Genomic DNA, 72,089 nt, shown 5'->3' on the forward strand with positions numbered 1-72,089 from the left:
ACAATATTTTTTCGCATTTCGAACCATAATAATTTCTCAGCGCTATTGCTTTGACGTTGAGCAGTTACATTTTTGATTATTTATTTTTAAAATTAATAACATATCTCGATTTGAATAAATTATTATTATATTAATAAATCATGGAAGTGAAAACAAAGTGCTATAAACCGGGGTACGTACATAATTTAGAAACGTAATTGTATAATATAGATATTTCTTGATTCAAAACCATTGATTTAATTCCATAACAAACTTTACATACATAAGATTAAATATTTTGCAATTTAGTTGTGACTGCGTAATGTTGTATATCTCTAAATGAAATACAAGTCTGCTGGTTTTATTTCTTCAAACCTTAAAAAATTGCATGAAAGTTGAAAGTATTCAATATGTTTAAACCGATTCATCAGTCCTAAAGACGCCTACTTGGTCAATGAATAAAATAATACAAATTAATCAAAGAAATTTTATTGATTTTAAAATCATTATTAAATTACAGTTACCCGTCGTTGTAAAAAATTTTTTGAAATAACTTAGTTGAAATGAATTGTAATTCACAAAAAAAATATGAACCAGTCGACATTTTAATCCACTGACGAGTAGTATGATTTTGTTGAGTAATGAATTACGTCATTGACTTATATGTTGTAAATTTCATGTATTGTTCATTTTACTTCTAGGTTATTATGCGTCTATCAAAACACATTTCCAAGGAAGTATTCCAACAGGAATTCAAATTTTTCATGGCTGGCTAGTAAATACAAAAAGATTCCAATAGTTCAAAGAAATTTACTGAAAATCGAGGATAACAAAGTCCACTTGCTAAAGTTTTATAGCCACAGTAGTGCAACGTACAGTTTTTTAAAGAAAATCATTAAATTGAGATATTTGTTTTTGGGAGGCTTTCTGTATGGAGGGTACACAGTTAATAAGGTAAATTGATATTTTTTCATATCATTTTACTGTGCCTATACAAAAGGTTTTTTTACGAATTATTTTTTTTTTCATTCAAATAATTTTATTTATTATACTAGGTATATTTTATTTAATATATTTTCTTCGCTTTCATTTTTTTTGTTTTTTTTAATGTTATTTTATTTTACTTTATTAAAAACTATTTTATTTTATTTAAATTAATTATATTTAGTTTTACTTTGTTTTTTTTTATTTTTTATTATATTATTATTATATTTTTTTTATTTTTTTATTTATTTAAATTTTTCATTTTTAAATTTATTTGACTTTTTTTTACATTATTTTATTTCATTTATATTTTTTTTATTTTATTGATTTTATTATTAGTTTTATGTTTTTATCGTACTCTAATAAGACTGGTAACACCGATTACAATGTTTTTATTCGAGAAAAAAATGTGTGAATAGGCTGCAATAAAATTAGAGACTTAAAAATGTACTCATGATTATTTTTTCAGAATTACACCGAATTGAAGAACAGTTTTTCAAGTGTAAATTTTCCAAATATTGAATACCATAAAATGATAAAAACAGCTCAATCTTACTTACCGAAAAAAGAAGACGTAGTGGAAAAATCATTTGGTAAGTAATAATAATATTATACATGTAACTAGCGGACCCGACTGACATTGTCCTGCCCGAACGTTGGCAAAAGACTTTTCATTAATAAGTGGGTACCTACATATTTGTTTGTGATGAAATTCCAAAACTAAAAATTAACACTATTAAAAAAATATTGAACTTTAGTAGGTACTTGTTAACGGTTGAATTCCAAAACATAAAATAAATATTTTTTCAAATATGGCATTCTTTTTGCAAACGTCAAAATCCGGTTGTCTCACCAACAAAGGCAAGTACTTATGTAGAAATACGATTTTTAAAAATAGATTAAATTTGATATTATTTTAGTGTCTCCGAAAATCTAATTAAAATATATAATTGGGTAGAACTTAAAATAAATTTAAGGAAAGAATCTGACTGAGATCCACAAAAAACAAATGCTGTTTGTAAACATTCAAAAACAAACTTTTTTTATACACAAAAGAAACAATATCTTTATTTTTTTTTGCAAAAGCATTCTCCTCGAATGCAACCCTGGTAGATCGACGAATAAAACATTTATGCTCTTAACTTCTTTTTTACATATTCAATTGAAGATTTTAATATCTACGAACACGCACAGCGCAAAGATCTATATTTTTCTGAAAACCGCACGTAAATCGGTTAAGCTGTTTAGGAGGAGTACGGTGACATCACACGTACAGAGGAATTATATATATAAAGATTGAACCAGGGTATGACTTTTATGAGTTACGCACTCATGAATCAGGGGTCCGTGATTCGCAGCCCGCTCTATTACAGCATGGTTTCAATGTTTAAATATTGAGCTATTTATAATATGAATACTCTCCAAAATATATATATCTCAGTCTCAATTTCAGTCTTTACTATTCTGCCTACGTTTTGATATATTATTTTTTTTTTTATTCTTTCATGTTCATTTTTGTAAACTTAAAGATCTTAATTATTTCTTGATACGGGTCAGATTTATCGGACTGAATTATTTCACGGACATATCAACGCCTGAAAGTTTATTTCAATTTTCATACTTCGACTAATATTCGATCAATCAGCAATGTTATTTGTTTACCCACATTTTGCAGACTGGATTCAAATTTTCCCCATAGGGTTAGATACTTAAGATTGTCATATTTCAATACTGATAGAGAATATTTCAGAGAAGAGAAATGGAAAGCTAGGCATTTACAAAGCTTAAAACTTGTTATTGGCTGTTTTAGGATAGCCATAGAAATATTTGCCTATGTAATTTTCCCCCTAATGACATTTCTCAAATATAAAAATATAACGTTTGTGATTGTAAATATAGTTAGTGTATGAAGAATTTTAGGTGTTTTATTAAACGAAACATCTTAAAAAGCATAACTTTATGAAATAGAAAGTATAATGTTTTAAAAAACTTTTGAATTATTACTTTTTTTTCCAGATATTTGGAAATCAATTTCCACCAGTGCTTCAAAAACGTTTTCCAAAAATTTAAATAATTTCCGTAAGTACCTGTTCAATTTTTTAAACTCATTCATTATGATAATAGGTGTCTATGATTTTTTTTTCTTTTTACTGTAGTATTTTTTTCTGTGATATACTTAGAGTTTGTACAAATACCCTAAGGTTATGTGTTTGAAAACAAATTAAAACCATAGAAGACTGTTTTTGTTTTGAAAAATACTCTTTGGTGAAGATCCGGAAAAATCTTATCGAGTGGAGAAAAATCTGCCTAGTATTTATAAATTTTTATTACGATCCTTCCCATCAAATAATACCATATTGTAATCAATATGTTTTCAGGAAGTTCAGTATTTATTTAAATAATTTTTTGAGTTAATATACTACCAAACTAAGGCGATTTTTATTTTAATTTTTTGATTTGTATTATCATTTCTATGATTTTTTCAAGTTTTCTTTTTTTTAAATTTCTCTTTGCGTGACGTCAAAAGTTCACTTCGGTGAGTGGTCTTGATTGATGGTTTGGCTTTCCGGAAGCCTGAAATTTATCACAACACTCTGTCATTAGTTGATTTAGTAGAATTTGTGACGTCATATAAAGTAGTTCATTTTTAATAAAATTATTTTCGATGATTTTTTCATGCACTCCAGAGAAACTTTGCCGTACAATTTAATGCCCTAATTTGTACCGCATGTAAGAGAATATTTTATTTTCAATATCCCATAGGACAAAACTTCCTCCTTTAAACAAAAAAAAAACATTTTTAGGTGAATCTGAGGAGCATTATGCAGAAGCAAATCAGGAAAACCCACTAACCGTTAGAGAAAAATATGAAAAGAAAATTCAGGAGCTGGAAAACGAAATTTTACATTTCAAGAAAAAAAGTTCCAAATCAAAAGGCAACAGGGCTAAATATTTCGAAAATGAATCAAAGGTAATATAAAATAATATTTCTTTTTAAATATTAAAAAACAAAACAAAATATAACGTATAAATAACTTACATATATCGACGCACTTTTAATGACCCATCAATAATATAAGCCCACCATCCACCCGCAGCTGTTATAGAGTCCTGAGGGACTCTCTGTCAGCTGCGCATGGAGGAAAGTTAGTATAAATATTCCTAAGGAATACAAACTCTATGTAGATTAAGGAGGGGGAGGAGGACGTGTGGACAGTGGCCAACACGTCGGCCCCACCCCTCAAGATCCCTTCAATGCCTCTGTTTTTTTTTATTCAAAAAAATATGTTAACAAACAATTTACATAAATAAACGTATCCAAATATACAAAAACATTTTCTTAAAACTATAGTAACATAACAAACATAACTTACACAAAACATAAGTAAAAACACGGATATTTACATTAAGAGAACGAATTTGGATAAAGAAGGACTCCCTGGGTGGTCAGAGGCAGAGGATCCGAATACCACCCCCGTAAGGGGAGGACAAAACAAAAGAACGTGTGCGATCCGCTCGGAAGGAAGCACAGACCCAACTGAATGAGCATCCTACAGGAACAGTTGCCTGACGCCAAGACAGTAACCCCTCTTGCTAACTGGGGCTGGATGCCACCGCTGGCTATCCTCCGCTGCCTTTCTTACACAACGTCCTGCTCGACACTGCTGTCTTCCAACAGCTGTCTGCAATGTCTTCCAACTTTAAAAAAAATGACAACCTCATCCCTATTTACTCGTAGCCTTGGGCAAGGGATTGCGTTTTACCCCGAAATACTGGGTCCTCACCCAAACTTGGCCACCTGTCTACTGAAGTGAAAAGTGCCCACCCAAGCGTCGTTGACAGAATGAGAATTACTCCAGTAAGAACTGAGAAACTGACTCATACCTGTATGCAGAGACAAAACTTAAGGTGAGGAAAGTACATTCTAATTTCAAATGCAGAGAATAACCCGAAGTTGAAGACAATAGAATGTACTCTCCTCACATTAAGGTATACCCGTATGCAGAGACAACACTTAAGGTGAGGAAAGTACATTCTAATTTCAAATGCAAAGAATAACCCGAAGGTGAAGACAATAGAAAGTACTCTCCTCACCTTAAGGTTTGTCTCTGCATACGGGTATCAGTCCTCAAGAAGAGCGATTTGTTAAAATCGAATGTGATGGATTCTGAAAGGGATCTAAGTATGACTTAATGATTTTGTTTGTTAACGTATATGTTTATGTTTGTATTCGTATGTAAATATGTATGTGTAAACTCGTGCAGTAATATAAAACTAATTAAATCAATATGCCCGCATAGGTGGGTTTTGAAAAATAAAAAAAAGCTTTTTTAATGCTTTGTACCTACTGTCAATCTTCGTATGAGAAAAATAATTCAATAAAATGTTAACTTTACAATTAAAATTTTATTTCAACAGAGACCATTGATAGATTTGTACTCTGAAATCTTGGACATCTTGGCGGGGTATGATTCAAGATTTGGCATGGATGACATTCTTCCAAGAATAGTCGTAGTTGGAGACCAGAGTTCTGGCAAGACGAGTGTCCTGGAATGCATTGCAAAAGCCAGGATCTTTCCGCGAGGCGCCGGTAAAATGATGACCAGGTAAACATTAAATTAAACATCTTTCATTTTGTGAAATTTTTTGCTTTCTTCAAAATTTTAAAAATTTATCGTTGGTATTTCAAAAGCGTTCTTTGTGCTTGGTACTGTTTTCTAATTAGAAGATTGTCAAACCTTAAAAAGAGTGAAATAACGATTTGAATTTTTTTTCAGAGCTCCTGTGAATGTAACATTATCTGAAGGACCTAAGCACGTCGCTGTGTTTAAGGATAGTGCTAGAGAATATGACCTTAAAAATGAAGCGGATTTGGAATTATTGAGAAAGTAAGGTCTTAAAACAAACCATTTATATTCTGTTTCCCCAATATATTAAAATAACTCCTCCAACAGCCAACTTGGTGTAATGACTCATGACTCACACATGGAATGTTCCGGATTTGATTACCGGTGAGATCATCAAAATTAAATGTGATTGTCCTCAAGCCTGGGTGTCTTGTGCTGTAAAATAAAAGGACGATTGATTTACAAATCAAACAATGTCTTCTTATTCAATTTTTGCCTCAATGTTTCCTAGGTTATATTAACAAAGTTAATCTCCATTTTTTTCCTCATTTACATATATCTTATCTTATCATAGATATGTCTATGAACTACTAGGTATTGAGTACTAACTTTGTGGTTATTCATGTAATAATTATAATTAAAAATGAAATGAAAACACTGCTGTTCTCTGTGATGGTTCCGGATTCGATTCCCAGTAAGAATATAAAAAAATAATGTTAGTTTTATCAATCCTGGTTTTCTGTGCTGTAGTTAGGCCTCCTGTGCTGATGTGGTGCAAAAAAATAAATTATTATTTTTTGTTCGTAATTTTTTTATTTGTTTTATTAATAAGGTAACGGTCGATCGTTTGAAATGAGGTGTTTTTTAATTTTATTTTGCATCTTTATTTTGGCTATTTTTTTTTTTATTAATGTTTGCAGTATTTTATATTATTCAATATAATTAGTTTACAACATATGAATCATAGTAGTCGTTTATTAAATTCATTAAGATTTTGTATTTTACAAAAGGCACTATTGAACTGTTTTTCAGTTAAGAATGATTATATTAAATTGAACTTACTAGAACACACACATGCATACAACGACGTTTTGAATTATTTTTAAATCACGACAAAATTTGCACAAAATAATAAACTTTTTAGCACGAGAAGAATAAAAAGTTCATAATTGTTTGTAGGGAAATAGAAAAAAGGATGCAGGATAGTGTCGGCGATGGAAAAACAGTTTCTAAAGAAGCTATCTCCCTTTCAGTAAAGGGCCCTGGAATTCAACGGATGGTTTTAATCGATCTTCCTGGGATTATTTCAGTAAGTAAATTTAATTTATACAGATATCTCAAAAACGAGATGAAAATTTTTAGAGAAAGAAAAAAAAACATTTATATATTACATGTACCCATACTGTACGAGTACTTTTGCCCAATTACTCCAGCCATGTTCTTTTAGAAGAGAAGTCCCGTTATTTAACAGCCCATATCAAACAGTGGGTTTTGTCATTCAAACGTCGTCTGTACAAACCGGATAACGCAAGTTTTCTAGAGAACGTTGATTGTACAATAACGTCAAACAGCGGTCCCATCATTTGTGGCTGTCATAGCGATATGAACAGTTTGGGAACATTTTTGCGTCTGAAAATTAGTGGAAATGTAATGTAGACAGTCGAAAAATATATAATTTTGATTGATTTTGTAAGAAAATCATACTTTGAAATCTGTGAGATTGACAAAATATCACCAAATTATTGTTTTTGACTTTCGATGACTCTATAATAAAAACACGTTTTTCTAGGTTGTCTATTTACGGCCACAGATTGCCTCAATTTTATAAAAAATAAGTTGATAAAAGTTACACGTTGAACACTATAAATTTAATTTTATTAGAAGATCGTAGAAAAATAAATGAACTTCTTATTTTATTTAAAATTTTAAATTCGGAGCTCGACTGTTGTGAACTCCTCAATCTCATTAACTTCAAAATACAGAATCGTGTCACTAGAAGTACGGAGTTGTTTGCAACTACGAGTACATACCAGGGGCAAAAGCTCCTTATAATCGATTACATGCAGCTTACCATATTTTTTGACATCGTAAGTAATGTTTTATAATACTGGAGTATTATTAGGAAAAAACACATCACCAAAAAAATATATTACTTTTCTTGGGTAAGTAAATTTATACATTCCTTTATTCCATACAGCGACCAGTTGCGCCTCTATTAGCCAAAATTATTACTACTGGATTAGACGAGATTACTCTGCTCACTTTAAAATCACTAATTCAAATACGTCTTTAACCTAAAACGTTAGAATCACGTTCGAAAAATTACACTTGCGATTACAGTAAAATCTTGCAGCTTTCATTAATGCAATTTAGTCTTTCAATACTTTTTCATAACGGCTAGTATTCTTTAAAATTCAATAATTTGACTGACGAGAGTCTAAGGTAGGTGACAATATACGCACTCGTTATGTGTGAGAAAGAGATAACGAATACATTTTATATCTCTTAACACGGAAGTTACAATAATAAGTAAGTAATTGATCATACTTATGTTTCGGTGGTTTGAAAGTAAAATTTCTTTAAAAGTAATGAATATTTTGATATTTTAATCGAAACGAAAGGATATTTTAATCCACAATATAGTACAAATCCTTTAATGGGTTTTAAAAAACATAAATTTGCTAATTGTTTTTTAATTGTAATTCGTTTTTGTGCATACGATGACAGTTGAATATTGTAGGTTATTCTTCAGTATCCGTTTAAACTTTTAAAATTAAGTTATGATAAAAACGTTACTAGTGTAAAGTGTTAAGAATAAATGTATATGAAGAATTAAAATATGTATAACTTATGTCGTTTTGTGAATAATAATGTGATATAATAGTTGATGAAACAATGATTCTTAAAACGTAATTTATGTTTTGTTTGGTGAACTATCGTACTCGGTAAGGAATACTATAAAATTATTTAATTATTATCATTTATTAAGAAATAGTGTTTTATTTCAAGACAAGTTATAATAGTCTGACTTAACCAAAGATGCACCGGTGCGCTAATGAGTTACTTTTTCGACGCTTAGCCCAAAACGCGAAATAGCTGCGCGGATGGGTCGTTGCTCTCTAATGACGTAGGCGGAGGTTCAAGTCCATAGGGGTTCCAATTTTTTTTTTGCAATTGTGTTTTTTTAAATTGTATTTTTTAAATCAAATGTTTGTGCTACATTAAAAATATTTTTACTGAAACTATTAGCCGCTGGAGCCATTTGTTAGGAATTATTTATTAAATATAAAATAGACTTGTTTTTTATATGCCATTTTATCAGAATTTTCATAGCTTACCAATTTGAAAACTCTCCGGTACATACGTAGGTCTAACTATGCACGACACTCCTATTCCGCGTTTACATTCCTCAGCCAACAAATTTACTTGTGATATAGAAATTTTTAATACGACAATTATCTATTTTAAAACGTTCTTAAATGAACTGTTTGAAACTAATTATTAGTGTCGTAATAAAACTTTATTTTTTCATACATTTTTTTCTCTGTTTTTGATGTGTATTATTATTAATTATTATCTTTTTCTAAAATTACTTTATCAAATATTTTTGTGTACCAGATATAATGTTATTATCTTGTATATACTTACTGTAAACTAATTTTTATTGTTTGTTTTTAACAATGATTTGTTAATACCATTTTTTTATACGTCTAAGTGTACGTAAATATATACATATTTTTGTTAAAATTCTTTACAAGTTATTAACAATTTGCTTTGCTTAGGACCAACAATAGACATACAATTGACATGAACAATTCATATTTACAATTTAATTGGCAAAGTGGCGACATTATCGAGTCTTTTTTTAAAAATCAAAAACTTTGTTCCAAAAACGGAAAAAATTCTAATGTATGAAGCCTATGTAAAAACTAAAATATGTTATACGCAACAACTATGTGGAACAGGATATTAAAATGACATAAACAGACTACAAAGACAACAAAATAAAATATTAAAGTTAGTATATGACCTTCCCTATCTAACTGCGACTCGAGAAATTTTTTAACAAACTAAGCAATTAATTATAAATGAACTGTTTCAACTAGGATCATTAAAATTTAGCCATAAATTAGCCACTAATGTAAAACTTGTAAAAAAATGTAGTCAACATGGACATAATACGAGAATATCATAAAAATATCATGAACAACTTTCTAAAACAAGACAAGGACAATCAAGACCAATAAACTAGGGACTGAAATTATACAATAAACTAAACAAAACCAAACAAAATACTCGGACACACTTTTCAAAAGATGTAAAAAATATTATTTTGAACAACAGAGTATGAATAAAAAATGTTTACATTATTTTTTTAAAATGAATGTTATAATCTGTAAGGGTTTATAAATAAATTTTTGAATAAAAAATAAAAAAAATAAAAAATGTGAAAAAAAACTTTACATTTGCAAAATGTATGCCCACTGAAGTAAAAAACTCAAAACTGTTCTGGCGATGTTCTTAATGTTTTTTTTACAGTCAAATAATGTCCGTTGAATTAATTGGATTTAATTTATATTTTAAGACCCAGACTATTGACATGGCAGAAGACACAAAAAAAGACATAAAAGAAATGACACGATTTTACATGATGAATCCAAATGCTATTATTCTGTGCATTCAGGTAAGTTAAATATATATTATATTTTATGCCCACTTCAAAAAATAAAATTAAACTGTAGAAATCGAAAATATTTATATATTTTGTTTTTTTTTAAAGTTAAATTTGCTTGGATTATATTTTGTAATTAGAGGTATTTTATAAAAATCTGTAATTCGTTGTACTGAATACTGATTATTTATAATATAAAAAAAAATATCTCACATCATCTTAACATAAATATTTATACAACTGTTTTCAATGGTAGGTACGTGTTTTTAAAAAACATATATAAAATTTTATTTTAGTTCCAAATTGAGTTTCAGTAACTCATGGGAATTTAATACATCGACATTGTATCAAATTGTATGTAAGTAAAACAATAAAAAAAAAGTTAAATTTTGTGGATTCTAAATCCAACCAAGATAGTTTTTCTCTAGCGTATTGAAAAAAAATACTTTGGGAAAGATAGAAAAATGTGTAGATTTCCTTCCTTTACTTTCTTCCGAGTCGTTTCTTTCCCATCTGCTAACAAGCCTTTAGAATAGAGGCTTAGCGGGCTAGTCCTTAAATATAAATATATATCATCAAGACATTTCATCAATTGGAATTTTTTAGGCATTTATACGAAATATTTTTCAGGATGGATCAATTGACGCTGAAAGGAGCAACGTTACTGATCTGGTCTCCGAATGTGATCCCAAAGGGCTAAGGACTATTTTGGTACTTACTAAAGTTGATCTGGCCGAAAAGAATAATTCAAGTCCTGAAAGGGTAAAACACCATGACTTATTTTTATTCTTATTCCTGTAGATAGGAAATAGGATTCCTGTGATAAATGAGCCCCTGACGTTACTAAATATTATGTAGATCTTTTGTAACGGGTTCTTAAAAATAAGTTATTCCCCTTCAATACCCAGGTATTTTAAGATACCCAAACTACTGATTAGAAGCGGGTGTTATTTTATTGCTTAATCTTCCCCTCCAGATCCGTAAAATATCAGGCTATTGGGTAAGAGACTAGCTCTTATACATTCTGGGGTTTAGCCGGGGGCGGGGATCACCCAATGATGCAGCTTTTTCTTTGATATCACTTTAATTTGTTAAGTGTTTCATCATCTCCATTGCACAACCCACATCTGGAAGTATAAAAAAGGTTCATTCTAGCAAGCTGTTTATTAAATCTGCAGTGCCATGTTAGTGCTCTGGTGGTAACTCTTGTAAGCATCATTAAGTCGAAATCAAATCTTTGCTAGTACCTATTTATTATTTACTTCACGAGGTATTGACCTGGTACTTTTGCCAGAGCACTATGTTTTTCTTTTAAGAAGGATTTATACTTAAGAAGGAGCACATTTGTGAAACACACATTAGGGTCGAAGGTATGTTGGGGCTGTCTTAGTTTGCAGCCTCTCCAATTTATCAACTGCCTAGTTACCGTCGATGTTTGAGTGTCCAGCTACCTAAATCAACATTCATCGACTCAAACACGATAAATTTACATGTATTATTTTTTATCCATATTTTCTGATTTTATTCTAATAAATGAAGTCCTACGATTTTTATTTTGATCACCTTAAATACAATTGTTCTGGTCATAGTTTATTATTATTATTTTCCATAGGTTTTTCAAAGAAACTCACGTAATCAAAATATATTTCGTTTTTTAAATTTGTCGTTCCAAGAATGAATGTTTCATTAACTCTTGTGTGCCTGTGATGTCACACTAGTCGACATAAGACACAAGACATGATGTATCTCTCTTATTTTTTTAAATAATAAACTCTTAATAATAAATCTTCAAATGGTCATTTTCACACTGGATTTCGAAAGTCAAATTTGTATATCTACTCTGGATTTTAATACAAAAGATATTTATTCTCGCTACGCGAAGAATGAATGTCCGCTAATTCAGCAACACATCTGTATAAGAGAGAGCACGAAGATAGAACTCAAAACAAGTAAAACAGAAACGCTATTCTATGGCGGGTGTTGTGTAAAACAGATTAAGTCTTCAGTCAGTTATTGACAGTGATGAGGGACGCACGCGCGTAATATGAAAGGCGTATATATGATTTTTAATTTATTTTGCTATAACAGGGCTAAACGATATGTTTTTTTTGCTTGAATTATAGAAAAAGAGTTATTTAATAGTATGCCTCCATGGTTTTTTAAAATTTCTAAACTTTAAAATATTCTGTATTTTACTAGTGGTAACACGATGTTACATCACCTCGCGCAAAGGGATTGTTTACAACAATCTTATAGCAGTTAAATAAACTCTAAATATAATTTTTAATAATCTTCAATTTTATCATTAAAATCTTATCCGCACCCTGTAGTGCAAAGGGCACTGCAGTGCAAAATTAAATGCAGCGTATTGCTTTTGTGCCTTTATAATATCAAACCATCGCTCAAGGGTTCCTGATCTAAAATGCTGTTCCAATTCAACGCCTTAAGGGGAAACATTTTGCATCATACAAACGTAGTCCAGAATTTTCCTCATGGATTATAGTACAAGAGCAGTGTTTTTTTACACACTATAGATATCAACTATTGGCGTGTTTGATTGTTTTTTTTATTTTATTTGTTTTTTATGGGAATTATGACCATTAAAAAACCCTTAAAATCGCTCATTTTTATCTGCCGTCTTCAAACGAACAGACCCAAAAAAATTGTATTCTGATATTCTTTCGAAAAAAAAAATTGGTTCAGTTTTGAGGTGCGGAAAACGAGACAGCGAAACCTCGATTTGTGCACTTTATTTAGGCATGATAAATCCGACGTGCATTTACCTTTTTTGGAACGTAACGGGGAGGCATTTGCGAGAGAGTGAAAAAAAAAATGTTCATATACCTATTCATCAAAATTTTCAGCCGATGCGTCGCTTTTTATCTTCATAAGTATTTTTGTTTCTTTGTAATGTTATTTCAGTCGAATAAAAATTAGTTTGAATTTGGATCGCATGTAAAATACTTAGAAATTCGTGTTTCATCTTTGTTGTGATATCAGTCTTCTTTGAAAAAAGCTTTCAAGGGATATATCTAATACTTACAAATAATCGAAATTAAGATGTGCGTTAATTTATATTGAAAGAGGTGTAATTTATTGCAGATAAAGAAAATCTTAAGTGGAAAACTTTTTCCCATGAAGGCCCTTAGATACTTTGCGGTAGTGACTGGAAAAGGAAACAATGATAATTCCATTCAAAGTATAAAAGAATATGAAGAAAAATACTTCAAAAGATCAAAGTTATTCAAGTGAGTACTGAACAGTAAATAAGACGCTTTTGTGGCCATACGAAATGAGAATAATGTACTTTAACTTAGTTATTACGGGAAACATATCCAAGTTAAAGAAAATGTAAAAAGTTTACTGTCATTCAATTGATACAAATAAGCTCCTTTTCTGATAAAAATATTGAGATAGCAAAATATCAAACCTCACATATTTTTTAAAATTTTAAAATTAATACTTGAAGCACAGTTTTTCGGAAATAATGTGGAAATCAGACAATGCACACGGCAACCTCTGGTGAAAACTGGCATCAAGAGAAGGTGATACGGCTGGCTAGGCTACATTTTTGTTCTTTTCAAATTCAGGACAAATTTACCGTTTATTATGCCCGTAGGTAGGATGACTGGTCTATTAAACAGCCTACCAAGAGAGGTGGATCTTTTCCATGCTGGGATTACCAGTTCTGGACCTTTTCTAGTGTTGTGGACTCACGGATCAAAGCAAAGGTCCGAGGTTCGAACCCCACTCTACCACAACTTGATTACTATTTTATAAGAGTGATTTATTTACAACTCGTTGAAAATGGCCTTAAAAATTAATAATTAAGGTTATTCATAAGACCGCAAATACATTTTTTTTAAATAAAAAAATTATAACTGTGCATACTAAACATTTCTTTATAAATATGTTTGTAGATACTCGTATTTTATTTCTTCATATTGTTACTGTTTTAATTCAGTTAAATGTTACAGTTGTTATTGTTTGCTAATTACTAATTGTTCTACCATATTAATCTAATATAAACATTTTTTATATATGTTTTTGTAAATAATAATAAACATACTGTTTAATTGGTAGTTGTGCGGTTTTGTAGATTTAATTAAATAAACATTACGGATGCCTCGGCCTAATTTACGGGGCGTAAGGCTTTTACCGTCCTTGATGTCCACGGCCGTTGGCAATTCAGGTCTAAACTACGGGACGCGGACCTGGCTTGGAAGGCCGCATGGTAGTAAACCGCAGATAGAAAGGGCTGTAGAGATTTTGTGGACACCATATATCTACATTAGGAGCGGAGATGGATTAATTAACTGTGATTTTCCATGTTGAATATTATTGTAATGTCCGCTCCATAGTTGGAGCATATGGTGTCCACAAAGATCCTCCAAGCATCTTTATCGGCTGCCAGCTCCTTTGCATCCTCTTAAGTCAGGTTCGCGTCCCGTAGTCCTGACACGAACTGCCGACGAATAGTCAACAGTGGACGTCCGGACGTCGAAAACCTGATGCCTATTAAAGTATATCAATGAAACTTCTTGGTTTAATTTTGCTTTTTATTATTTTGACCAACGAGCGTTTTTGCCTAAGTAGGCATCTTCAAGACCGACTATTATCATAATCATTAACGATGGAGTTTTATCAAGAAATATTAACAAAAAACATCAACCTTTTAAAGTAGGCAAGCGTGGTTAAGGCTCTCAGGAGGCATATGCAGCACATGGCCGAGCCAACCGTATTGCCTCCGCTTGATGACAGTTGTCACCGGAGTTTGCAGCTTCAGTTTTTTTATTACTTTATTCCTCACAAAGTCAAACCACTGCGTCATCTCCAGACAGTATCATACTACTGAATGTGGCGCCTGCTATTCTTAGCCGCACTCCCAGTTCTTTTTGAAAGCTGCTATTCTAGAATAATATTAGAGTTCTGAATAAGTCCTCGCTTTTTTTAAAAATCGGTTCACTTCAAAAATATAGCAAGGAACTTTATTCCTCAATTGAACGCAAACAGAAGGTGTCGATAATGCTCACTTTCTTCTAATTGATGTTTCATTTTTAAGGCTTGTAATTGTGTAACCTGTACTTTTTTTTCAGTTTTGGTACTCATTTTTAAATTTGGATAAAAAGTGAACAATCAAATTGTGTTTGAACTGATTAAAAAAAAAATATGCAAAACTAAATATTTTACCTACTCATTTGTTTTAAAAAAAATATATTTTTAGCGTTCTTCAGAAAGGCTTACTCGAATATTTAAATATGTGACCAATGCGTGGTTATTCAGTAAAAAAGTTGCATTATTTATTGCTATTTTTTTTTTAATTTTAGAGATATAGATCCAGATTCGTACAAAACTGAGAACTTGTCGAAAGCTGTGTCGGAAATGTTTTGGGAAATGGTGAGTGAAACTGTGGAGTTACAGGCGGATGCGTTCAGAGCAGAAAAGTTGAACTTGGAAGCACAATGGAAAAATCATTACCCTCGGTAGGTTTTACATTTTTGATAAATTCTATGAATCATAGGGGAATAAAGCGGTCTAGACAGTTGAGGAAATGTGGACGTTTAAACAATCATGGGCAGAAGGGTGAATGTTACACAATATTGAAAATGGCCGCCTTAACCAGCCAATGAAAGATAAGTGAAAGAAAATATCACCATCATCATTAGTACACCGATTGCAACGCATCTTGATAACTTTTGTTACATGAAGGTAAGATGAGCAGTCTTACTATGAAATGTTCTAGTGTGAAAAAACCATATTAAATAAATATTTCATATGAACTATTATTATTATGGATAATTTATATAGCGCCATTTTCCTAATAAAATACCTAAAGGGCGCTTTTCATAGTGATTCTATTGTTAAATTAATTTAATTGAAGCTATTAAATTTGTAATTTAATTAATTATTAATTATTTATTATTTTGTTGTCACATGCTACGGATTTATTCAAATGATTTAGAGAACAAGTGGGTTTTAAGTTTTTTTGGAAACATCACTTGACTTTCATAGCCTCGCACCCCCACTGGGAGAGCATTCCATGCCATAGGGCCTGCGACCGCAAATGCGCGTTCACTAAATTTAGTGCGCTGTTTGCGTAGAGGTATAATAACTTTTCCTCTCGCCGTAGACGTAGCTGATCTAAGCGTGAGTCGCCTGTCCGCTAGTTCATCTGGAATGCATAGTTCCCTTAGATATTCCGGAGCAGAGTTGTGCAGTGACTTATACATAAGCTAACAGAGTTTGTATTCGACCCAATGTGGAAAACGTATCCAGTGTAGTTCCCGAAGTAGTGGAGACTATGTCGGGAATCAAACTAAAGACCTTTTGCATGGAAAGCAAACGCACTGACCATTACATTTAAAGGCTGACAATTGATATAAATGAATAATTCCTTGTCTTCTTCAATCACTGTTACATCTGGAGTACCTCAAGGAGCCCACTTCACTCCAGTTTTATTTAATATTTTTATAAATGATAATATTTATGTTTTTCAAAAAAAAAAGTTCTTGCTTCGTGCTGATGACTACAAGATACTTGTCAAATCTTCTAATGATTGTTTTATTTTGAAACTGGATATTGATTGTTTGTAAGAATGGTGCGTCATCAACTGTCTTCAACTTTATATTGGCACAAATATAAAATTGTATTTTTCTCGCGACAGCTTAACAATTCAACCACAAACTTTACCTTGACATTACTTTAGATAGTAAACTCTTCTATCTTGAACACATTGATAATATTGTAAACAAATCTCTCACACTTCTTGGCTTCATAAATATAATGATGACGGACTTCAAAAATATCACTACCATAAAAACTCTTTACTACTCACTGTTCGACTTCATCTTGAATAAGCTTCTCCAATTTTGTCTATTGTATAAACTCATGTTGACCATATTAAGTCCGTCCAATACCGTTTTCTAAAAAAAGTGGCATTGTTGGTCGGACTACAAAGGGTTAATTATTCTTATTTTAAAATATAACAATATCTTAATCAGCCATCAATAAAGACATAAAAGTAAGATGGAACTTATTTGCTTTTTCAAAATACATATTATGTTTTACGAAGGTTTTGAATGGGTATGAACTATTTTTTAAAACATTTATTTTCTTTATAGTCAAACCTCTTACCAAGTTCTCTCCTTTATCCTTTTCAATAAAAATACACGTTTTTAAGGACATTTTTTTTACTGACGCACCCTTACACACGCACCCTAACACATTCATTCAGACACATTCATACAAACACACATAAATACAAACGTCCCACACACTTAATTTTACAAATTCTGTTCTTATGAATTATGTATTATTAGATTAACAGTCGATTTTTTTAATTGGCTCTTGTATTGTAAATATATTTTTACTTATTTTTTATGCGATAGCTGTAAAAATACCGAATATATAAAATCAATAAATAAAATCTCCGTTGCAATCAATTTTTTATCATGTTCACAAACATGTCACTGGAAGTCAAAACCTGCTATTTATCAAATCTTATAATAAATAATATCAATATATAATAAATAAATAAATAATAAATCCACCTTGCAAATGCAAAAACTTCCATATTCCCTCCTTAAAAATGATTTCTCTCTTTGGCAATATTTTTTTTTTTCTTATTTTTTTACAGACTTCGTGAGTATGACAGAGATGAACTATTTAATAAAGCGGTACATAATATATTGGATCAGAGTTATAACATAGTGAACAACTCGAGCAAGCATTGGGAAAGAAAAGCTTTCGAGAAATTATGGGAAATTATAAAGGAACACCTGATAAATGAAGTTTATCTGCCGGCAGCCATGATGGAAAACGAAGGTAAAAATAACTCAACGTTAAAAAATATTTTATCTGCAGTGTCAACAGCTTATCTACCACATACCGCACACCGTATTTGAGTACATAAGTCTCCTCGGTGGTTCTTACAAACACAGAAAAATTGCTTGGAAGCCACCAGATGTGTAAATCCAAAAGAAACTTTAACGGGGCCACGGATAGTAGCAAGAACCTTCATTTGTTATTTATAGAGAGAGAAAAGGACAGAACCACAGCGCACATTTAAAATGAAAACGACTTAACTCAAAAATAGCTTAAAATGAGTTAAGATCATAAAGCGACTTCAATGAACATTATCCATCATTATGCATAAAAAAAACGTAACATTTGGGTGGGAATATGACAAAACCGTTACATCGGTGTCTTTATTACTCCGATAATTTATATTCCGTGTCAGTACAGAAGTGACGCAATTATTGTTGTGTTCACGTTGCAGTGTGAAGGACGCAATGCAGACTAACATATAGTGACCGAAAACCGGTCCAGTCGATTTTATTCCGATACAAATGGCATGTTTACTTTATTTAAAAAAAATGAAAACGACCAATTTAGTTTTGCGATTGTTTCGTTCCGACATACCGATAATCTTAGTCTCTTAATTAGGTTAATGTCATTTTATTATTTGAATTATCGATCGAGCGTATCTTTTTTAGTCTTCTTCGTTTTCTGCATCCATCAATATTCGCATCGTAAATCTCTTAAAATCGTTCCACTGTCCATTCGCTCAACATGTCCGAACCAACGCAAAACTCCTTTCTCGATTTTGCCGATAATGCTTACTCAGCCTAACATAATGTACGGATCTCGACATTTGTACACTTATCGTTTATTGTTTTAACACATTGATTTGAAATCCTTATTAAAAGAAACTTGTTATCATAGAGATATTTCAGTTTCTAGGCTGGCAGTTAAAGCGATCGTTTTGCCAGTATGTGACAAATAAATAATTCATATGCGCTGCCATTAATATACCGATTCTTTGCCTTACGCACTATTTGCTGCGCAAAGGGGAATGAGGAAATATTTATCCCACTAAAAAACAGCTTTAAAATTGGTAATACAAACCTTAGCTCATAACTCATACAAGTCATTGGTTAGAAGATCTTTATCAATAAGCCCACCAACGTACAAAATTAATTTATTATCATACTATATATAAACATAAAAATAAACGTTTATACAAAATTGCTTTGACTATCTAACTAGGATCATTTAGCCCCGTTATAAGCCAGTCAAAAAAAAAATAGGCAAAGTCAAAAATATAATTAAATACAAAGTAAAAAAACATAGTAAAACATGAAGTAAAAAACATATTAAAAAACACATTTGAAAACCCAGTAAAATCCGTAGTTAAATCAAAATACATAGTAAGGAAACAGAGTAAAAGAACTAGTAAAAAACATAAATAAAAACCCAGAAGAACACAAAGTAAAAACAAAATGCATAGTAAGCAAAGTAGTTAGACACGTAGTTAAAAGAAAAAACATAGTTAAGATGTAATAAAAAAAAACATGGTATTGTGTAAAAAAATATTTTTTTAAAAGTAGTAAAAGCAGAGTAAAATTGCATTTATTTATACAGGTAAATGCATGTATATATGTGTATTCATTTATATATACATATGTATGTATGTGTCGCAGCAGAAGTATTAGAATCAGTCACTCAACAGAGCGGTTAGGCGGTTTATTCAATGCAGGTGAAATAATTCAATTAGATGAATCTCACCTGCATAAATAAAGGTTTCAGCTCTTTAACTTCACAAACATCAACAGATGAAAGAATTGAAGGAATATAGATGTTCAAATATAGACAGAATGGTGAATGTTACACAGTGTGTAAAGTGGCAACTTAAACCAGCCATTGACAGGTCGTAAGCCCTGTAGATGCCTAGACTTCTATATTACATTTTCTTAAATGTTCTTCATCTCTGTTGTAATATGTTAATATAAACACCTCCCCAGGGAGTTGAATCCAGTCCTTGTCTACAAAAATTTGAACAAACTCAAAATATTGTTGATATTTGGTTAAGTTAAAAAACGATAAAAAAGTTTTTTACTTATAAAGTTGAGGTCAGGATTAAATAGTAAGTTTAATTAAGGAACACGTTAAGTAAAAAAATCTTTTTTTTTTTAATTACTTAACTAAATCCAACTTTTCCTAACCTAACCTAACTTCACATAAGAAAATAAATTATCAAATAAAACAGTTTTTATTTTAGTATTAAAAATAAAGAGACGTTCACTCAACGTTCATTTTACGAACGGACTAGATGAACGCCGGTATTTATTGAACAGCCTAGCCGGTTTAGTGGCTGATTTAACTATTTGAAGGAGACATAGATATTTTTGTATTGTAACCTAACCTAATTTAACCTAATCTAACTTCACATAAGAAAATAAATTATAAAATAAAACAGTTATCATTTTAGTATTAAAAATAAAGAGACGTTCGCTAAACGTTCATTTTACGAACGGACTAGATGAACGCCGGTTTTTTTTGAACAGCCTAGCCGGTTCAGTGGCTGATTTAACTATTTGAAGGAGACATAGATATTACTGTATTGTAACAAAACGATAAATCATCAAAAAAAAATACACTACAAATATGGAGTTTCGTTTATTGATAACTTTTTAAATTTAATTTTCGCAGAGGACTTCAATACTGCCATAGACATCAAGCTCAGGGATTGGGCTGAAGAATTGCTTCCAACATTGTAAGTTATTTGTTTATTTAAAAAAAAAAATACAAAAATAAACCATTATATTATATTGCATTAAAATGAATGTCGTGATGGTTTTATAACAACTATGGTGAAGGTGTATAGTGGGTTTTGCATGTTGGTTTGCATGTTGGTTTCATTGGTGTCCTGACGAAGAGATGAATACGTCTCAAAACCGGTAGACATAGAAAAGGCGGTAAGCGGTTATATACAAAAAATTAATGAAATTTAGCATTTTATTATATATTTTTCATTGTTCCTTGTTATCTGGATATCTAGAATATGAGGGTATTAAATGCAAACTTAGCAATCTCCACCTAAAATGGAAAATGAGTTATTGATGCAAAAAATAAACTACGCATAAAAACCTATCTATCTAAATAATAGCGTAATTCAAAACCATTTCTAAATCTTGCATAAACGAATTTCAACTATTCTACTTGACACCGCAAACTAAGCATTCTCCATCGAGTTGGTGAAGCATAGTTAGACATTTCTCAATTCTCTTTTTAAAATTTTTCGAAAAAAGTGGCTTGGTGGGATTTTAGTTTTAGTAAAAATATAAGAAGTGAATATTTTTTTTTTATTGTAAAAATGTATAATTATACTATTAAATAATAATAAATGTCAAAATTTTGAAAAAAAAAAGTATATTGTAAAGAATATTTTTATAACTTATCTTTGTTTAAAATGAAAAAAAAGAATAAATAAATTCGCAAATATATCAGTAACTCCTTCAATGGAGATTTTTTTGTTTGCTTCATATGTCAATTCCTAAACAAAGAAAGATAATAATCATAATATTTCGGGCTTATGCATCATATCTAGTTTTATATGTACATAATTTATTATAAAAATAAATACGTTGTGTTTAAAACTGTCTGAAAATTTTGTTAATTATCTCTGATTCTTAGTCTTCTTTGTTTATTCTCAAATGTAAAAATATTGAAAACAAATATATTGTTAAGTGTCCTCGACACGAGTAACCCCAGTGAGGTCACATAATTTTTATTATTAATCATTTATAATGGAAAAAATGAATAAATAAATAAATATGTAGACCCATATTAAGACAAATATGCTAAATTTGTTGCAACAGCGAGGGAAAACATTTTTGAGTGAGTAATATGAAAGTCTAGACATTTACGGAGCTTATGACCCATAATTGACTAGTTTAAGTGCTCATTTTATACACTTTGTATCATTTAATATTCTCCCCATGTTTAAACATCTACATTGCCCCAACCCTACATAATTCAATGTTTTTACTTTTTCTTTTACTAGTTGGTTAATTTCACAATGTTTTAAGTACCTGCGTCCAAATGTTTGCAGAAATGTTGGATTTCCTCCCTAGAGAGTTATTTAGATCTTGCGCTTTTTTGCACTGCTTAATATTTGCTTAGCGTTTAGAAGGAAAAAACACTTTTTCCAGCGATTAAAAGATGGACTCCGGAACCTATGATAAAAGGAACACAAGTCAGATGTTTAGTGCAGTACTTAGTGTATACATTCATCAGAGGCGGTTCCTTAGTATGTGCACAAGTGCAGTGCACTGCGAAGTAAAAATATGTGGAAATAAATTAGTAACTTTATTGAAAGTAAAAATATTTTATAGGTACAAAAAACAGGGATTCGTTGCAATATTATACTCGTTAACATCATAATATTCAATACTAGCGCCAAAAAATCTAGCGAGATCGACTCTAGCGGACGATTTTCTCATCTTGTCTACGCATGCGCAATCGTCCCTGTGCATGTTCTATTTTGCACAATTTTTTACCCTGAATTTGTATGAAATATGTGATTTCTCCTAAGATTTTATTATTTTTTTATCTTGTTTTGATTACATTTTTGAGCACACACTATTTATATATGTGTCTATTATTATTTTTTTTCTTCTTATATTTAAAATATATTTAAGTAAATTACTTTTCTTTAATTTTAATTGTATTATTTTACTCTATTTTCTTACTTAAAAAAAAAAAAAAATCTTTAAACTATTTTTATGTTTATTATTTTATACGTATACAGTATTATGTCTGTACTCTTCTTATTTGATTATTAATTAAAACTAATGTCTGAGCACCCGATGACAAACTATTATTGAATAGTTTATCGGGACAAAATATATCTTAATACTTTGTTTTCTTTATAATGTATTAATATTGTAATAATATGTATATTTTATTGAATAAAGACTCTTTACTTACTACTTACATTGTAATTTGAGCGAGATAGACAACGCTTTAAACCGGTGAATTGTGCGTTAGAGGGAGAAGATAATATACATACTCCGGGCATTGCCAACGCATGCGCAGATTTGAAGTTTGGAGTTCGTTTGCAGTGTCACTTTGAACATGCGTAATGACATGATATTAGTACGAATTAAGTTGGTTTAGTATCCTATAACGTGCGTATAATGTTAGGCAAATTTAACGTTCATGGTTCCGATGCGCTAGCTGTCATCTGTCATACTATTGCCCGTTTATCACGTCAGACCTATCATATTGTTATAATATTATTGAACTTAATATACAAGTTGACAAAATGTACAGAAATGCACTGACCATGTTTTCGGTCTGGAGCCGCCAGTGACATACATATATATGTCAAAGATGTACTTTTATAATATTTTTTAAAATTTATTACAGGACTGTAAAGTGTGGAGCTGTATTACTCAATAAGTTTTTCCGAGATGAAATATTAGATACAAAATTGGCCCCAGAAAAAGAAAGAAATTACGGATACCTTAGAAGAACCGCAATAACAGAAACTGCCGAAAGGTATTTATTTTATTTTTATTCTATTTATTAAAGAAAACAACAGCAACTGTACATCAACAACACTACAACAACAACAGCAACTTTACATCAAAGCATTAAATAAAGTCAATAAAGTTTTCCACAAAAATACAATTTTAAAAATCCAGTTTAAAAATCCAGTTTAAAGAGGTAAAAAATTGAGAGTTTGCATATGAGGGTGTGTGAGTGCGTGTATGTATGCGTGGGGGTATATGGTTGGAAGGGTGGGTTAGCATGTGTTTATTTTCATTAAAAACAATAAACCGTACAAGCCCAAATATAACGCGGCCTCAAATGTGACGCGACCTACATATGTACATATAGTTATATATTTAGAGCAAGAATGAAAGGTAAAAAAATACTGATCTTAACCCCGAATATAACACATAAAATATTCAAAGTAAAAAATATCGCGTTCATTTTGGGCCAATATGGTATTTAACCGCCTGCACGGTGTATTTTTCTCAAATAATAATAATGTACCCTTAAACTACATTGCTTTTTTTATTTAAAGACATATTTATTGAATAATAACATGGCCCGCAATGCCTTTTACCATAGAGAAAATACACAGTGTGTAGAAATAAACATTTCAAAAAACGTACAGTAGGTTAACAAAAAAAAAGTAAAAAAATGTATATATGACCCTATTCTAATTAAACACTGCGTGTTCGTACAACAAACCCACTAAAATAAAGTGAAAAAAATTAAATCATCATAGGGTACATAAAAATTAAAAAGACAGAAAAAATTTATAACTTTTGTGTGTTTGTGATGTCACACTAGTCTACATACGATACAAGACTTGATATATCTCTCTTGTTTTTTTAAATTATGAAGCTGAATTTTTTTGTAATCTTAAAATGGTCAATTTTACACCGGATTTGAAAAGTTAACGCTGGATTTTAATGCAAACAATATTTTTTCTTGCTACGCGAAGAATGAATGTTCGCCAATACATCCGTATAAGAAAGAGCACTTAGATAGAGCTCATAACAAAGAAGACAGAGACGCTGTTCTGTGGCCAGTGTGAAACAGATTCAGTCAGTTATTTACAGTTATGGGAAACCCACACATTTAAAATGAACTGAGTATATACAATTAGTTTTGCAACATCAAGGTTAAATTATGTTTATATTTATACATGATGGAAGAGGAATAAAAACAGTATGTCTCTATTTTTTTTCAATGTCTGAACTTCAGAATATTTTGTACTTTGCTTATGGTAACATGATGTTACAATACCGCGCATAAAGGAATTATTTACCTCAGTCTTTTAAGAGTTAAAATAAAGACAATATTATGAATATAAGTTTATAATTAGGTAATTATTGACTATCACTAAGCATTTTTTTTGTCGTTTGTAGGTACTTTAAAAATTAAAATATTTTTTTGTCAACAAATATTAATTAATATAAGTATATAACTACTTACTGACTCCTTATGTATACCAGTTTCAAGACGTATCCATCTCTTCATCAGGACACTCACAACACTAACACGCAAATACTAAAATATACTTTCAACTGTACCATCACCGTAGTATACACAGTATTTACAAAAATTACGTAAATTACATGCATAGTCATTGAAAGATGCAAACATCACCAAATCCAAACATGCACTAAATACTAGGTCAGTAATATTTAGTAGTATATTGAAGAATTGGTATGAGGTTGGCATGGGGATGAGGTGGGGGTAGAGACATGGGTAGGGGCGAGGATAGGAGATTTAAAATTACTCGATTGGTTTATTTTTATATAAAAATGTGACCTACCTAATGAAACCTTGAATTTTACTTGTCCAAGTAATGATGGTACATCGATTATACCATTTAGTATGCCAAACATATATATGAAATCAATATCAGTTCTACGTTTTTGTAGACTAGAAATATTTAACATCGACTCTATATCGCATAAGAATAATTACATCTTTCTATTCCAAGCATCCACGCTACTTTTCAAAGCAAGCGATGTTGGACTGATTCAACGTGATTTATGCGATTGACATAGAATGGAGACCAGACCACAGAGGCATATTATAGAAGAGGGCGAACAGTTGAGCAGTAAAGAGTTTTGATTGTACGGATATTGGTAAAATCAGAGGATATTACGTTAATGAAGCCAAGTTATTTCAGTGATTTACTTACTGTATTATATATGCCCGTTGTATGTCATTTTGTGGTCCAAAACAATTCCTAAATCTCCGATGAATTAACTACATCAGTTTGGAGTTTCCCAAGTACTCGAAGGAAACCGGTTGTTTTTTTTTATTTTTTAAAAAGCAATTACCCGCTTAGCCTCTATTTCAAGGCTTGTCAGCAGGTGGAAAAGAGGGGATATGGAAAAAGGTAATGAAAAATACACTACAACATCCAAAGCAATTGAGAAAAAAAAATTCTTAGATTTTTTTCTTGCAACTGGCGGGAATCGAACCCGCGACGCCAGTTTCATAGTTGGCCGTCTAACCAACTGCGCCACGGCACCTGTTCTATAAAATGACATTTTTTTGCAATATTTAATATTATGTTCTAATTTATTGACTTTACACTATCGGTTAAAAGAGTTAATGTCTGATTGAAGAAGAAAACATTATTGTTAAGTTTAAATTATTTTGAGAGTTCTGTTGTCGGCCGCGAAGAACCAAAAGCATTTATGCAGGTAATTTAATGAAGTTTTATAAATACTTTGTTTTTTATTCAATATTCTACATAACTATTCATATACGTATTTTTATTTTTTTCCTATATTTAAAATACATTCAAGTAAATGGCTATTTTTTCATTTGACTTGTATTATTTTATTCTGTTTCTTTAATTAAAAAAAAAAATTACACGATTTTTATCTGGTTTTATTGGGTTTTTTCTTTTCTTTATTCTTAATAAGATTTCTCAAAGCATCAAAAACAAAAAAAAATATGTTAATTATTTTATACAAATACAGTTTTATGTCTGTATTATTTGATTATTAATTAAAACTAATATCTGAGCACCCGATGACAAACTATAATTGGATAGTTTATCGTGACAAAATGTGATTTAATACTTTGTTTTCTTTATAATGTATTAATATTGTAATTATGTGTGTATCTTATTGAATAAAGACTTTAAAAACATATATTTCCATACTATATTTTTAAATTATGATACGATAGGATATTTCTTTCTTGCTATTTGCAAATGTTTGATATTAACTTTTATTATGAATTGTTTTAATTCCTATGTATTAAATTTATTTATTTAACTTTTTGTACATAATGTTATTTGTACATTGGCGGGCTTATTGCCAAATGGCAATTTCTTCCAACCAACCAATAAAATAAAAGTTTTATTTTTATATATTGGCTTGCTATCTTATTTCAGTTTTATGTACATGTTATTACTTGTTACTGTATTATAATTATTACCATACCTTTATGTAAATTGTTTTCTGTCCCAAAATGAGTTTGTAGTACAAAGCTACTGGAAGTAAAAATAAAATTGTATGATTTAATAAAAAAAATAATTAAAAAATACTAAAAACCGAGGGGGTATTGGGGCGTGGGCTGGGCGCGGGCGGTTTGAACAAAAATAATTGAAGTCCTATAGTTATTTAAAAGTCCATATTTTAAATGTTTTTTTACTAAATATTCTTATCACAAGCCTAAAATCCAAAATTAAGCAGTAAATATGTTTTTTTTTCGAGAGATACATTTGAAACAGTTTTACAAATTCAAACTGCTCTAAAACAATGTACCGAAAATGACTTCCAGCATTTCAGCTTTAAGGTACAGGAATTATCTAACATTTCATGATTATCTTGACATTACCACAACCTTCAATAATTTAACCTTTAATAAAATTATGTTAGGGTTCTACTCTGTCATAACTTAATTTGTCAGCTTACGTCACATTTCCGAGTATAAACAATAGCTAGTACCAACAAACCGGTACAATGTTTACAAAGCCAGGTTAACTTGTATGAAAGGGCTAGCTCTTCCTTAATATTTTAGTAATAAATATGGCTAAAGGGCGATAAAGGTAAGCGCCCACTTGTCCGCATCGCGCGCATCGGACGGATCACATCAAACAGATTTTATAATACTTTGTACAGTTTGTATAGTTTAATAGTTGGTCATACAAGCAGCGTTGCTAACTATACCGATTTTTTCAGTAGATCTACCGATTTTGAGAGCAATATTCCGATCTACCGAATTCAATTGTAATTATACTGATTTTTCAACATCTAAAACCATTTATTTATTTATTCATTCAAAATTACACGCGTTTAATTATTAATTTATTAATTTATTTTATTTATTATCGGACATTGTCCATGTATACAATTTAAAGAGTTTAAGCATAACAATAAAATAATAGTTTAAAACATTAAAAAAAAGAAAAGAAGCATTGACAAACATAAGGGACAACAAGACAAGATCTGGACTATTTATTTAGTGCTCGTTTAAATCGTTGTAAACTTAAACCAAAAAAGTCCAGATCTTATGAACTAAATGAACTTATTAAGGCTTTTTAGGCTGTGACCTTGTCAAGTTATAATAATTAACCATAAAAATACATAGTTTAATCAATAAGATTAAATTATAATGACATGTGATGCAATAGAATGAAAATTTAAAAAACAAGGTATAACTAATAAATAATAAAATTCAAAAGAATGCAATGCAAAAAAGAAAATAAGAAGTAAATATTAAAATATGAGTTATACAAATTAAGAGTCATACATTATCAAATATACAAAATAATGGTATCATTAGAATCAACAAAATAATAGTAAAATATAGTAGTATTATTTTTTTTATATATAATAGTATCATAGCTAGCACAACGTGAAAGCTTGTCAGTACCGAGGTTTGTAAACAAATATGTCTAAAGAACACTTTATTTTACAATCACTTAAATTTTCAATTCGATTTCTAAACAGATTTTTTTTAAAAATATAGACAAAAATTTTAAGAAAAAATAATTAAATGGCTAATATGTAACCAGGCTGTATATTGATTATTATTTTATGTTAACAGTCATCTATTTGATTTTTTGTGAATAAATTTTGTGTAAAAATACATATGCTTTTAGTTCCTAATAATGTTTATATTACTTTTTAAATTTATATAATTTCTTTAACGTATTTTTTTGTAAAGGAAAAATAAAAAACCTGCTGACAAGCCGGTTTCGCGGTTTAGTGGGTTTCATTATTTTTCCTTTTATATTTTCTATTCACCTTCTTAAATAAAAACAAAAAAAAATAATTGAATTCAATAAAAAAATAATACAATATATCTAAATATACAATTAAAATTATAATTGAGATATGTGATTTTTAAAGTCTGGCTGACCACACAATCTTAAATAAAGTATAATATAATGATACATCATTCAAACGTTGAACGTATGAGGTGACATTTTTTATTAAATGTTTTTTTTTCACAGGTATTTTTAAATTAATAAATTTTAGATACTTACGCGGAAAGAGAATGATTATAACGATTACAATTATGAGTTTGCGTGCTCGCAATTTAACAAGACTTTTAAATAAAATAATCCCTTTTTTTGTTTGTTTTCGGTTATACCATGAACTATATTTTTTTATCTGTTTTTGCATGTTCTTAGTCACAAGTGGAACAACAGCGTATACAACGTTTTAAAGATCCTACAAGCAAACATCCTTGGTGATAAAGTCCTCACAGAGAAATTCCAATGGGAAAAGGCAGTTGACTTTCTCATAGATGCCCTTGAAGATGGCCTCAAAGCAACCAACAAAGAACTCACGGCTGGTACGGGACCCACGCTTTTCGAAAGGTATTTTTCAAAAATATTTTGTCTAGAAACTGGAAAAATATTCTTCATCTATTCCCCTGAAAAACATTACTGAATTCTTTTTAGCTACTTTTTCAGCTTTTTAGCTATTTTTTAGTTACCTTTTCTTTGAATTTTGGATGCAAAAAATGCTTCTGTTAAATAAAAATTTAAGTTAATAATATTTCAGTATGTCCAAGTGTTTGATGATAACTTCTAGGTTCTGCCACCAGGTTGTTAAAATTTGTATATGTTTAACAATATTTTGAGTTTGTCCAAATTTTTGTAGACAAGGACTGGATTCAATTCCCTGGGGAGCTGTTTATATTAACATATTACAACAGAGATGAAGAACATTTAAGAGAACGTTACGTTATTTTTAATACGGTCGGTTTTGATTTAGTCGGCCTTGTGGTGTAATAGTCAACACGTTTGTCTACCATGCAAGAGGTCTCGGATTCGATTCCCAACATGGTTTATGTCAAATATTGATTTAAAACGGTGTTTTAGTATTATGATATTTCATTGTCACTGGAAGTGCACCTGAAGCGTACAACCGATCATATTTCCTTCATGTAACAAAAATGATCAAGATACGCTGCGATTGGTGTACCAATGCAGTGCCCTAAGCACCATAAGGTATTGAAAGGGAATGATGATTTTAATGCAGAAAAAAAAAAGAAATGTTTTAAATTAATTAATTACAAATTATCCACTTTATAAATTATTATCACATTTAATTGAGTCTTATAATTTTTCTTTAATAAGATAAGGAAATAACTAATTGGTTTTTGTAATAAATATTAAAAAGATGTACCGCAAAACTATGACTGCTTTATGTACAAAACATCCTGGTTTGATTTCCGATGTCATTTTACCATTGAAATGTGTTTTTTATCTTGCCTGAGTGTTCTGTCCAGGAATTATAATTCGACGCCATGCGTGGGTATCTTGGCTTGTAGTGGAACATAAAAAAATATCTAACCATAAATTCAAACCATTTTATCTAAATTTAATATATTGATTTAATTAAATAAGTTTTTAATTTAAATAAAAAGAAGGTTATTGTTATTTAAGATTAATGAATCAAAGAACACCAAATGAAGACGAGATCAAAAGAAAAATAATAAAAAATGAGCTTACGTCAATGGTGAACAATAGAAAAGGAAAAAATGACCCGTACCTTTCGGCTGATGAAACAGTTATGTTGATCCATACACTCAACCTTAATGATGAAGACAAGGCGATCATCAATGATTTATGGAAAAACGTATTTAAACGGTTTGTTTTATTTTTAACATATCTTAAGTCAATGATTATGATAAAATTAAATGTAGTTATGCTGAAAGCAGTCAGTTCAAAATTTTGGAAAAATGAGATATTGACGTTATCGGATGCAGTAAGGTCAATTTTATATTCTGCTAAAACAGCCAGATCGTTTTCATACAAAAAACTGTATTAATCATCATTTGAAAATGTGTCGATCACAAAAATGACACTTCAAATTAAATTCAACTATCTCTCTCTTCTTTTTCCTCTTTCCCGCTCCCACTCCCACAAAGTCTACTATAAACCATTGAGTCTTTCTAATTTTGTTATAATAATTTTCTTTAAAAAAATGTGTCTATAAAAATGGCCATTGGGCGTATATATAAAAAAATAATTAAGTTTCTTACAGAAAGTTTCTTACAGAAAACACTCAGAGCACTATAAAAGTCTTACAGCACTTTAAAAATCATTATAACTGCTCATATAAATAATCAAATTCTTGTTTGTAACAACAAGAAAAAAACAAATTTATTCTTTGTGTATCATTTGTCAACGTCAGAAACATTCTAACTGTTGTGTAGATTTAATTGTTTTTATATTTTCACGAAGGTGCTATTATCTCAGTTTCTCTTTTTCATGACTGGCTGCTTTCTGCATAACTACGTTCAATTATAAATAAACTTATCAATGAAACTTCTTAGTTTAGTTTTACTTTTTATTATTTTGACCAACGAGCGCTTTCGCCTGAGTAGGCATCTTCAAGACTGGTAATCATAATCATTAAGTATGGAGTTTTATCAAGAAATATCAACAAAAAACATCAATATTATATATTAAGTCAATTTAATATGATATCTGTATAAAGATCTCTTTTCTGTTTTTTTTTTAACTTTGCGTTTTGTAATATAAATAATAAAGATGTACTAAATTTATTATAAACATGAATACGTAGTGTATCAAACCATCTAAACAATTTTTTAATTATCTCGGTTCATTAAGTCTTCTTTATTTATTCTCAAATGTAAAAATATTTTTCAAAAAATATATTTTTAGGTATCTTCGGCAAGTTTTATCCCAGTGAGGTCACTCTATTTTTATTTTTAATCGCAATGAAAAAATACAATAAATAAAGTTTTTGGAAAACTTGTTGATATTTTGAAATGATTCCCCATAAAATATTATATTCTCTTACATTTAATAAATTTACTTAAAATAAGAAGCAAGAACAATACTTATCTTTTTAGTTTTTTTTAATTAAGTTGTAAATAATATTTTTGATGTTCCTGATCTAAATGAACTGACATGAATAATTTTCAATGCGCCAAATAGATCAACGAGGAATCATATTTTATTTTTTTATATATCAATCAATTATCCAATCAAATTGGCAAATTAATTTTCTGTTCCCGAGACTTCATTTTCTCGGGAACAAACGCACTGATGACCAAAAAATAGATGCATTTGCTAAAACTTTATCAAACTTCAAGAACCAATTATTCTAAACATCAAAAAATAATAATTGAGTTTTAACCTTAGAGTATATACATTATACATCTATATACTCTAAGGTTTTAACTATTTTCATTTGTTTTTTGTATTTTTTTTTCATTTTGCAATATATTTTTATAATTGTTTAATTTTTTATTACCTCTGCATATGTAAAAGCCCCTTGAGCAAATAAATGAATAATGAAAAATAACTCACTAGATTGGTTAACCCTTTGCTTCCTGAACATAGATTTAGTAGAGTTGTTAAAATTATGTTATTTATAGTTTGAAAACCATTACGTTTTTTACATTTGTACCGTCAAGTAATTGCACCATATATTTTTTTTATCTCCATACGATTTTTTTTTCTTTATTAAATAAAATAAAAAAAATACAACTTGTTAACAAAATGAAATACATGAAAAAAAAATACAGAAATTTCAAAAATAAATGAAAACGCATTTTTTAAATGATTAATACACTTTATTTACGTTAACATCGCTCTTTTAAAATTTTACAATTTCATAAATAGCGATTCTTATTGTATTTAATTCAACTACTTTCACGGCTCCTTTTACAGTGAGTTTGTCAAATTGTGTAGAGGCCTTTGTCGGATATTGTTTTTTATCTTCATAACCATATTGAAAACACGAATGGTAGCAAAAACTGTATTTACTTTTTTCGAAATAGCCTTTTTGTTATTTAATTAGATATACGCCAATGAGCAAGTTTCAGAACATATTTATTCAGAGAAAATTATTATCAAGGAAAATAGAAGGACACAATGGTATATAATAGACTTGGTGGGAAAGCAAGCTGGAGAGAGGTGTTTATAATTAAATTCGATTCAGTGATCGTTTGAAAGAAGATAACGTGTTATCAAATAAATAAAAGACTGGTTGGTTTGTTGGCAGACCAAAGAATTTTAGTAATTTTATAAGCTTAATAACGCCAGGTTAGATTATTATTTTTATTACTTTTATTTTATCCTAACTCCGACCCTCTTCATATGAGTCACCAAAGGGTAAATCCCATAATTATGCATTAAGCATGGCTTATTTAAAGGTAATTAACTACGTCAATTTTATCTAGTCACAGTAAAGGGATTATTAGTAGAAAGGTAATATGTTTGACGATTTTAACACCTAGGGATAGCAATACTACTTCCCTTTAATGAAAAAGAATGACGTAAAATTCAGTTCATACCCAGAGACATTTGACTCCCTGGACAATTCATACAATTAAATTTTAATCAACCGACCATTCTATATGCTCTACTTAGGGAGCCGACGTAAAATGATAGTGGTGATGAATGATAAATAAGGAGTGAAATCAAATAAAAATAATGTCAAGTAGAGCCAAAACGCCATAGATAATAAAGATATTTAGACTAGAGATAAAAAAGATTACCAATTAAGAGAAAAAAAGTCGTAAAAATAATTAAAAATTGGTTAAAATTGTATAATGAGTTCTTCTTCTTCTCTTAGTGCCCTGTCAGGTATCTCCAACGTTGGCAATCACTCTAGAAAAAGTCTCTGTCTTGTGCTGCCCGGAAAATCTGCTCCACAGTCCTGAAGCCAGTCCAGTCTCGTATATTTCGCAGCCAAGACATTTGTCTTCTTCCAGCCCCTCTGTGACCCTTAATCTTGCCTTTCAAAATTAAATGAAGCATGTGGTACTTTCCTCCACGCATTATATGCCCCAGATATAAAATTTTACGAACTTTTGTGGTGGTTAAGAGTTTTCTGTTCGTTTTAGGTCGACTTAAGACTTCGGAGTTCCCTGAAATAAATAATAGAAATATAACGACTAAAACAGTTTAAATCTTGTTTTTAAATTTTCGATAAATTTTTGTATGAAATTTGTTTAAAATGTTGATTCAGGTTGATACTAATTATTTTAATAAAATGAAGTCATTCAATCAAACGTTTTTTGTTATTCTTATATTTCAGGTTTTTATTACAAGAATCTTTGAAAAGAGCTGAATATTGTAAGAAAGAGTTTTACCTCTATAGAGAACTTAAAGATACTGTGGATCAGGTAAAAATCTCAACAGCGTTTACTATTTAACATGCTTGTTTATAGAAATACTAAGCTAATAATGCATGTGTATTTGTTTCAAGCCTGAATGTTCGGATATCATAGTATTTTGGAGAATTCGACGCATGATAAAAAAGTCTGCAAATGCTCTAAGACAGCATATAAGCAATGTTGAAGGTAGGAAAACAAAGCGTTTTTAATAATTAAGGTAATTGAGTACATAAATTTAAGGAAGACACTCAAAATATTTACTTAAGGTTTCTGCTTTTAAAGAGTTACTCAAACTTGGCGAAATTCTCAACTGTAGTTTAAGAAAGAAAACTACTTTCAAAATATATATATATGAAGTTATCCAAGTTGCTTTATCTAAGGCGCTTTACAAGTAGTTTGGTAAGTCAATAAACTAGGTATTTGTGACTCATACAAAATGCATTTACTTAGATTAGTTCCAAGGCAGAAAGTTTACGGACACGATGCGACGTTAAGAAAAAAATATGATATTTTCACTGGTCGGGAATAAAGTTAAAAATATATTAAATATTTTCAGCGGATTTTTAAGATTCTAATGATATCTTTAACCCCCCCACTTACCCAGAACTGGTAGTTGTAAAAAATATTCGATATAAGGGAATTATTTCTACATTTTTGTTACTCTTTTTTTTAAACTTATAGTTTTTTTTTTTTTTTTTTTATTTCATTTATTTACAATTTTAAAAAACCCGTTAGGGTTACATTAGAAATTTTATATTGTCTAGTCATTTTATGTCTCGTCTAGTCTAGTTAGTTCAGTCATCATGTGTTTTTTCAGATTGATTTTAAATTTGTCTCCAGTAAAAGTTTTCAAGTAGTAAGGTAAGTCGTTGTATTGTTTAAGTCCATTATGTAGTATTTTTGACTGTCGTGTGTTTGTCTTGACATAAAATCGGATAAAAAGTGGTTGGAATCGTTGCGCTTCGTGGAAAACATTGTCTCATTGTATAGTTCATTTTGTGATCTAGTGCCAGAAATTGAAGAAGATTCAGATTATATTAAAGGTAGGTATTCACTCCATGTACCTATTCCTTTCTCAAATATTTCCCAATGACAAAACTGAATGAAATTCGTCTTTCACTTACAGTCCGCCTCTTCGTTAACATTTTTTTTAGAAGTTATTGCTATGTTTATTTTGATCATACATGTATAAAACAAAAACAATAATAAAATTTAACCAACAATGTCATACATATTTATTTATTATATATATACGGCCTTAGCCAATTACAACAGTTACATGAAGAAACATAAATGTAAGAAACCGAACAAAAAGAACATAAAACTATTAAGCAAAGACAAACAAAGGCAAAACAATAATAGTATACAATATATTAAAAAAAACGAAAGACCAAAAACTTTGAGCTAAACCATGCCAATCCAACTTCATCCCACACTGTTTAGTCGCGAAGAGATCTACAAAAAACCGGAAGATCTATCCCGAAGAATTCCAAGTCCTGTGATAAATTGACTAATCTTCACATTTTGGACATTGGGCCATAAAAACAAAAGTTTCTCTTAGAAAATTTACTGTATGGTATCTTTGCCTGTAGGAAATGACTCCAAAATTATAATGTTTTTATCTATTTCAGTTCCTCAGATGCATAAAGAACTTCGCAACTTTTTTGGTGAAGTAAGAAATGATCCCGAGAGGAAAAAAGAACTTTTGAATGGGAAGCGCGTTGAGCTCGCGGAAAAATTAAGTAAGCTAACTTTTTTAAATATTATTACAGAAATGGAGAATTCTAGGCATTCACAGGACTAACGACCTGTTATATGCCGGTTTTAGTAACCACTTTACCTACAATGCAAAAATCACCATTTGGTCGATATTTGAAAATCTTTATTTTTTTAATGATTCCATACCTTATTTTTTGTTGAGTTAAAGAGCTGAAAGCTTTAAACGTTCTGAGCTTGAAGTAAATAAAAGTATGTGGGTTCTTTGGCTGGTATTCCAAACGCTCTCGTGGCCGTATTATCTCGTGTATTTACATACAAAATACACGTGAACCACTCTCGTGGTTCAGAAAACAGTTTTTCACGATACAAGACTTGATATATCTCTCCTTTTTTTCAAATGATGAAGTTGTTTTTTTTTTAAATTGCTATTTTTACACCGAATTAAGAAAGTAAATTTTTTATGAATATGCTTAATTTAAATTTTAAAAATAATTATTCTTTCTACGCGAAGAATTAACGTGACTTCAATATTGCAATAAATATGTGTAAGAGAGAGCACGAAGATAGAACTCATAAAGAGAAAGACAGAGACGCTGTTCTGTGGCCTGTGTTTATGTAAAACTGATTAAGTCGGTTATTGACAATGATAGGGGATACATGCATGTGAAATAAATGGCGTATTGATTATTTTTTATTTGTTTAGGGGCTAAATTTAGGTGTCATAATAATATTTTTATGAATTATGAAAAGTAAATGATTAATCAGTTTATCCTCATGTTTTTTTTTCATATTTCTGAACTTGAGAATATTCCGTCTTTTGCTTGTGGTAACACGATGATATAAACAATGTGTTTAGGAGTAAATAAATTATTAAAATTCATGTCATTTTTCAAAAAATATCAAAACTTGGCCGAAAAAAGATCACCGGTTTTAAATCAGAAAATAACAGATAATGAGTCATCGCGGCCGATATTAATTTAACCCACGTTGTGAAAAATAAATAAACCAACATTCATGTTCCCATGATGAGTTCTCAAACTCTTTACACTTTTTTAAATTAGTGAGTTATACACCGGGAGCCATTTTTAATCCAATCTGTCAACACGTTGACCATTTTCATTCTCTCTGGCAGTGTTGACAGGTTTGATTTTTTTACATGCTCGCAAAAGGTTAGATAAAGTGCCTGCTAAGCTAAAACTATGCCAGGGTGCTATTTGAAAATCCAGCATGATCCATTTTTCTTTATTTTAAGCAAATTACAACAAGATAAAATAGTAGCTTCAACTTTTTATTTTATATTTCAAAGATTTCTTTTGACCAATTTTTGCTTCATATTTAAGAAGTGATAAAATAATCATGTTTTTGTCAAGAAACAATTGTAAAATAATATTTAGAATTTTCGAGGTGGCTAACTTTACAATAATAAATTAAAGGTTGCGATGTTTGCCACAAACCTAAAAATTTTATAGTCAGATTCTCAAAAATAAAGCCATATTTAGAGCTGTCAATTTTAAAGTAATTGCAAACTTGTGTGTTGTGAATAGGTGTTGATTCTTATCTTTGTTTTTTCAAGATTTTGGATTTTGCCAGGTTTGCTAGTTATACCATCAAATATTTTTTTTTTCAGAAATTGTGAGGTTGATCAAAGAAAAACTTGACATTTTTGTAGCAGCCTTGAATCGCATCAAAGCAGAGAAGAAAAGGAGAGAAGAAGAGGAAGACGATAATGAAAAGGATAATAATTAACTGTTTTTTAAAAAATACTTTAAAACTGTGTTTTTTTATTGAACAAAACCTTTTTTTAAGTAATCGATGCTAAGAACGAATCGTAAACACATCAAATATATCGTAAACTTTTCGAAATTATTTTTTGCTAAAAAAAAGATCTGTACTTATTTTCACGTTATTTTTTTTTTCGGTTTTATAACCATGTTTTTTGTCAGTTTAGTTGTAAGGTTTAACAGATTTTAAAAAAAGAAATAAATTTCATTAATTTTATTTTATTTTATTGAAATAAACGACACTTAGTGCCTTTTACATTTTAGTTACAGATACAATTAAAAAAACATTCATTAAAGCATAATTGAAAGTAGTTATGCAGAAAGCAGCCAGTCCACAATTTTGAAAAAATTAAAGTAGCGGTGTTATTGGGTCCGGTAAGGTCAATTCTATGTTCTGCTAAAAACAGCCAGACCACTTTCATACAGAAACAACTGTAATAATCACTCTCTAAAAATAGTGTAGATCACAAACTATAAGATACAGCATTTGGTTGTGTAGCACGAGCGTAGTGGTGATAATGAGTTGAAGAGACTGCACATGAACTACATACTGGAACTGAGTGACTGCGTTGAGCTGGACTGAATCGGGTGTTGAGTGCGCCCTGTGGTCTCTTTATTGGCCACTTTCCTATGTTGTTCATTTCTCTGTGGTAAGAATGATGTCAATGTACTGCAGGGCGATGCTCCCGTATTTATGTCTAATATTGTTAGAGTCGCATAATATGTTGCATTGGATTCTATAGAAAACGATGACTTTGCTTCATCGGTCTTTGCACTGTAATTAAAGTTGAATTATTTAGCACGTGTGTCATCGAGCAATGGACTATAAGCCCACATACTTAACCGTAACATCTGAGAATATGTTTAAATATTTGATAGGTGTAATCATAGTATGATCTATTCAGACATATCAGTTGAAACATATTGGCAGTAATGTTTTGTGAGATTTTGTTTACTTTTTTGAGAATCCTTGGCAAAGGGGAAAATAACTCGACGTTGTTTCTAAAATTCCCCACATCAAAGACATAATTAGTACGCAAGATACGGTGAGGTACATTACGGTCAATCTGAGCAAGGCTATCATGGGGATCTATATAGTTAGATATTATTTCGTGAAAAAATATCCATTATAATGTTCCAGATAAAAGGCGAGTTGCAAGTTTTAAGTACATTCTACGTATGAACAGTTATGTAAACTCAACAATGTTTTGAGTATGTCTAAATATTTGCAGAAACGCTGGATTTACTCCTAGGGAGATATTAAGATTATTTTTTTTTGCGACAAAGAGGGAAAACATTTTTGACTTAGGAATATGGAATTCTAGGCATTTTTGAATTCGCTTATTGAAGAAGAAGTAGGAAAATTTGCAAATTGTTTTCAAGCGTTTCCTAGTAGGTGAATTGGTTCAGCCAGATGAATCTCACCCACATGGTAAAGGTTTAAGCTCTTTTACTTCACAAAAGTCAACAGATGTAATAGTTGAGGAAATGTAGATATTTAAACATGGACGGAATGGTGAATATAGCAGTGTGTAAAGTGGCTACTTGAACCATCCAGTAAGAGGTCAGAATTCTTATAACTCCCTAGAATTTCATATTCCCTTCATAAAAATGTTTTCCCTTTCCGTTGCAACAAAAAATTAAGTATTTCATGAATGAACATATTAAGGCTTTTTAGGCTATGCTCTCGTCAAGACGTAATAATTAACAAGTAAAAATACATAGTAAAATAAATTAACTTAAATTATAAGGATATGTGATGCAATATAATAAAAATGTAGAAAAACAAGGAATAAGTAAAAAATAATTAAATTCCAAAGAATACAATGTAAAAAAAAATAGTCAGATATAAATACTAAAATAAAATTTATACAATTTAGATTCATACATATTCAAATAAACAAAATAAAAGTGTCATTGAAATCAACAAAATAAATGTATAATAGAAAAATATAGTTGTATTGAAAAAAAAAACAAATTAATACTATTTTTATACTAAATATACTATAGAAAGAAATAGGAGTAATAAATCATATGCTAAATTAAGAGTGGTACTGAACTAAATAATGCAAAAATACATCATGAAAAAAATATATCGATATACAAAAAGCAAATAAATGTATAAGTATGAAAGGATAGCAAATTTGTCAATTTTTGCTAATTGCTAATCTCGAACTTTAAAAAAATTGACAACCTCGTCGATCGATGTCCTAAGTATCTCTATAATAACATTTACTAATACTACCTCCGCATTCGCTGATTACACTCCTTTCCATTGTTTCATGTTATTTCACTTCAATATTACGTAATTGAATACGAATATAGACATTTCGAGAAGCTTTCGAAAAACATTTGAATAAAAGATCCAAATATTAATATCGTTTAGGCCATGTCCCGAACAGAATTTCCCTCCTAAAGTAATAGGAAAAATACAGGAAACTCTACGCGGTAAGGCATGAATTTTTTCATATTGCAGTACGTAGCGTTGTTACCGGTGTATTTTATATGCTGGTCGATTTGGAATCTTCAATACCACGTTTGTCTACTCAGCAAACAAATATTTATAAATCATGCCGCCATGCGGAACGAGGCATTGGTAAAACTTCCAAATGTAAGTGTATTTGGGGTAGATTAAAGGGTGGAACAAAAAATAAACGTAAATAAAAAACGTCCTGTTATCATTTATTTATTTACTATGCAGAAACAAACAGTCGACAATGAAATAATAAATAAAAAGATACGGTTTAAAGACAGACCAGCAAAGTTTTAAAATAAAAGTCATACGTATTCAATTTTGGTACAACAAAAGGGTGTGTTTGTGTGTATTTATATGAGAGTAACATTAGAAATATGTTTGTGTGTATTTGTGTGGGAGTAATTGTTTAGGTGTGTGTAAGCATGAGCATCATTAAATAGCAAGTGGGAGCGTATCGCAGCCAGAAAGAATGAGTATTATTTTTTTATTTTTTATTTATTTATTTATTTATTAATAACAAATAAAAATACAATAATACAACTAAATACATTTTTTTACATTTATCGAATACATAAATTTACATTAACGTTTCCCATTACGTAAAGAAATAAACAATTCTTGTGTACATAATGGGTCTGACAATAGTTTATTTTATTTTAATTAATAATATTTTGAGGATAGTATAAATAAATTACAAAAAAAATATAAACGATGTTTTCAATCAGTGTTACATAAAGAAGAATAAGAAATGTAATTTTTCACTTCTTTCTTAAATATGTAGTATTCCTGACTGTACTTTTTATTATCTTTGTTCATTTCATGAAAGAAAAATATTCCTCAGTATTTTTGTAAGTAAACAAAACTCAAAATTAAAAAAAAATAGACTTATAACGAAAAAATAGTGAGATTTATAAGGTGACAATATAGCTAAAAAGTAAAAGGTGGTTGCGAATTACGAGAGTTTGCATTAAAATATTGTCACAACTTCAAAATCCTTTGAACCTTTAACCACTGTTCACTTTCCACCTCAGTATCCTTTGATCATCCGCCACATTAAGACCTCGTGTAGTGAATCGCGCGTTTATTTTGTTGAACGTGTGCCACATTATAGACTTTGTGCCCACCGGCCACCAAGGTTCAGCTCCAGATTGAGGGCCCGTCCTAGTGATGTTGCCTCTTGCAAACCAGGTAATTCGCATATATTCCTAATCCATCTCATTTTTTGAGGTTGCGACCAATTGACAATGCATACTGCATATCGCTCTTATTTCATTAAAATCAAAATACAGTCCACTCTGCCAAATAATATCGTAGAAGCCTTAGGGCTTCGCCCCCGCAATTTTTCGCCAACGCATACGCGTGAGAATTCGTTTCTCATCAAAGGAATTTATACATAACATATAAATCTCAAATTTTCTTTACGAAATTTTCTCAAATTGCTTTTCTGAAGTATTTTTTTTATTTTGTGCCACCCATTATCAAAGGAATTGTTTTCAATATCAAATGTTCCATCTCGTTTAGTAAACGAAATTGATCTGCCCAAGCTTTACGAAAAAATCATTTTACCGTCCAGGCAAATATCATTGCTCTTATGTAGGTAGATAACTCTTATCATAACATCTCCATATAATAATTAAAATCAACAAAGGTTTGTACATAACCACTTACCGACGTTTCTATGCCAACCGGCTCGAGACGTACAGTACAGAATGCAAATAACACTAACATTTAAATCTGACTATGCTCATACAGTTGCACTAAAATATAAAACTATCATGCTGATAGGACACATCTGTTATACTTATACTGCTGCCAATCAATAAAATGACTAACCGATAGCCGTCTTAATTAAAGGCCGCAGCGAGACTTATTGTTGGAGTCTCGAGACTCATTATTATACTTCATCGAGAATGACGCTGGCTACGTTATCCACTGAAGGTGGAATTCAAACTCTGCTGGCTTGTGTTATCTTTATTTATTTCGACGATTACGGACTTTATCAAAGTAGAAATAATTATAACAATCAATCATAATTTAAAAAATTTAAACACCTGTACACAAGTGAATAGAGTTATAGATACATTAAATAAAATCAGCAAAAATAAAAAAATAAAAAAAAGAAAATTTAGCAAGAAATTGAAGCGCAAGTATGCGCAAATTAGCAATAAATAAAGAGTTTAAATATAAAAATAAAAGTGTTGAAGTAACAGAGGCGATGATAGATAAGTATAACACCTATTATGTTTTTTTTAATTTAGAAAAAATGTGATTAAAAGTAATGATTTACATTTGTAAAATTAAATAAATCTAAGTTTCCATGCTTGTTTGCTGACATGCAGAGCCGTATAATAGGTGAGTATAAAGCATAGTTTAAACTATGAAAACAAACAGAAAAAGTTTTATTTTGTCTCGTTCTACGCTATTTTACATAAAAATTCAATACCTGAAAAGAAACATTATTTAATAAACCTAAAAAGCAGCATTTAATCTAAAATTTCCCTTTTATCACTAATACTCGTACATATTAATTTTAACTGCTTCACTAAACATTAAAAGTTTACCTCTTCAATTGGTATGTTTAATTTAAAATTCAAAAATCTTAAAGACTTGTGTTGGACCTTTTCCACACTGTTTATATGGGTAACAAAATGAAGACCCATATTCTAATTGACTTCTTACTGGGGTCATGTATAATATTTTGAATGCATTTTCTTATACATTAACTCACTTAAATAATAAACCTAACATTTTTTTGGTATCTTTTAATTTGAAATTAAGACAATAATTTATTTATGTATTGTAGGGATATGGTTAAATTAAAAGAAATACGTCTTATGGCTAGGGATGTCTGAATCTGAGTGCCGTTTGAGTGATCACTTTTGGATTTCTGCCAATGGCAACCTTTTCACATAAAAGGGGTGGAGACTCCACCCACTCTCACGTTTTTACTGACACCGCAGCAACATCTCTTGAGCAGTGAGTGTCTTTACTTCATCACATATACCTAATTATTTGTTTCTTATATTTGAGTAATCAAGTTAAGCTGGTGAATGCAACATGATTGTACAGATTCGTCTTGTTATTTTATTTTCTAACCTTCTTCTAATAGATAATTAATAAATATCTTATCCATTGGAAGACAACCCTTTAATTATATTGGATTTTTCACTTCCTTTTTTTTTCTCAATGAAAAACTTTAGTCCTATGGAAAAATTGGACACAATATTATTTTTCTTACGCGTGGTGAAAATTGGAGCATTAAGTTGTACGTCAAAATTTTCTGAAAATAGACGAAAAAAGAATGTTTAAATAAAAACAGACTTTTTTGAAAGATGTCACTGGTTCATATGAATCAACCAATGATAAGAGAGTTATGAATAACTTCCAGTTTGCTTGCCGTGGATGGATTAATAGGCAGAACTGATCGAGAATAAGCGGAAGAGAACCTTTGACGTCCCTCGCGGAGTTTTCTCAGAAATTTGAAACTTAAAAAAATCGTAACGCTGATAATACGATAAATAATTATTTTTTTAAAAATTGAATGGGTAGTCTATTAAAAAATATAAAAAAAACTAAATTTCTTCATTGTTTAAGCTATTCTTGGTTGAAAGGAACTGATCCGTAGGAGGAACAAGTACATACTAATACCACTTTCGGACAAAGGGATTTTGATTATTATGCAATTTAAATCTATAACATACTTTCATTGTCTATGAAAATAATGAGAAATGAGAAAATTATCATAAAGGCTATAAAAAATGGCAAGTGTAGCTGGGTAGAAGTAAAATGGATTGACTCACTCGACCAAACCACTATTGAATAAACTGCTCCACAAATGTATGGTTAATGTTATGATATTGTTATTTTATTGTACACTTTAAAATACAATTAATATAGGTGTACATAAATTGAATATAAACTTTCTGATCATTTTGTTAAGTATCTCTGTTTATAAAGTCTTATCTGTTTATTCTCACCTGTAAAAATATTAAAAAATATATATTTTATTTAGTGTGCTCATAAATAAGCAGTCCTATACTTTATAAGTATTAACAATAACATTAAAAAACTTAAACTACTTTAAGTTGTAGTCGGGAAAAACGAACACAAAATTAGGAAATCATACGATTTTGCCATTTTAATACGATTTTTTTTTTAATCGGGCAGTAATAAAAAAACAAAAAAACGTAAAATAGATATAAACAATATGTTTTACAGGTATTTCTGTTAAAAAATATACTTAAAAGTTGTATGTAACTACAATATAATTACTTTTAGAACGGCAGATTACGCCATTTCAAATTTAGACTAAACTAAGGTATCTGGGATCTCAATAAAAACTATGTATTGAACAAAAATTTGTGGTAATTATTTGAAGATAATACATTTAACATAAAAGTGGCCCAGGCCAAATTTAATTTTTTTGTTTTTGAAAAAAAATACAAGCATTTTAAATCATATACATTTTTGAGACATTTTCCTTTATTTGTACTCAAAATTATGCCTTTGATTTTACAGGAGCGATAAAAGAGGTCGAATAAACTCCACAATAGGTAGTTTTAGATTGACCTTGTTCCGTGGCGCGTTGAGTGAGAGAAAAACGAGGGATGATAATTAGTCCGCTAATATGACATGTGTACTATCGGTAAATAATACCAAATTATTTTCAATTATTATTTTGGAACACGAATTTTGGCCAGATTTAAATGGATTGTGCCCCACCGTGAATCGTTTGAGTAAACCGGTGCATCTTCTTCTTCTAGTGCCTTGCCGGGTCCCCCCGACGTTGGCAATGACTACAGCGAAAGCATATAATAATAATAATAATGTTTGGATAATTTATATAGCGCCATTATTGTGAAAATCACCTCAAGGGCGATGTATGTTTCTGTCCTGCATATGCAGACGACTCGCCGATTTATGTACTCGCCGTAATGATTCCTGGGAAAAGATGACCAGAGTGGTTTCCCGTTGCCTTATCTGGTGGATTTTCGGTGGGGGTTACCTTCCCTTAGATGGTTGGTTTTAAAGCGCCAAAAACTCGCCTTTCATCCTCTCGTTAGTTGCGATCACACCGTTATGAGTGTGATCCCATTGTCCGGGGTTCACGCCGTGGACGCTAACGAGTTGGACTAGTCAGAAGTGTTGCCGGTGGAATGCAACTGGGCGTTCGCAGCATTTTATAGAATCGCATTCTCCAGCAAGATTTTACATTTTTTTACATTTACATTTTTACATTTTTTTACAAAAAAGAAGTGGTTTATACAAATGTATAAACAAATGAGTGTGAAATGTGATACTACAAAGTGAAAAATGATTTGATAACAATAATGCAGTGTTTCTTGATCATTTTTGTTAGATAAAGGTAAGATGATCAGTCATACGCTTCAGGTACCAGTCCAGGGACTATGAAATATTCTAGTATAAAAACACATATTTAAAAAAAAAAAAAAAAAAAATCTAATATTTTTGGAAATACTTATCAATAATATTACAAAATTGATCCATTTTAATATTTTTTTAACATTATAACTGTTATTTTTTTTTAAAAAAAAGCTCCTGTGCTTAGATAATAATTTACACTGTTATAAATTTATTGAGTAAATTGAGTAATAGTATTGATTAAAGGTGATTTATATACAAATATATTTATTTAAATTTTCATACATCTTAAGCATTTTTTTAATCATTATTTTCTATTGAATATCTTTAAACTTGAATAACAAAAACAAAACTTTTATTTTTTTGGTTGGTGGTAAGAAATTGCAATTTTGCAATAAGACGCCAATTTACAATTAAAGTTATGCACAAAAAGTAACATTAAATAAATAAATAAACTTACATGTTTTCAAATATATGAGAGACAATAATTTTTAATACAAAAAAATAAAAGAAAAATATAAAATATTACTTACTAAAACTACTATAGTTTCAAAACATTTCTTTAAATTACTTTGAAATATTTTACATATATTCATTTTAAAAATGTTTAGTTCATTGGGGAAATTATTGTAATTTTTATTCCTTTTAAAATAAAACTATTTTGAACATGACTTGTGTGGAATAAATGTTTCATGTAAACCAATTGGACCCGAGACCTGTTGCGTGGTAGGCAAACGCACTGACTACTACACCACGAGGCCGTCGATACGATGATAATTTTTTTTCCTTGATGTTAGGTGTATTTGAAATCAACATTCATTGAATCACTTTGTAAAGCACCTTTACGGTATTATATTACGAGAATAGCCGTATATATGATATTTCTAATAATATTATTTGGAATGGAATATTTGCTTTGGATTTCCATACAATATTTGAATAATAAGCTTTAGTCGTTTACATATTGCCTGGGTAGAGAAGATACACAGACGTGCTCATAATTTAATTAAGAGTTTTTTGCATGTATGCAACTTTTATATTGTATTCGTTCAGACGTTAAAAGTATTAAGTCAGCGTAATCTAATACCGTATATTCTTTATTATTTCCTAGATTTTACACTCGGCTTTGCTTTCGTGGCATTAGGGTGGATTTGTTTTTTAACATTCGTCTAAAGATACATATTACAAGAAAAAAACGTATCCTTAACTCTATGAGGCCAAGTTCCCGGTGTTGAGTTGGGATACAACATAATAGGCGGCCTGCATGGTGTAGTAGTCAATACGCTTGACTCACGCACGGAAGGTTCCGGGTTCGATTTCCGGTGAGAACACAAAAATTAAAAATATGATTTTTCTTAAGCCTGGTTGTTCCGTAATGTAATTCACCACTGTAATTGGGCCTCTTGGCCTGTTGTGGTGCTTTGATGACGAGAAATAAAAAACAAAAAAAGACAAAACGTCAATTTTCTGTTATTCTGAATCATGCGTGTTAGTTTTCTTCTGTACCTATTATATGAAGTGTTAAATATTGACTATCAAAATTCTTGTTGAATGTTTTGCATATACTAGGGATGCTCGGCTTATAATACAGGATTTTTCTATAACCCTTGTCTCAGCCTTACGAAATGAACGCATATCAACATTTGTGCACCTATTGTACAAAGGTTTACCGCACATTCCCCTGAGATCGAATTTTGTCAGCGTACCTACTAAATAACTTCAAAACTTAACTTCATTACCAAAATCACTAGAAATCAGGTCTATGTAAGATCTTGCACTCGAAATTCTTATTTACTCACGTTTACTCAAGAAAGTAGTTGAGAGGAAGAACGTGGCAGGTTTTTTTAAATTTGAAGAGGATGACTCAAAGGATTCTTTTCCTTTGAGAATTCGACCTTTGATGGGAAACGCAGTCAAGTGCAAAACATCTCGATACAGGCTGTAGTACATCTACGATCTCTTCATATGAATAAGGACGACTTACTGGCATGACATAAAATTAAAGGATTCAATTTTTCCCATTTCCGTCACTTTAGTGTAATTTTATTTTTTACTCGTTTATTTTTACCGTATCAACAGTAAACCTGTTAAGATTTCAATGAAAAAGTTCATTTGTATTTAAAAAAAAAATTGTTTGCTAAAATACTATTTAACTAAGTATTTTTTTTTTAAATTTTAACATATCGTATTTTAAGCATTAGGATTTTTAAAAGTTTTGAATTTCTGAAATAATTACCGTGTGACGTTAAAGGTTCTTTTGGGTTATTCTCGATCAGTTCTCCTTATTGGTTCATCCACGGCAAGCAAACCGGAAGTCTTTTATACCTCTCATCTCATATCATAGGTTGATTCATTTGAACCAGTGACGTCATTCGAACAAGTCTTTTTTAAAATATTTTTTTAATTATAATTTTATTTCGTACATTTTCAGGAAACTTTGCCGTAGGTACAGCTTAATGCTTCAATTTTTACCGCGCATAAGAAAACATATTTTTTCCAACTTCCTGTAGAGCTAATGTTTCTTATTTTAATAAAAAACGTTATTGTGAACGCAAATTTTTTAAAACAATGAATTTTCAGTGCGTTTTTTGTAACGTAATACAACTAACTTTTTGATTAACTATATGATGTACTTCAATAAACTAAATTTGTAAGACCGGTATTATCTTGCAAATCAAGTGGGTTTATGTGTCAGTCACTCTGTAATAATTAAAAAAAAACATATATATGTGTTGATGGTAAAATCAAAAAAATATTATTGTTTCCAGCATACGCAGAATGTTTTTTTTATTTTTTTTAATGGCATAAGAAATATTAGCGTTCTTTTAATTTACCCAAATATTTTAATTTTACTGGCCATTTTCAACAAGTTCTAAATAACTCACTATTAGAAAATGGAAATCAAGTTAGGGTAGAGTGCAGTTTGAACCTCGGACCTCTTGTAAATATTGGTCTGTAAGGTGCCCACTTAAACGTGTCAATGGCAGGTTTAAGCCCTGTAAATGCGTTGACTTCATATAACCTTCTCAAAAATGTTTTTCTTTTTTGTTGCAATCAATGTCAACCTTTAAAACATCCAAGAAAGTTTTTTTTTTCCACTCGATTGTGAGTAGTTTTGTCTCTTAAAAATAAGAATAAGAAAGTAAAATAATGTTTAAGAATAAATAATAGCTTAAATGAAGCCTTATCCACAACAATTTAAATATATACAAAGTAGTGTTGATATAAATTGCCATGAAATTCTACCAAAAACTTTCAATAAGTATTTTTCGTGGTCAATATATTTTTATATACAATAAATTAGCATTTTTATACGTGTTAGCATACGTATTACGTCATTTATTTAAAACCGTAAGCAAATTTGAATTTGATTTACAACTAGTTGAATTAAAATTAATATAAAATAAATGCAGTATTCCTAATTAGTAACATTTGTCACACTAATATCTAAATGCAAGGGACAAAATGTTGGAAACAACATTAATTAAAGGACTTAATTAAATGGTTGTGTACGAGTAGAACAATGCCCGTGATTCTCAAACAGTCCAGCGGACTAAATAAAGTAAGTTTATTTTTTCACAAATAAATTGAATTCAGATTTGATAAACCTAGACAACGGTATTCTGCTGGCTTAAGCAGTGCCTAATGCTCCGGCAAAAGGTCGGCACCTGGTCAGCTTCATGTGACGATCTATAAAGAGGCACATGCAAAGGTTTGCAATCGACCTAATAAAACTCAGAAGAAATCAAGTGAGGGTTTTAACTAAAGCCCTTACCGGGCACTGCAGATTAAACGAACACCTTCCTTAAATAAACCTTTATGAAACTTCTAGATTAAAATTCAATCAATTTATTAACTAAAAGCAGCATGTCCAAAACAAAATAAAATTCAAAACGTACTTATTATAAAAACACGAAAACTACATGAAGAGACTCTTGTCAAAATAGTAGGAGAATCCTGCTCTGGAAATCCCATTTGGGTACATGGAACAGATCAACATTCAGAACGATGTTATTCAGCATAGCGGTACTATTTTTAAAATTATTACTATGGAAAACTTATACGGCGCCGTTTTTATAATAAAATATGTCAACGGCGCTTTACAAAATGATTATATGGAGAAATAAAATTAATTTCTTTTTTTAAAATTTGTAATTGAAGACAAATAATGTACTTTGTCATTACATGCTATTAACCAACAAGTGGAATTATCGAACTCTCCTTTACTTAAACCATTAATTTAATATATAACTACGCTATTTTTGATTGATTTATTTACTACTAAAATAATATAATTAACATAAAATTAACTATCAAAATAAACTTCACTCCATTAACAATGTATTATCTAAGTACGTATCATAAAATATTTCGTCATTCCTATAGGTATGTAAACTTCCCTGTCAAAAATCAAGTATTGTGCTAACTTTATCTGTTAATATGTGTATTTTCGACTCTGTTGTATTTCACCAAGTGTTCTTTTCCCACCTTTAAATAATAAAAGAATAATTCCAATTTTGGTCCAAAAACTCCCAAAAATAAACTGTTTAGCAAACGAGTTGTAAATATTTATGTTTCTGTCCCCTGTTATAATACTGATTTGATCTTATCTCCAAAATAGATTAAGAGTAGTATTAAAACTGTAAAGGTTGTAAACAATTCACCAGTCTTGAAGATGCCAACTAAGGCGAAAGCGCTCGTTGGTCAAAATAATAAAAACTAAAACTAAACTAAACAGTTTCATTGATAAGTTTATTTATAATTATATCATAATCATTAACTATGTAGTTTTATAAAGAAATATTTTAAAAAAACATCAATATTATTATAGTTGATAACTCACGGGACTAACGACATGCTTTTTAAAAAATATTTATTAATCTTTAATCAATTTTTATTAAGCATATTCATTAGATTATTGTGGCTTCGCCCATTTTTATCTATAATAATTAACATAGGAAAAAAATGTACTTAATAAAAAAAATACTAACGATTTAATTGATAATCTTAAAAATAATGTTTCTTGGGTATTTTTTTTTAAAATCATGCATAAAGTAATCCAGAAACCGTTATACCCTCAACGTTTTGTTTAATAACAATAAAAATGAAAAAAAAAAACTAATTTTGTCACTAGAATGCCTATTTCTATGGGGGAAAAAGGAGAGATATGATTGACAACCACTGAAAAAAGCGCATTCGAACTTTGAATACGCCAACCAGACGCGGCGATGAATATTCATGAACAAATCGCTTCAGTGTCCACTTCATATAATGCCGGATGTCGGAATCTCCCAAACTTTGGTCCGTGGCGAGAACATTATCAAACTCCCAAACTATACACGACGCTCCTTAAATCTCCAGAAACATCGAGATTTGTCAAGGAAAATTAATTTACGGACTAAGAGAGTAAGACGAGAGTTTCTGCACTAATTTCCTTCGTGCATTTTGACGTGGAAATATTATTGCAGTCAGTTATCTTAGTAAGGCGTGGCGTAGTGTTCATTTCATACAAGCAAGGAGTTAAAAATTCAATAAGGTCTCGAAATCCACTAGTGCGATGAATTTCACCTTGCCATGATGATAATTTTATTGAATATGAATCTTTATTTTTTTTTAATATTTGTATGTTTTTAAAGCGTTAGATATTTGATTTTGAGTTGGAATTTATTTATAACATTTTTATTCAATGCCAGAAGCTGATCTTGCTTCGATAAACTCTTTATTGTTGAACAATATCTTGCTTGAAAATTGTGTACAAACTGAATTATAAAAAAAAACAACATGGTTCGTGGTTTGCGAGAAAAAAATAGATGTTGTAGAGTACACAAAATTAAAAAAAATAACGTTTTCAAAAAAAGTCTTAGAAATTAAAAGAACAAAAAATATGTATCTTAAAATGACCAAACTCCGTCAATCTATAAACAACATTTCAAATACTGATCATTAATTTCACACTGCTATGACTGACCGTTAAAAAGTAAAATTCAATTACTTTAGTAAGGACGGACGAGGAAAGCTAGGTTTGAAAACGGCGCGTTTTGTTTGTTGTTCTAAATTTGTTTATTCTAAATTTCACGTCTCTACGACTTGTCGTTTAAAAAATTGAGCCTGAAGTCAAGTCAAATTTGAATAAAAAATATAACAGATGAAAAACTAATTTCATCTTAAATGATGTGTACGAATTTCACGTCGCTACGCGTCGCACGTTGAGATGCTGTGACAGACAAACAAACAAAAAAACACATATATTTATCGAAAAAAACTATAAAAACCTTTTAAAATAGTTGCCATTTTTTCTGAACGAAAACAAACACTTTAAATTAAATATGACTTTGCCTGGTAATTTCAAAGAGTTTTTCAAACTTCTATCACATCATGGACTTACTATTCGTTCTAGTAACGAAAAAACTCTTTCAATACCCATTCACCGTTCTATTTTTTTAAGCCTCTTCTTTTACGGTAGTAGATGCTCGATTATACAATAATCTACCCACTTATGTCAGGAACGTCCCTTCTTTATTAACATTCAAATCACGTATGAAATGTCACTTCCTGAATATTTAAGATTTCTCTTTTTTCTCCTTTTTCCCTTCCTTCTTTACCCTCTCCTCTCTTCATACTTATGTGAAGATATTAAGTCAATTTTTACTTCAAAAAAAAATTTATCAATATTTTGTGAGAAATTTTCAATTAGCCACCAATATGTTCATTAACCACTGTTTTTCTCAAATTTAAAGGTTTGGGTAGGTAGGAAGAAATTGCCCTAAGGCAATATGCCCGCCTTTATGCATATGTATGTAAACTGCATATGTATATATAGTCTTTAAATGAATCAATAAAATATTATAGCTCATAACTCGTATTTTTAACATGATTGTTTTGTATAAATATATAATATAAGTAATTTATTTAAATTTTACTTTCATTTAACGCCCAGTGGGCTTTAACAATATGAATTTGCTTAAATAACACATAATAATGTTTTAGAACAATGAAATGTTGCAGTTATGCCTTATATGAAAAGGTAAAGTTAGTAAAAATATGTTTAAAAAGATACAATACGAGTAGGAGTAATTCAAAAGTACGCAATTTAGTTCTTTCAATGTGTAAATAAAAAACCGAATGAATAATAATAATAAAAAAAAGTAACCACACACATGTTTCTATAAACAAATAAACAAAAGCACATTCAACAATATAATTATGACGTAGCAAAGGAGTGACTAATTTAAACATTGTTTTTGCTGATAATTTATTATATTGTAATGATTATGATAAAATTATAAATAAACTTATCAACGAAACTTTTTGGTTTAAGTTTACTTTACATTATTTTGACCAACGAACGTTTTTGCCTAAGTAGGTCTGGTCTTCAAGACTGAAAGCGCTCGTTGGTCAAAATAATAAAAAAGTAAAACTAAACCGAGAAGTTTCATTGACATGTTTATTTAAAATTTTATCATAATCATTAACTATGGAGTTTTATCAAGAAATATCAACAAAAAACAATATTATATTGTACTTGACATAATTTTTGAATCAGTTAAAGTAAGCGAAGTATTCCATCTGTCAAAAAGATCGTTAAATTTATTGGAATTTAGGTGAAATCGTACTGAGCATAATTTGTTTGAAAAGATTTTGTGTGAAAAGTACATTTGAATCTGACTGATGGTCCTTAATTGAATTCAAAAGCTTATTTTATTTAATCATGGATAATGCATTACATTATTTAATTTTTTTTTTAGTAAAACAACATCAACTACCATGCGTTCAGTTGAAAACGAGGATATTTGCTAATTTTCTAATAACAAATCATATGGTATCTCAGAAACGGAGAAGATATGCTAATTTTCTAATAACAAATCATATGATATCTCAGAAACGGGTAGACCCATCTTATATTTAAAATATTGTCGGAAGTTTCTTTGGACTCTCTCTATTTAACATTATTTAAATTTTTTTTAAAGTAAAACAACATCAACTACCATGCGTTCAGTTGAAAACGAGGATATTTGCTAATTTTCTAATAACAAATCATATGATATCTCAGAAACGGAGAAAATATGCTAATTTTCTAATAACAAATCATATGATATCTCAGAAACGGGTAGACCCATCTTATATTTAAAATATTGTCGGAAGTTTCTTTGGACTCTCTCTTTTTATGATTACTAAATTGGTCAATTTATTTTAAACATGCTTTTATCGTTTTTTTGTAATACTGTATGTTGTCTAAATAATAAATAAAAAAAACGCAGACCTTGTATTCAAACATTTGGACAAACTGTATTACTATGCAACTGGTCCAAGAAGAAGTATGAAAATTGAAAAATATTTTCAGGCGTTGCCTAGTATCTTTATATTTTTTTCTTTTTTGCACCACAACAGGCCATCAGGCTAAATTACAGTGGTAAATTACGTCACAGAACACCCAGGCTTGAAAAAAATCACAATTTATTTTATGTGTTCTCACCGGGAATCGGACCCGGAGCCGTCCGTGTGTGAGTCAAGCGTCTTGACAGCTACTAGTGTAGCCGTCAAGACGCATAATTACTATTAATATAAGTTATTTCTAATATTAATAATAATTATGTCTTACAGATTGCACCCGCATCAATAATCTTTGCAGCTACTTAACTTCACAAAAATCAAAAGATGGAAGAATTGAAGACATATAGATTTTCAAATATAGACAAAAAGCTGAATGTTACACGCGCATAAAGTGACCACTTAAACCAGCTAATGACATGTTAAAAGCTGTTAATGCATAGACATTCATATACCCATCTCTCAAGTGTTTTCCATCTCTATTGTAATATGCATATTATGTGTTTTTTGTATGGCAGTTAAATAGTAGGTACAGTTTTGTGTGTGAATATAACAATAACTCTAGACGAGTGTTTTCGACTCGATGACTACTAAAATTATTGCAATTTGTTTGAACAAATATATTTTAATCTTCAACACAAATTTTGATAATAAATTAAAATGTAGTCGCACTCAGTATTTTTAAAAGTGATAAATCCATAAAAAAAAAATCTTTAATTTAAATTTGTTTCCTTTAATACGAATTTTATATTTAACTTGTACATCGGCAAATTTACAAGTAAAATATATAGATTTTTTTCCAACCAACTGATATAATAAAGGAGTGCAATATATAGCTAATTAAAGCTTGCGTTTATTTCTATATTTGTGTATTTTTTTTTTTTTAATAAAAAGAAATATTTGCGTTCTTATAATTTACGCAAATACTTAATTTTGAGGGCCATTTTCAACGAATTGTAAATAACTCACTATTAGAAAATGGGAACCAAGTTGGGGTAGAATAGGATTCGAACCACGGACCTTTGATCCGTGAGTCCGAGACACTAGCCACGGGACCACAACCCGATTCAAAATGTATTATTACTGTGTTATTTTTATTTTTGTTATTTCCTAGTTGAATGCAAACCACTTAAAATATTTCGAGCTTAATTAATTAAATTTTAAATTTACAGAAGTTTGGTTTCTTTTTTACTTTTTTTTTAAATATTTAAATTTTGTTTTCACTAAATTGTTAAGTTTTATTTATTTTATAATTTCAACAAGTATACATATGTGTTTCTTTTTTTAAAAAATATAAACGTACTTATAATTTACCTAAATATTACAATTTTGTTGGCCATTTTCAACGAGTTGTAAATAACTCACTATTAGAAAATGGAAATCAAGTTAGGGTAGAGTGGGGTTTGAACCCCGGATATCTGATCGGTGAGTCCGCATCACTAGCCATAGGACCACCGCCCTATGTATTACAGTATAAATTGTTCAATGTTTTTTGAAAAAAGGTTCTTTGAACCGTTGATGAAAAATAAATATTTTAAAAAGTTAGATCAAGCGGTGAAAAATTGTGTACAAAATTTTTAACAAAGTGAAAACATGAAATTCGAAATAAAATTTTGAGGGGTTTTATAACACAGACGAGACGTCATTAATTTCAAATTAATTTTCCTTGAAATATCAATATAAAAACAGTAATCATTGAACCTTGAGCACAACCTGAGTTCGTTGTGTCCTTTCATATTATTAAAACTCCATATGGTCCGTACCCTTGAAAACTGAAAGCCTTAAAAGTGCGTCGAAACCACTAACTTGGGATTCGCCGATATAAACTTTCTATTTATTAGAAAAAAGTCAAACTACAGGTGACGTTTAAATTTATTTCAACAGAGAGGGAAAACGTTTTTGATAAGGGTATATGAAGGTCTAGGCATTTATAGGGCTTATGACCTGTCATTGGCTGGTTTAAGTGGCCACTTTACACACTGTGTAACATTCACCATTCTGCCCATGTTTGAACATCCACATTTACTCAACTCTTCCATCTGTTGACTTTTGTGAAGTAAAGGAGCTAAAACCTTTATGATGTTGGTGAGATTCATCCGGCTGAACCAAATCACCTACTAGGCAACGCCTGAAAACAATTTTCCAATTTTTATACTTCTTCTTTTATCAGGTAGTAATTCAACAATGTTTGAGTATGTCCAAATGCTTGCGGAATGGCTGGATTTTCTCCCTAGGGAGTTGTTCATATTTAAATTTATTTCAACAGAGAGGCAAACCAACATCATAAAGGTTTCAGCTCCTTTACTTCGCAAAAGCCAACAGATGGAATAGTTGAGGAAATGTGGATGTTCAAACATGGGTAGAATTGTGAATGTTACACAGTGTGTAAAGTGGCCACTTAAACCAGCCAATGACAGGTCATAAGCCCTGTAAATGCCTAGACTTCCATATTCCCTTCTCAAAAACGTTTTTCCTCTCTGTTGAAATAAATTTAAATATGAACAACTCCCTAGGGAGAAAATCCAGCCAGTCTGCAAGCATTTGGACATACTCAAACATTGTTACAGGTGACGTTTTTTTTTTTTGTATTTTGTATTTTTATGCACAACTGACGACGGATTCACTAATTCTAATGATTAACTGTTGTGTCTCTATGATGTAACGCGGATCCTTAATAAAATACAAGCCATGATATATATCTCTTATTTATTTAAAATGTGAAGTTGTATTTATATATAAAGTATAAATCTTTTTCACCTCGGATTTGCAAAAAACATTTAAATATAGTATGTTTACTGGATTTTAATGTGGTAGAGTGTTGTCATGAGGGGCTATCTGGAGCATAAAATTTTTCTGTATTTTATGTAGTCAGAATAACACTGTCGCGTGGTGTGTCGTGGCGCTCCACCAATGCAGTCCCGACTCAATGATTTTTAGTCTGCGCCAGAGTAATGGAGGGGGTTATGCCACGTCACAACACTCCACAACAATGTATTTCTCAAAACGTCCCCTTAACTTTAGTGTGGCTGAAGTGGAACACTAGTCGACATAGGACAAAACACTTGAAATATCTCTCTTATTTTTTAATTTATGAATTCGTATTTTTTGCATTATTTAAATGGACATTTTCACATCTGATTTGGAAAGTAACATTTGTAAAACCATACTAAATGTAAATACAAAAAATGTTTATCCTTGCTACGCGGAAAATGAATGTCCGCTAATTCAGCAACACATCTATACAGATACCTAATACTGGTACAAGAGAGAACACGAAGATGAAAGTCATAACAAGGAAGACAGAGACGCTGTCCTGCGGTGGGTGTCGTCTAAAACAGATTTAGTCTTCAGTCGGTTGATGACAATCTACTATAAAATCTGTGATGACAATGATGGGGGACGCACGCGCGTAACATGAGCGGCGTATTTGTGATTTTTAATTTATTTTGCTACAACATGACTAAATTATAAGTTTATTCGCATAAATTATGGAAAAGGAATTATAAAGCAGTATGTCTACATGTTTTTTTTTTAAATGTCTGAACTTTAGAATATTCCTTTTTTTACTAGTGGTAACACGATGTTAAATCACCGCGCGCAAAAGGATTATTTACCACAGTCTTTTAAGAGTTATTAAAAAAAAATGTTATACGAATGAAAATGATGCCAATACCACAGTTAATATTATTAACTTTATAAAAAAGAGCTTGATAATGGAATTTATTACAAAGAAAACAGAGGATAAGGATTGTTGTTTAATAATGACAGGGAATACATTATTGTCTAATTTGTGGGTGTTAATTAAAGACGTGTTTGATTATTTTCCAAATTAAGAGAACAAGAAGATGAAAGAAAAAAATACCACAAATTTGTTTACAAAGTATTCTTCTTCATTATTTCACAACAAATTAGTGAATAAGTCAAACCATCTTAACCGTATACACTTTGGCTGCTTTGCTCCCTCAATTGAACGTAAACTGAAAAATGGTGTCAAAATTGCTCACTTTCATCTTCATGATATTCCATTTTGAAAGCTTTTAATTAAATCAAACAATACATGTAACGCTTATTTATAAATATATTATTTTGAAGAGAGGAATTTTTTATTTCAACCTTTACCATTTTTGTTTTACTTTTGGGAGCTCATTTTAAATTTGCAAACACCAAACAATTAAATAAAAATGAAATCAATATCGACGACATAAAATATAATATGAAAAAGCAATTGAAAGTTTCTTCCACGAGACCACAAATGCTCCATCGAATTGAGTTTATCCTCGTTAGAACCAGAATTGGCAGTATCGTGAAAAGGATATTTGTAATTCCCTTTGACAATGCTAGCGATTGCCAATAATAATTCCGAGCACTGCTCAATAGTATAATTCAGCGCAGCCACAGGATTAACTATACAAACACTCTTGAAGCATATCTAAAATTTTATGACAGTTGCCGCATTCGTAAATTCAAAAATCGAACTATTTCTGGGAACAAAAAATGAACTTTGTATTAAAGACCACTGCAACGGGTATTTTCAAAATGTTTTTTTTTTTTTTTAATTATAATCAAAATCAGTTAACACATTAATCACAGTTATAAACATAATTTATTTACTACACACGTGGGAATTTTGTGTTATTTACGAAAAACGTAATTTGAGATACTTTATTATTTGCACCACAATAAGCCATGGAAAATCACATCGCATTGTGGTCCCGTGGCTATTGTCACGGAGTCACGGATCATAGAATCCAGGTGTGATCCCCATTTTATTCCAAATTGATTTCCATTTTCTTAAAGTGAGTTATCTACAACTCGTTGAAAGTGATTACCAAAATTGAAATATTTGGGTAAATTTTTAAAATCTTTTGTTATTGTTGCCTTAAAGAGTTCTTTGTATGTACGTATCTGATTTTTCCTTTAAATTTGTTCATTTTAAAGTTCTATTTCAAATATCATTTGCATTTTATTTTTTGAAAAAAAAAATAAGTCCTCTATATTTTTTGTGTGTTTCTGTGATTTAACATTGTTATGACGTAACATTTAGTAATCACTGTAAAAAAAAAATATAATTCATAAGTAAAGTAAACCATGATATGTTATGTTTTTGTTCTTTTATTGTGTGTTTTATAAATATATAATATAGGTATAAATAAATAATATATAAACATAAATACGTAGTGTTTAAGACTGTCTGAATTTTTTGTTAATAATCTCCTCGTCTTCTTTGTATATTCTCATTTGCAAAAATATTTTAGTCGCGGGTAACCCTAGTGAGGTCACATTATTTTTATTATAATCATTTATTCATTTAAACATCCCTAATGGAAATGTACCCACATTGGTATAGGGGTAAACAGAAAGACATTTAATATATTTACCTACATAAAAGCATACACACACAAATTTACATACATGTGTACACACATTTATAAACATATTCATACACATAAACATAAACATAAAGATATGTTTTATTATAGAAATTTCATAAAAAAATAAATAAATAGTATAATTTGGTAAACAAATATCGAGAACTTTCATACATATTAATTTATGTAATAATAATTTGATTAATATAAATAAACAGCTCCCCAAAAAGTTGAATCCAGTCCTTCTTTTCAATATTTTCATTAAAAATAATTCAGAACCTTTCCAACAAAACTTCCAGTAAGTCTTATACTATTAATTAAACACGCATCAGAATTATGCCAACATAATTCAAAACGGATTCACTAATATATTTACCACAATCACATTTTTCTAGGATTTTTTGCTGAAATCCCATTTCTTAAGTACTATTGAAAATGTAACGGGTTCTCCCAAATTCAGTGAATGGCCGTAAAGATATCAATATGTTTTAGTGCCGTGATTTGAATAAGGAGTCACATACTTCCGAGTCAGACAAAGGACCTCCAGAACAGACCCGAATGGGAACAACATTAAAATAAAAACTCACATGTTGTTGGCAAATCCGAAATCCGGACATTTTTACAACCTGCCAGTTTACGACACGGGTGGATTTGAGAGTGGTACATCAACTGACAAAAAGTGGACTTGACGTTTTTTGTTTAATTGTTTTTTTTCTTCAGCCTCGTGGCGTAATGTTCAGCGTGTTTGCTTACCATGCAAGAGGTCTCGGGTTTGATTCCTGACATAATTTATTTGAAATATATTTAAAATAGTGTTTTCACACTAGAATATTTTAAAGTCGCTGGACTGGTACCTGAAGCTTAAGACTGATCGTTTTACCTACATGTAACAAGAAACATCAAGATACGCTGCGATTGGTGTACCAATGCAGTGCCCTATGCATCATTAGTTGCGGAAAGGGAATGTGTGTGATGCGTGTCTTTTTTTTTAGATTATACATTTTGATCCACTTATTTAAAAATTCTAATTCCTAGTTTTATCAGTTCTGGAGATATATTATCATATGAAGTGCATATTATGTACTTCTGGATTACCTTCTTTTAGCACAAAGATGCTAAGGCTACCAGATAACAGAAAGCCCCTTCGAAGATAATTAAAAACACACGGATGAAAATAGGCTAGATGCCGTTGAATTGCGATCTCTCAGTCGCATTTGTAGTTTATGATAGGTGCATTATATAAGGCTGAGACAAGCGTTATCGACAAAATCAAGAAAAATGTGCTGCGTTTGTAAAATAATGGCGAAAAAAGGGCTACTAAGATTGACAATGTGAGCGTCGATAGCATGGCATGACCAAATTTAACAAATGGAAGATGGTTGGTTGGTTGATGAAAGATGCTTAACATGTTAAAAGTCAGAATAATTGGCGTGCGCGCATGAGAAGACGTATGAATGTAGAGAAAGCGAGGTCTTTGTGCAAAACATTTCTTCTTCATTGTTTTTGTTTAGATTGGTTGATCTGTTATCGGCTGGAGGGTGATATCTGAAACGCTGAGATCCAGCTGTCCATCGCTGGTCAGATAGCGCGCGGCGACCAGCTGGGATTGCATGTACCACGGCGGTTCTAGAACTGTCCATTCTATTGATGTGATCTCTGCAGAATCTTCTCTAGAGATAGATAAATCCACCTGATCCAAAAAGTATGTAAATTGAAAAATATTTTTAGGCGTTGCCTAGAAAGTAGGTGAAATAATTAAATCATATGAATCTCACCCGCAACAATAAAGGTTTCAGCTCTCTAACTTCACTTATGTCAACAGATGGAAGAATCAACGGAATAAAAATGTTAAAATACATGCAGAATGACATAAATTACACAAAGTGTAAAGTGGCCATTTAAACCAGCCAATGACGGGTCATAAGCCATATGGATGCCCAGTTTTTTATATCACCGTTTCTAAAAAGTTATTCATTTCTGTTGTAATATGTTAAAAATTAGTATTTTAAAAGTTAATAAATCATGACTCGCGCCTATAAGAATCATTCATGAAGAAATACATCTATATATATTTTTAAATATTTTAAACGCCTATAGAGATTTTACAATACGAATTTGCTTATATAATACATAATAAAGTTTATAAACGAAAAGAAGTACAGTTATATGAGTACAAAAGTTAAAAAATGAAGTTGATAAAAACATGTTTAAGAAGATACTCGTATAGTAGAAGTAATTCAAAAGTTTGTAATCTACTTGTTATAATATGTTATTAATTAAATTTGAAAGAATAATAAGAAAAAAATAAATTAATAGCACATACACATAATTATATAAACAAATATTAAAAAGTTATATCTTCCTTATAATAATTTTGTAGCAAGGGAGTGACTAATTTAAGCATTAATTTAACTCCTAACTTATGACATTCTACTTGACATCATTTTTGATTTAATTAAAGGAGGCAAAGAATTAACTTTATCAGAAAAAAAAAATATACAAATATCATATGTATTTCTAGTGGGTTACTCAAAGACGTTGATTTTGAAGTTACTAGTTACGATATAAACGTAAATAATAAATTCTTTAAAAAAAAATCAATTCAATTCGATTTATTTATTTTATATATAACATATACATTACAAACATATATTCGATACGTACATATTAAAAAAAAGAAAAAATACATGAAAAAGACTTAAGTCAAAGTAGTAGGAGAATCCTGCTCCTGAAAACCCTTTCGGATACATGAAACAGATCAATATCCAGAGCGATGTTGTTCAGCATAGCGGTAGCCCTTCCAACGGACATAACCATAAGCATGTTGGTCCTGTATACCGGAATATGAAACAATCTATGCTGACGCTGTCTTAGGTAATTATCAGGAACATACATACCCATGCTTATCATTATCTCAGAATAATCAACCATACCGCGCAACAATCGATAAAAATGTGTAGTCAAATACACATTCCTTCTAGTCTCTTAACTGCTGTAGCCAAGCATACCCTGGAGAAACTCGGTCGGGTAGAGCCAAGGATAATACCCGCACTCTCTTATGGAGATATATTTTAGAAACTTCTTTTGGATTTTCTCTATCATAAGAGAGTACTTCAGTTCATGTGGCCCCCAAATCATCGAGCCACTCGTGAGTCTACTTCGCACCAAGGAGTTGTAAAGGGTTCTCAGTACGTGGGTATTTTCTAAAACCCTTGCAGTACACAAAACAAATCACTACCTCTTCAATGCATTACCGCTGATTGTCTCTATGTGTTAATGAAATTTTAGGATGCTCACAAATTTAACGACCAGATCCTTAACATTTGATGTTCGTATCAGATTCTCGTCATTTATTTTGTAGCGAAAAAATAGAGTTTTTTGGGCCCTAGTGAAGGACGTGACCGAACACCAAAGTAAAAAAACATTAAATCGAAGTTTGTTTTGCCTTTTCCATTCAGATATATCTGCTTGGAGACGAAAATCATCAGAAGTTGTCACCTTTTAGAATAGTTTAAAGTCATCCGCAAACAACAGAAAACGCTGATAATATTAATATATATATATTATGGCAAGTCCATCAGCGCAGCGTGTAAAAAGCTAAGTTAACTTTTAGATTCCGCACACGAAGTTCTGCTAAAATATTTTAATCCTCCGAATCCCGAAAACCAATAATAAGTTTACTCAGGGAAGGTTGGCTTTACGTCGCGTCGTGACAGAAAATTTTACGAGGAAAGTCCCAAGATCGATTCTCCACCCCCACATTACAAAAGATAGGTCCTCTTCTACCAAACTTTGATACAAGTATTGATACACGTTTTTTAACATTGTATAATCCATACTATGAATTACTAACTTAAACCGAGAAACAATTTTATTTTAATAACATTTTGGTCATGTGAAAGATGCATTAGGTTTTAATATGAGTTGTGTCCATTTTTTTACAAAATAAAAAAGAGCATCAACAGTAAAACAAAATAGTAAAGGTCGTCATTCAAACGAAAATTTTCTTAACATATTACAATGGAGATGAAGAACTGTTTATATAAGGGAATACAGAAGTCTAGGCAACAATAGAGGTTTCAGCTCTTTAACTTCACAAACGTCAACAGAAGAATCGAAGAAATATAGATTTTCAATTATAGGTAGAATGGTGAATGTTCCAAAATGTGTAAAGTCATAAGCCCTGTGGATGCCTACACTTCTACAAATTCTTCGTCTCTGTTGTAATATGTTCATATTATCAGCTCCCCTGGGAGTTGAATCCAGTCCTTGTCTACAAAAATTTGGACAATCTCAACGTATTGTTGATAAATCCACCTGGTCTACAAAGAAGTATAAAAAATGAAAAAAATAGATTTTAAGGCGTTGCCTAGTATGTTAGTGAAATAATTCAATTATATGAATCTCACCCGCATAAATAAAGGTTTTAGCTCTTTTCCTTCACAAACATCAACAGATGAAAGAATTCAAGAAATGTAGATGTTCAAATACGGTCAGAATGGTAAATGTTACACAGTGTCTAAAGTGGCCCACTTAAACCAGCCAAGGACAGGTCATAAGCCCTGTAAATGCCTAAACTTCTATATTTCCTTCTCTTACATGTTCTTTATCTCTGTTGTTATATGTTAATATTAACAGCTGCCTAGAAAGTTGAATCCAGTATTTGTCTACAAAAATTTGAACAAACCGAACTTTACAAACCAGATGGTGCCTAGGGAACTAGCTTGAACTACCTTGCGTCTTGATAAAAAAAACATGAATGTAAGATGATCGGTTTTACGCTTCAGGACCGTGGACTATTTAATTCACTGTTTTAAAATGAACACCGGTTCTTCGTTTCAGGTTCCGACTAGCTAGGAAATTTTTGTGTTTAAGCAGGACCTTCTTTTTGAAATGAAATATTTTAGTGTAAAAACACCATATAAAATCAATATTTCATATCAACTGTGCCGGGAATCGAACCAGAGACCTTTTTCGTGGTAGGCAAACGAGCTGGCCATAAATTGATTTATCATTACGTTACACATTTTGTTTTATTTGATTACGTGTCTTAAAAATGGAATGTCAAGTAGACCGTGATCATTTTTGATACCATTTTGTTCAATCTAGAGAATAAAGCTACCAAAACTACTGGCAGTATTTGTGCAGTATGGTAAGTATGCTATGAATTTTTAATTATTTTTTTGTAAAATAATGAAGAAGAGACAATTTCTTTTTAGTCTATTTGTTATCTTAATTTGGAAAAACATGGACACAACGTATGTTAATTCAATACATCAATTAAGTACACTTCACAACTACAAAAACATTAATGCAATGAGGAAATTTAGCGCTATGGGAAATTGCATCTTAAAAAAAGTATTCTTTCACGAAGTAAAGATTAGAGCATTTAACTTTACTTCAAAGTTTCTTTAAAATGTATGAAAAAAATTATAAAAACATTTTTAATAAAAACGAACAACTTTCAAATGTCGCAGGTTCAGGCGAACAATTAACTCGTCCTTCTTTAAGAATTTGTTGAATTTGGTCATGCCATGTCGGTTTTGGTCTTGCTCGTTTTTCGCACCCATCAAAAGCTACATGTAAATCCATATAGCCGTTCCTCGCAGCAAGAGAAGTGGCATTGACGATCATCACTTTTGGGAAATTACATTGCTTCATATTTTTTATTTTATTTATTTATTTATTTACACTCTTTATCAAAATACAATTTGACGTTCACTTTGCCCAGCTAACAAAGGTATATACCCCGTTCCAAGCTAGGCAATTACATTTTAATATATTATAATAGTTAACAAATTAATAGAGAGCACAGACAAATAAAATATAAACTTATTCGTATACACATTTTGATACATATACATACACACATACACATATATTCACATATATATATAATATTTACATTTTTAAATATATGTATATATATATATATATATATACACACACACACATACATAGACTTATGCGCATACACATATATACATTCATAAAAACATAGACAATTTAAACAAGTTTCTCATAAATATGCGAAACTTCATAATTGCTATCAATAAATATATTTTTTAAAATTATTCCTTATTTTTATATTTTATTTTCTACATCCAGTAAGAATCTCAAATCCGTGGCATGCATCAACTTTTTTGACTCCCTACGACCAATGTCATGAAAGAGCGAGGTCAACACCTTCCGCAACTTGACAACACTCCCGTCTTTCCACGATTCGGGCAAAAGCAAAAGGTTATGGACCTTTTTGCCTACGTAATAGTGTTTTCTCGATGCCATAACAGTGTTGACCCCTTCACTTAGTATCGGATCCCTATTTGAGTATCTTGTATTATGGTTGTGGTTGATGCTTGGGTAAATGTCTCTATTTATGTGTGTAACAACTACCGTTCTCAATATATACTGTTGAATAATATTCAGTACTCTGAATTCTTTAAAAATAAACGTTAAGAAGCTTCGCCCAGAAGCTTTGTTGAATAACTTTTAAAATAAATCAAAATCACGAGTACTCTACGTAAGTACAATTTATTTGTTTTTCCGATGCTTTCCCTAACTGTCTTTATTTTTATAATTTACATTGCTTTGTTTAAGTCGAAATAAAATGAAATCAAAAGATTGCTCGCTGAAAAGTTCAATGTTCTCTGAAGAGCTCTATTATATTCATTACAGAACATCATTGTAGATATAATAGAGGCACTGCTTATTAAATGGTTTACATTTTGTATATACGTACGATACGCTTTCCTTTACTATGCTTTAAAACACTAATGTTTGTTATGAGTTACGCTACGTCGGGAATCGTTTGCCGCGTAAAATAGCGTCATCACTTCAAATGGTATTTACTTTGCGTTTAAATTTAAAAATGATTAAACTTTTGTCGTCGTATCATTTAACAAAGGAATATATAAATGTATCACGAGGAGAACTAATTTTGAAATAAATGCGTGTTTACAGAGACAATATCCATTACATGTTTTTTTCTCTTGTGTGACTGTAATGTTACTATTATTATTATTTATTTATTAACGAACATTGTCCATGTATACAATTTATAAGGTTTAAATATAACAATAAAATAATAATTTAAAATATTTTTAAAAAAAGGAAGAAACATTGACAAACATAAGGGACATCGAGACAAGATCTGGATTATTTATTGAGTGCTCGTTTAAATCGTTGTAAACTGAAACCAAAAAAGTCCAGATCTTGTCTTGAGTTAACAATACGACAAAGGCGGGTCATTGGAGAATTTAGGCCATAGTTTGTTCTATGCTGATCGATGAATAGTACTTCATTGTTTCTCAATTAACGAGTCGGAATATTGAATTTTAATCCCAGTAATGATGGAACATCGATTATACCATTTAGTATGCCGAACATATATATGAGGTCAATATTAGTTCTATGTTTTTGTACACTAGAAAAATTTAACATTGACTCTATTTCAGCATAAGAATAATTATCTCTCTCTAGTCCGAGCATCCACGCTATTTTTCGAAGCAAGCGATGTTGGACTGATTCAATGTGATTTATGCGATTGACATAGAATGGAGACTAGACCACGGAGGCATATTCTAGAAGAGGGCGAACAGTTGAGCAATAAAGAGTTTTGATTGTACGGACATGAGTAAAATCAGAGGATATTCTGTTAATGAAGCCAAGTAATTTCAGTGATTTATTTACTGTTAATACAGTATTTATTTACTGTTATTTATTTACTGTTAATACAATCTATATGCTCGTTGTATGTCAGTTTATAGTCCAAAACAACTCCTAAATCTCTGATTGACTTGACTTTATCAATTTTGGAGTTTTCTAATAGGTACTCGAAGGAAATTGGTTGTTTTGTTCTATGAAATGACCATATTTTGCATTTTTTAACATGTAGTTCTAATTTATTGACTTTACACCATCGGTTAAAAGAGTAAACGTCTGATTGAAGAAGAAAGTAGTCTTGTAAAGTTTGAATTATTTTGAGAATTTTGTTGTCGTCCGCGAAGAGCCAAGAACGAGAGTAAGAGAATGATTTAGCAACATCATTAATAAACAAATCGAAAAGCTAGTCTACACTAGTCTTCATACGATACAAGAGTAAATATATTTTTCAAATGTTAAAGTTGTATTTTGTAATATAAATTGTGTAATAATTGACATTTTTGCTCTGATTTGGAAAGTAAAATTTGTATTTATAATGTAGGATTTTAATACAAAAAATATTTATCTTTGCAGTGTGAAAAATGAATTTGACGCCATTACAACATTTTTATAGTGTTTAAATTTATATATTTGCTTTTCATTGGTAAAGAGTCTTTATTCAACAAAATAATAATTTTTACAATATTAATACATTATTAAAGAAAATAAACTATTAATCATATTTTGTCCCGTTAAAACATTTAATTTAAGTTTGTCATCGGGTGCTCAGATATAAGTTTTAATTAAGAATTAAATGAAAGAGTGCAGACATAATATTCTACATATATAAAATAATTAACAAAAAATATTTTCTTTTTTATGCTTTGAAAAATAAAACATATTATTCAGAAGATAGAAAATGAAAAAATAAAAAAAACAGATAAAATGGTTTGATTTTTTTCCAAAGTCGGAAAATAGAGACACATCAAATAATTAAAATTAAAGAACGGCCATTTACTTAAATACAGTTTTAATAAGTTTATAAGGACACATAATTTGAGACATATAGATTACACAAACATTACTCTGTCAGATTTGAAATTTACACTAAAAATGCATTATGTAACTTAGTAGACATTATAATGATAAATATGTACATCTACCTTCCCCTCCTTATCCTCTCTTAAAGAATTTTTGTCCTTATCCCGCCTAATTTACAATGACTTCCTGTTCTTAAAAAATATTTAAAAATTCTTTAACTAATATGTTTTTGAAAATAACATTTTTAAATGTTTTTTTTTTTTTTTAAATAAATATTTGCGTTCTTATGATTTACCCAAATATTTAATTTTGAGGGCCATTTTCAACGAGTTGTAAATAACTCACTATTAGAAAATGGAATCGAGTTGGGGTAGAGTTGGATTCGAACCACGGACCATTGGTACGTGAGTCCGAGACACTAGCCACAGGACCACAACCCGATTTTTAAATCAAAATGTAATATATTTTCTTTTCTAACTTTGTATACTTTGTGGAAATCTGTTTTGTCCTTGAGATCTTAATACGCTCTTCCAAAATATTGAACACTCTCGGTGCGATAAATGAGAGACGCCTTTGAGCAAAAGTAGTTCGGGTTTTAGGTATGGCATAATTTGTGCTCAGAGAAAACCTCGTACGATCATTTTGCTGAGATCTCTTCATATTTTTCGACCAAAAGTGTGTGAGTGCTTCTTTAAGTAGTGTTTTCTCATACCCAGCACCTTCCTGTATTAATAACTGTTCTCAGTTATAATAATATTGTTCTTGGTAATAATTTCTGTAATTTAATTACGATATCGTAATAAGTAGAAAAAAAAAGTTTTTAAATCATAAACAAAAACATTGATATGATATAATATCTTAATAGACAGATATTGGAAATGTAATAACCAAATGGATGGCAACTTTATTGAACTAGGCAAAAATGTAAGAGGAAAAAACATGGTTACAGTTGAATTTGATTCAGTAATCGCATGAAAAAAGACAACTTGTTATTAAAGAAATCGTTAGAAATTGTTTGCTCACAAAAAGAGCATGGATGATTAGCCTCGAGAGGGGAGACTACACTTACGAAGAAATGGAGTCAATGTTAAAAATCTCATGTCTACAAAAACTTTAAAATATCATTGACTCCATATTTATGTTTAATTTACTGAATGAATCAATTGATGTACCATCGTTACTGGAACAAGTGGCATCCAATGTTCCAATGCGCCAGTTGCGAAATAATAATGTGCTGTTCCTTGATCAACACAGCACAAACTATGGCTTGCATGCACCAATGTCCCGATTGTTTCGTATTGTAAACTCGAGACAATATCTTGACTTTTTTGATGTAATTCTTTATTATTACTACTACTACCATCGCGTCATTTCTCCGTAGGGGTAGGTAGATAAAATGGACCGCCACACACGTCTATCCTGACATATATTCCTAGCTTCTTCCACATTCATACATCTTGTCATATATGCCTTTCGGTTTTGTCTGCTTTTGACATGACCAGACTTAGACATAGAGCAGTCTTTATAGATTAAAAAAAAATCACTAAGATAGACCGGATCTTGTCTTGAGGTAGTAATTTTTATTTTTTCTGTCCTAGCTTTAATTTTATTTAGTTGTGTTTTATTTTATTAGTACCTGTATTTATTATAAGAAATTGTATTTACCATCGTAAGAATGGACTGCATAAGTCCGTCAAATAAATAAATAAACAAGACTGGGATATTGGTTGGCAGACCATAGAATTCTAGACTTTGATTTTATGGTGTCGTGTCAGCTAAAGCATTTAAAAAACACAATTTATGTCAGAACTAAGTTTATTCGGTTTTCAAATTGTTTTATTTGTCAATAAATTAAAATAAAATCTTACCACCGTATTTTAATACGCAATGAGAAAAGTTTTATTAATGGTTGCTAATACGACATCTGTGCGTAATGCGACTTACAATATCATAAATAAATTGTTCCTTCAGTAAAAAAGCGCAAGTTTTTTATTTCCTAGGAAGGTCGTTAAAAAATATTGCGTGGCGGAGCCATCTGTTAACCGCGATATAATATTCTTCGTAGCGTTTCCTCTCTTAGCCGGGAAACAAACCCGAAAACCAACCACCCCGTACTTAAATATAAATTTTGAATGCCTTCATTCCGCCTTGTATGATTTACAACTGGCGTAGAAGCCTACCAATGCATAACCGGAGATGGGTAGTGGCTTGCGTTATAATTATTAGAGAATGCTTTGATAAACAGAGAAAATTTAAATGCTTATTAATTATTTTGAACATAAAACAATACATTTCGACATTAAAATATTAAATTATTTTAGGAATTCAGAGTTTAAGATTTCAGGCAAGTACACTTCATGAAATTCTAATGTTTTTTTAAAACAAGAGTTTTTTTCTAAAATTCCAAGATTCCCACATAATAATATATGGGTATTTCCACGACCCAGTGAATAACAGTATTATTCAAGATAAAGTTAAAATGTTCGCTGGCATTTTTTTTCTGTTTATGATATTGCCATAACTTTGAATAACACAACGGAAAAAAAAAACCAAACTGCCTAACTTTACTGTTTCTGATGATAAAATTATTTAGTTTGTCAAATCGTTGGATAAACGTAAGTCTGCTGGCCCAGATGGTATTCCTCCAGTCTTTTTTAAAAATTGTATTCATATATTAGCTCATCCTTTTGAAATTTTAATTCAGTAAGTCTTTAATTACAGGCGTATTTCCTGATTCATGGAAATATAGTCACATTTCACCTTTATTTAAAAAGGGTAATAAAGATGAAATATCTAAGTAGAGACCTATTTGTATTCAGTCTGCCCTCTATAAGTTGTTTGAAAAACTTGACTCGATAAAACAAATCGTTTCTCATGAGCAACATGGATTTATGGCTGGTCGTTCAACAGTCACTAATCTCATTCTGTACGAGAACAATTTTGTTAGTGCACTAATAAGATGCACCAGATCAACGGTATATACACTGACTTCAGTAAAGCCTTTGACAAGGTGTACCACTCTAAATAGACCAAAAGCAGATTTGTAAATATATGCACACACTCACGAATGTTTGCATAAAAATCTACAAGACTTCAAATGCACAAAACTAGATCATGCATCAAAATATAAGTAATTAGATATTATTATAGATTTATTATTATTTTAATTTTGAAAAACAGGTAAAAACATGTACCATTTAAAACCATATATACCAGACCAAGTGCTAAGACTAGTTAACTTGGGGCTAGTTGACCCAATAATTCAATATGGATTAAGAATATGGGGACTAAGTTTCAAATCTTGAACTTACAAGTACAAATCTTAAAAACTATCGTACCTGTAAAAATTAAGATTGAGGCAAAAGACAACAATAAAATATTATTTGACTATGTTAACTTTTTGCCAATTAACAAACAGTGTCAGTATAAGATAGTGACAGATCTAGATTCTATGGTATTTCTTTATTTTATTATAAAAATAAAAGACGATTGATACTTAAATTCACAAATTTGGAATATTTAGTGACTGGTTTCATTGCTTTCGTGACATCTTTAAAACTGGTATCTTTATTAAGGAGGTCGGTGTATTGATACAAAACAGAGGTAAGGATAGAAAATTCAAAATTGTATTAAAGTAAATTTAATTAAATATTTTCATCATAAGTATCATTAACAATATTTTTTTTCGGGTTGACTAATGAGTTGATAAAATGCTATTTTTAGCCAAAATTGAAAAAGGAAATACAGTGACTGCACTCATACTTGACTTCAAGAAGGCATTTGACACAGTCCACATAGATACCCTTTTAGATAAACTACAGCATACAGGAGTTAAGGGACAAGCTCTCAAAATATTTAAAAACTATCTACAAGGAAGAAAACAGTTTACGAAAATTGAAGAACACAAAAGTGAAATAACAACAATGCAATTCGGAGTACCTCAGGGATCAATATTAGGACCATTGTTTTATATAATATACATTAACGACATAATACACAGTGAAATAATGGGAAAAAAAACAATCTATGCGGACGACATAGGAATTTTATATGAAAACAAAAATGACATTGAAACGACTAAAACCATCAACAATGACGTGCAAAAACTATTAGAATGGACAAACAAAAACTTCTTAACACTAA

General features: G+C 30.4%; 1 protein-coding gene across 1 annotated transcript; it reads left to right on the forward strand.

Annotated features, from left to right (window-relative positions):
• The first annotated feature begins 1,495 nt into the window (after nucleotides 1–1,495).
• On the forward strand, nucleotides 1,496–37,770 carry LOC148279869 (dynamin-like GTPase OPA1, mitochondrial). The gene is made up of 17 exons (XM_088229280.1): nucleotides 1,496–1,556; nucleotides 3,768–3,934; nucleotides 5,383–5,570; nucleotides 5,742–5,852; nucleotides 6,771–6,900; nucleotides 10,177–10,275; nucleotides 10,894–11,025; nucleotides 13,366–13,511; nucleotides 15,591–15,746; nucleotides 17,900–18,087; nucleotides 20,755–20,818; nucleotides 23,476–23,607; nucleotides 29,237–29,425; nucleotides 34,092–34,218; nucleotides 34,302–34,395; nucleotides 35,841–35,951; nucleotides 37,556–37,770. The coding sequence occupies exons 1-17, from the start codon at nucleotides 1,496–1,498 to the stop codon at nucleotides 37,672–37,674; spliced, it is 2,214 nt and encodes a 737-aa protein (XP_088085406.1). The 3' UTR covers nucleotides 37,675–37,770.
• Nucleotides 37,771–72,089: the final 34,319 nt, after the last annotated feature.

The sequence above is a fragment of the Micrasema longulum genome, unplaced genomic scaffold, assembly GCF_059751315.1.
Source record: "Micrasema longulum isolate JH-2025_06_02 unplaced genomic scaffold, ASM5975131v1 h1tg000661l, whole genome shotgun sequence".
NCBI classification, from domain to species: domain Eukaryota; kingdom Metazoa; phylum Arthropoda; class Insecta; order Trichoptera; family Brachycentridae; genus Micrasema; species Micrasema longulum.

Bases quoted from the DNA above. Each gene is read 5' to 3' on its own strand.
- LOC148279869 (XM_088229280.1), top strand. From the start codon at position 1,496: ATGATAAAAACAGCTCAATCTTACTTACCGAAAAAAGAAGACGTAGTG. The intron at 13,512-15,590 runs GTGAGTACTGAA...TTTTAATTTTAG, and splicing joins AAAAGATCAAAGTTATTCAA to AGATATAGATCCAGATTCGT. The intron at 20,819-23,475 runs GTAAGTTATTTG...AATTTATTACAG, and splicing joins GAAGAATTGCTTCCAACATT to GACTGTAAAGTGTGGAGCTG.